At 50.4% G+C, this 71,356-nt stretch overlaps 1 protein-coding gene across 1 annotated transcript; it reads left to right on the forward strand.

Moving 5' to 3' along the window:
- Positions 1-20,808: 20,808 nt before the first annotated feature.
- LOC311166014 (serine/threonine-protein kinase pim-1-like) lies at positions 20,809-41,757 on the forward strand (the record flags this gene model as incomplete). Its single annotated transcript, XM_084227506.1, has 9 exons — positions 20,809-20,826; positions 20,898-20,999; positions 21,113-21,163; positions 21,367-21,588; positions 21,670-21,733; positions 21,913-21,981; positions 22,791-22,873; positions 24,449-24,562; positions 41,740-41,757. The coding sequence occupies 9 exons, from the start codon at positions 20,809-20,811 to the stop codon at positions 41,755-41,757; spliced, it is 741 nt and encodes a 246-aa protein (XP_084083632.1).
- Between the last annotated feature and the right edge of the window lie 29,599 nt (positions 41,758-71,356).

Here is a 71,356-nt window from a genome sequence, read left to right on the forward strand (position 1 = left end):
GAGGTTCCCGGTTGAGGCGCGGCTGGGAACGGGTTCATTGTTGGATGGAGCGGCCGCTGGCGACTCTGGGGTGAGCCGAGTGAACCCCAACTTTGTGTGCTTGTGGTGTGCGGACATTGTATGGTTAATGCACGGTGTGATTGATGTTAGTGTGTTTGTAATTGTGTGAGTGTGTGGTGTGTGAGAGAGAGCGAGTGAGTGAGTGCACCCACAGCGTGCGGGGGGAGTTCTACCCGTGTCTGAAGCAGCCAGGTGAGGCCCGGAGCACCGGCTGGGACAGGCTGTGGGGACAGGGAACACCCGCAGAGTGGTGGAACAAGTGGAGAAATGTGGGTGAGGACATTTATTCATTATTGTGTTTAAAGGTGGTGATGTGTGATTTGTGTAGATTGTGCACATTTTAACCGTGTCCAGACAAGCTCGGGGGATTCCTCTGCCTCAATAGCTTGGATTGATCCCTGGAATTTTACTGTGTGCTGTTATTTTGATTGTGTCCAGAGTGTGTGAGGACCAGAAGAAGCTGATAAGCTGATGTGGGTAGATGCTGAAGTGTTGTATGTTGGGTTGTGTTGAGAAAAGTGGGCACTTGAAGAGATACCCCTTTCCCAGTGAGTTTGTGTGGTTCTTCCCCTGCATTGTGGTCATTTGATTCTCAGTATTGTAGGCTTGTATTTGTGGAGATTCTAGGATTTTGTTTGCGACAAGTGGAGCATTTTACACAGAAAAACTGCAGTAGGGTGATTTATGTTAAACTGTGGTAAAACAAATTAAAGGATTTTTGGGAATTCCTCTCCCACAGCAACTTAAGCCCTGACTCATGAATTTGAGATGGGGTGGGGGGGAGTCTGTGTTTGTGGGCATACCAGAGTTTTGCTGTAACAGGCACAGCCTTTTGCAAGGCAGCAAAGTGAGTGTCAGCAGAAACAATGCTTGAATTAGATTGTGCAGGAAGAGAACTGGAAAAAATGAGATTTTGTAAAGCAGAGTTTGGGTGCAGGAGACCAAGACAGGCACTCTATCATTTGTGCTACTCTAAGGAAATGAAGGGTCCTCAGAGAGTTCTAAGGAATTTAGTAGCAGCCAGTTGCAAGAAGCAAAGAAGTAACAGGGTGTTTGAATTATTAGAAAAGAGAGTTTCAAGTAATTTAAGAAACCCGGCAGAAATAATTAAAGCTGAGTGTGCTCAGCCTATTTTATACCCCAAGACCTTGAATTAGGGCAAAGAGTTGGGATGGGGTAGAAAAATGGGAGCTAAGAAAATGAAGTTTTTAGTAGACACAGGGGAAACATACTCAGTGTTAAATAAAGCCTCGATGCCTACAACAGATGATTATGTTATGGTAAGGGGGCAACTGGCCAATCTGAAAAGCATACTTTACAAACCATCAAAATAGTCATAGGTTTTTATATATGCCCAACTCTCCAAAGGCCCTGTTGGGTAGGGACTTGTTGGAGCATCTGGAAGCAAAGATCACATTTAGAGATGGGGAGATTATTTTGGAGGTAAGGATCAGCAATATGTAGACATACTAAGCTAATTTTAACAATTAGTGCAACTGAAATGGAAAATAAGGATGAAATTAACAAGAAAATAATGGATCCGGTGTTTCCTGGGGTATGTGCCTCTAACATACCAGGGAGGGCAGAGAATGGACCTTCTGTGCAAGTTAAGGACAACAGCCAGCTAGGGTCAGGCAGTACACCTTGTGGCAAACACATACACCCTACTAACATGATTGGCACCTGAGCTAACCTAGTTTACTGGTTTAGATCTGAAAGATGCTTTCTTTTGCCTCCCTATCCATGAAGCCAACCAGAAAATTTTTGCATTTAAATGAGAAAACCTTAAAAGCAGGCACAAAACCCAGCTCACGTAGATTGTGTTGCCTCAAGTCCTTCAAGGCTTCAAAATTCCCCTACTCTGTTTGGAGAACCACTTAGAAAAGATCTGGAGTCCTGGGAAGCTGCACCAGAAGGAGGAAGGCTATTGCAGAACGTGGATGATCTCCTGATAGACACTCAGAGGAGGGAAGCATGTGTGGCCTGGACAGTAAGCCTTTTGAAATTCCCAGGGCTCCAAGAATAAAGAGTATCAAAAAAAAACCAACCAAAAGGCAGAGGCAGTGAAACAGAAGGTAATCTACCTGGGGTGTGAGGTCAATGCTGGGCAAAGGACTCTGTAGTCACTAACCTTGTGAACCCAGCTGCTTTTCTCCGTGGGATCAAGGAAACAGTACACCAGGATTGTCTGGAGACCATTGAAGCTGCTTACTCCAGATGCCCAGACTTGGAGGACACTCCTTGGGATGGTGCAGAGACCAGTTGTGCATGCACATGGAACCATCTGGAGAGAGGGGACTGCTGGCCTCACAAGGTGAGAACATCAAACATGCACAAGAGATAATGTGGCTGCTGGAAGCAGTTCAGCTGCCTGAAAAGGTAGCAATTATGCATATTAAGGCACAGCAGAGAGTGAGCTCAGAATTGGAGGAAGGAAATGAGCTGGCAGATAGAGAGGCAAAGGAAGCAGTGAAAGGTGAGGTAACTATTGATGGAGCTCTAATTCCAGGTGGACAAATTTCCCTTGAAGGTAAGCCAGAGTACAATAAGAAAGATGGAAAACTAATCAAAGATCAAAAAGGGACATACAACCAAGAAGGGTGGGCTACCATTGGAGGGAAGCTGGTAATCCCTTCCCATTTGTTGTGGTCACTAGTAAGGGAGGAGCACCCGAAAGCACACTGGGGAGTAGAAGCCCTGAACACCTTCTTGATTGAGAGAATTGTTGCCAGGAATTTATATGCCACTATTGCTCAAGTGAGCTGACAGTGTGATCTTTGCCTCCAGACTAAGCCCAAAAATACCACCAGACCAAAACTTGGTCAGACTGGGAGGGGCCATGGGCCTGGACAGCAGTGGCAAATTGACTTTTCAGAACTCCCAAGGAAAGGGGGGTACTGGTATTTATTAGTATTGACAGATACGTTTTCAGGATGGCCAGAAGCGTTCCCCACCAGAACTGCCAAGGCTCAAGAGGTGACCGGGGTATTATTACAAGAAATAATACCACATTTCAGAATTCCAGCCACAGTATCCTCGGATAGAGGATCACATTTCATTTCCAGAATAGTGCAACAGATTAGGAGCCACCTGGGCATAGACTGGGAACTTCACACTCCATACCAACCCAACTGAGCGGCCAAGAGGCAAAATTGAATCATTTGATGAAGCAGCAGATTGTAAGACTGGGACAGGAAGTTAATCTGCCCTGGCCCCAAGCTCTTCCACTGGCACTGTTGTGAATTTGAACTAAACCTCGAGCTAAAGAAAGTCTAAATCCCTTGGAAATGCTTTATGGAACACAAAAGGAGATGCCCACCCGCGCTGGGGAGGTTACACTGGCCACCTCCATGGTGGCTTTAAGCAAACAGCTCAGAGAAATTGGGAAACAAGTGGCTGGAACTCAGAGCAGGGAGCTAGATGGACCAGTACATAACATGCAGCCTGGGGATTATGTGTGTGTGAAGTGTCTGACAGAAAAGAGTTTGGAACCACAGTGGGAGGGACCATTCCCGGTGCTTCTCACCACCTTCACCCCAATCAGGATTAAGAAGCAGAATGCCTGGATCCAGCACTAATGCCCCAGAGCTGGCTTCCTGCAGGGTTGGTGTGCCCCAGACAGGCAGGCGAGCTCTGGCCAGGCAGCTCAGTCCTTGAAGACTGAACTCTCCGAATGCCCCAGCCGCACTCAGCCGCAGGCAGCCCTTAGCAAGCTCCAGTGATATCAGCTCTTAAGTGATCTCAGCTCTTTTATGGTTTCAGCTCTTGGCTTGCTAAAGGTGCTTTGGCCGTCCATGGCTTCCCAGGCAAGCAGACACTGAGAGAGGAGAGGAAAAGTCCTGGTGTTCCACAGAGATGGCTTTATTGGGAATTCTGTGAAGGGTTCCAGCGACGGCTCTTCTGGCCAGAATGGGCTAAAGTAGCCTGTGGAGGAATGGTTACAGGGTAGAGGTCACATAGACATTGTCTTGTTAGCTGACCAAGGACTGGGAAAGTACCAAACCCAGCTAATCTGAGTTTCTGCACCTGCAACAACATTGTGTCCTTGAGTATAGCTGTGGTACGATAACAGTAATGAGAAAGAGACGTGAGAAACTGCAATGTAAGTTCTCAAGAATGAGGAAGAGCTGATATTGTAGCATAACCAATAGATTGCTTAGCTTACAGAATATGCATGAGCTTATTACTTGTTGTGTATAAAAGTCTGGTGCTTATCAATAAATTTGGAGCTTGCTGATTCTCACATTAAGAGTCCAAGACTTCCCTCACCGTGACAAATGGTGCCCTGCACAGGGACCTTACAGAAGGTGAAACTGCGAGCCGCGGTCCGGTGCAGTGTCCGTGTCGGTCCTGGAGCAGCGTGGGAGGCACAAAGAGCGGGAGCTCCGTGGCCCCGAGTGACCTCACAGGAGAGCTCGGCCACTGAAAGCCGCCGAAGTCTTGCAAAGGCTGCAACAGCGCTGATGATTAGATTAGAAGGGAATAGAGAGACAAGCGGCTTATAACCCTTTAAAATGCTTTTTATAAAAGCGGGGATTACAGGGTATAGACCTAGCAAAGAACTTCCGAGATTGCTTACATAGAGAGTTGCAAAAGGGTGTTTGATAGATCCTAACCAAGTCTTTGAAGAGTTAGAGTAGCGTAGATTTGGAGATAAATGATGGGAGGTGCTGTAGATGATTGTAAAACTGTAAAATAGTTGTCTAAAACATAGCAGATAGTTGCTAATGCGGTAAAACAACATCAGGCTGAGCAAAAGGTTGCTCAGGCAGTCTCTGCTGCTGCGGGGGATTTCTCTCCCCCTGCTCCCTCCACGCCACCGCTTGCAGCGGAGGTAGGTGTGATAGTCTGTCTGAAATTTCTCTCATTTGTCTCATGATTTTCGTCATGAAAAAGGACAGAAACTGAGACCACCGAAAGATCCTGTTTGATATCCGGGTTTGATGAAAGTCTGCCAAGCTTACAAGGCCGAGATGTAACTCCCAGCCTGCCAAGTGATTGTGCAAAGGAGCACCTTGACCCATTTTGCAACAACAAGCCTTGGAATTTCCCTTCCTCTCGGCTTGGATGGACTCTTTTCTGGAATAACCTTTAGGTGGTCCCCACAGAAGACCCTTCATCTGTTCTGCAACCACTGTGACTGACTGACTGAGATGGGAGAAGCCTCTTCTCCAAAGATGAGACATGAAACCCTCACATAAAGAAAACTCCTTTTCTCCCCAAGGACTGAGACTGAAACCTGGGAGGAACTGGCAGGGGGAACAGAACAGACCGTGATGTTTGCTTGCGGGCAGTGATTATTGGGACTATTGGACCAAGAAGGAAACTATTGCATTATTTCCCCCCCTCTTTCACAATCCTCCATAGGATAAAAACCCCCAGGTTAGCCAGTCCAATTCGAAGATCTTCCCCGCGCTTGGAACGACTCCTCGACTGACGGAACCTCGGCTGGACCCCGAAGGACCCCGTCACTCCCACGGGCGGTAGCTAGAGCCTCCTCTTTGCTCTTTACCCCCCTACTTTTCCATATGCTTTCCCTGCTTTCCCTCTTTTCCCTCACACGCATTTTGCTGTAATCATTCAATAAAATACACTGTTTTGATTGTCACTGCAAACCCCCTTTGCCGTGTTGGTATTTTGTGCTGAGAAATCCTTTGGAAATGAATCATCACGAAATCCGTCAATAAGGACGGTTCGTGACATTAAATTGGCGTCACGGACAGGATCCTGGTTGGCAGACTCCACCTGGGACTCTGCCTCTGGGATTTCACAAAAGATCTCTCGGTGCAAAAGGGGGAAACTGTTTTTGTTGTATTTGTATGTATTTGGGACTGTCTGGGAGAGAAGGGGCTCCTGAAGAAACTAAGCAGTGCCTCCCAAACAGATCAGCTCCTTCGGCTACCCAGGGAAGTGAGGGAAGCACAGCAAGGGCTATGGGGCTGTTTCCCTGTCGTAGTTCTGGTTTCCCTCACAAAGAAATTGTTCTGTGTGTGTGTGTGTGAGTGTACACTGTCTAGGAAGGAAGAGACACTCCTGAAGTAACCAAATAGGGCCTCCTAGACAGATTTTGTCTCTTCAACTACCCAGGGAAGTGAAGGGGAACACAGGAAAGGCTGTGTGATTGTATAACTTGACCTTGCAATTAATTCCCTGTTGTAGTCTTGGTCCCTTCACAAAATGACTGGAAATCTCAGTGCAAAAGGTAAAGCTGAATTTTATGCTCTGCTTGCTAAATACAATGCCACACCTTCTCCAGGAGGAGAAGAAGAATGGGCAAACTGCAATTGGTTTAATTTAGAAAATGTTATTGATAGAATATGTTCTCTGCAACATGAATCAAAACTCAAACTGGGCAAAAAGAAGACTATCCTCTGCTCAGTTTTGGGAGCTTGCCTCACAGCAGCCATAGAAACTCGCTTTAAGCGAACAAGTGAGGAAAAGGCTATCATAGACTCCCTCCAAAACCTAGTTGAAATCTTGCAAAAACAATTAGATGAAGAAAGAAATGAAAATAAGTTATTATGGGCTGCCTTGAGAGAGGAACATGTTAAAAAATCACATAATGCTGATTCCTCAAAAGAGGCAGAGGAGAAGGAAACTCCTTACATTAATCAAAATTGCCCTCAAACAGAATTAGCTCTGATGAAAAATTGTGGGAAACACTGTTGTTACAATAGCATAAAACCTGTAATTGAAACAGAATGCAACTATATCAATAATGAAGATCTTGACCCACACATAACCACTAAAGAAATCCCGTACACTGCTACTGAGTTAAAACTTGCAAAGCAGTACAGGCTTCTCCCCCACAAATCCGAAACAGAATACGTATGTCAAGTGTCTCTCACTGGGGGAGATCAGATTCTTTTGTCAGAACAGGAAGCCGGTGGGTGCTGGGGACATGGGGTGTTCTTAACAACAGGAGACAGACGTATCCCATGGTCCCTAACTCAGCACACAGCTTATTGGGCAGAGGGGCTGAACCCCTTGAAAAGGGGAGACCCTTTGGTTGGTACCCCCAACCAACTCTGGGAAAACATTCGCAAAGCCGGCTGTCTGCAAATGATCCATGAAAAGAAATTAATTCCTAGTTTTGAGTCACCAATGCAGTCACCTGTAAAGCCTGAAATTATGACCTCTTTAATTCAAGGGTTTCCAGGAACACTTAAACCTGCAGAAATTTTCCCTCAAAAGACCATAGTAGCTATGTCTCCTATAGAAAGACCAGATAAACTTCTTAGTAACCAGAATGACCCATTTGTTCCCCTTTATGACTTGCTGGGAAAAGAGATAAAATGGGATTGGACTCCTTCTCAGAAGGAAGTATTGCAATTGTTGATTTTTGAAGTAACAGCTCACCAAGCGCTGGACCCTATACATCCTACAGATCCCTTTCAGGTGGAGTGGAAGTTTGCCTCCTCACAGCTATCTGTTCATATATGGCAGCGGGGTCCTGAGGGTCTGACAAAGCCTGTTGGTTTTTATTCCCGTGGTTTAAAAGATACTGAGAAAAGGTACACTACCTGGGAAGGGGGGTTCTTTGTGGTTGGCTTGGTTCTCAGGGAGGTGGAGGAAAACCTGGTGATCCAAGAAACTGAGAGCTTGGGGAGCAGCCAAAATAAACTTGCGTCTGCGATTAAAGCAACCCCTCCTCTCTCCCCCACTTCTGCTAACAGAGAGGGAGAAGACAGTGCTCAGGTTGAGGAACTGTTAACTGTCTGGAGTATTTTCCAACATGAGGAACAGAATTATTTTCTTGTTTGCATTAACACTGAGTCCTATGCTATGTTTATATTTGAGTTGGTCCGGGCTGATGGATTTAAAAGAGCTACCAGAGATAATACTGTTAAAGCAATGCAGGGATGGTTTGAAATTTTCCTAAAACCACAGGAAATTCAATCTGATAATGTTTCTGAATTTACTGTCAAAGGTGTGCAAGATTGGGCAAAAAGTGAAAGGATTAAATGGACTTCTCACACCTCTTACTATAGATGGGAGGTAAATGGGTGTTCCAAAATCACTGCTCTTTGCCCAACAGCTCCAAGCACAACTCCTTCACTACAGGGACCAGATGATTTCAAGAACCCAGCACATTACCCTGGATAACCTGGTTTTGGTGGACTCCCCCCTGCTGTAGGGGAAGTACCACTGGTGTTCAAAACCTCTCTGACAATTCCATCATTCTAACATTTTCTGCCTCTTCATGGCAGAGTCTGTTGTGTTTACTTTTACAGAAGAACTCCGAGGGACATGAAGACCTGATAAACCATGATAACACCAGCTCTGGACAACAAAAATAATGTTTTCCCTTCCCTTTATGGTAACACCAGGTGATGATATTACACATAACATGTAAATTAATTGAACTTAAATAAATTTGCTGTCACAACTAGAGATTTGACCAAATTACAGCAACCACTGCAGTTGTTTTTATTGGCTTTAGGAATCAGTGGTTGTTATCAAACATTTTGCCAAATTAGGAGAAAGTAAAGGTAAATGATTACAAATTGGTAATTGATGCACTTGGTGCTACACAAAACAGCGTTTCATTGGCTCTCAGCTGCATCCAGGCACAATTGGGGATGCAGTCAGTTGTTGCCTCAATTATAAGAGAAGGTGAAGAAGGCACTTTTCCCACTGAAATTAAAAAAATAATCTGGGACAGTGCCACTGACTTTGAAAGAGAATTCCAATCCTGGTGGAACCTGGTGAATTTTTCCTATGACCCCATTTCAAACACAGCCACAGCTCTTGTGTTAACCATATGCAATGCCTCTGTACATTTGATTTTTCCTGTTATTGCATTAGGGCTGAATCACGATGGAGCTGTTCTCTGTCCCTCAGAACATGGAGAATGGGCCTGTCAGCTTAATGACAAATGGCAAACTGTCAATCTGGAATCTTGTATTGTCCGAGGACATTTGTTTAGACACAGAACAAAATATCTGTCACTTTGAAATTCATCCTAATGACGCTTCTGAAACAGTTCTGATATACATAGGCAATAGATGTGCATGCTTTAGAACTGCTTGTGATTTTGTATTTGTAGATGATGTTGTGGTAGACACTAAAAATCAAATTTTTGTGCTTGTAACTTTACTAAGATCATAGGATGTGATTTCTCTTATGAAGCTCCAGTTACCTCTCATTACCTATTGCAATCTAACTACACATTGATTCACAAGCTGATGCCTACTCCCATCAGGATGAACCTCACTTTAGTGAGACAACTGCTGCTCCATCAAGACCTGGTTGAGATCCCGGAGAAGATTAAGAGAAATGGACAGAAAACCCTGGTGACTGTTCATCACAACGTGACACAGATACACCGTGTCATGGAAAGAGTGAAGATAGATGCTGAGCACAGGTGGTGGGATACTCTTTTTGGGTGGTCTCCTACTGCCACAGGTGTCCTAAATAGTATGTGTCATCCCATTGTTGTCCTTTTGATTCTAATATTGCTTGGTTTTGTTTTACCAGCAGTTCTATTAGTCATGAATTGGAGAATGATGAAATGGCTAACTAGATTGACATCCATATTCAATGCACACAACTTGGCTGATATCCTCTACACTGGATACCCCCAAGGCATTTGACACAAAGCAATTATAAATTGAGTACATGTGTTTCAGAGTAACCCTTGATTTTAACTTATGATCTAGTATAAATCATTTATAATTTTTAGTAGATTGTTTCAAGAAATTATTTCAAATTAATATTTGTATTATGATTTGTTTATCGCTTTTGCTTTGATTATTCATGATTTGTATTAACCATTTGAAAATTGTTATAAAATTGATACTATTTTAATTAATCAACCATTTGAAAACTGCTACAAAATTGATGCTGTTGTGATCCATATTAATTATGTTTGTTGTCTCCCTTTTTCCCCTCTTTACCCTATCCTTTCTTTTCCTCCTTTCTCTCTCTCTCTCTCTCTTGCTGTCATCTCTATTTTTCCTGGGTTGTGCTACCAACATATGGCAAGTCCTGAAGACGATGCTCCAGATGAAGACCCCTTTAAGACAGTCATGAGTCACGGGGTCATGTGAGAGTCTGTCCGAAATATCCTTCAACTGCCTCACGACCGTCATTGAGAGACCACTGAAGATCCCCCTGTCCACAGGCCTCTGGCTTCGTAAGCCAGGAGGGCGTGATGACCTGAGAGCATTGCTAAGCTACTGTCGCCACAGGTGTGTGTATTTTGCTGCATGCTACACTGCGCTCCAGGAGAAGAACATTCTGACCTTTTTGCAATAGCAGCGCTGACATTTTTTCTCTCCTGATTCCTGGCCTGGTTGGACTTTTACTGTGGTCCCTCAAAGAAGACCCCTTCTGTTCGTTTGCACCCACCGGGACAGACAAACTGAGAAACCACCTCACCAAAGACCGAGAAATCCCCATGGGAAAAGGCCTCTCCCACACTCTCCAAGGGCTGGGACTGAAGCCCCCAGCCCGGGGGAGGTGCGTGGGGGGAGGCGAGCTGACCAAAGCGAGACGTTACAGGGGCAAGCAACCAACCACGAAAACAATGACTCTTGCCCACGGAGATATGGACTGTGCGTACCCTTCTTTCAAATACAATAGATTCAGTTTCAAAATCATTCCCTTCCCCCATCAAAAAAAGAGTATAATTGGAATCCTGATGAACTGCATCTTTGAGATCTCCCCTGACGGGAACTGGTGAACTCCATCAGCTGGACACCGAAGGACTGTTGCTGTTCCACATTTGGTAGATATATACCCTTTTCCTTTTCCTCCCTTTTTCCTTATCTTTCCCATTTTCCCCAATTCTTCCCCAACGCATTTTTGCTGTGGTTATTCAATAAAAGTGCATTTGTTTTGATTATTACTGCTAACCCCCCTTGTACCGTGTCGGTTCTTTTTGCACTCTGAGATCACGAACCATCACAAAACCTGTTCGCAAGGATGGATCGTGACGCATGGCAACGGCCACAGGGACCCGTTCCTTGGTTTGGTGCCATGGCAACCAATGCCCGGACCCGCTGTGGTGGTTGGTGGCCATGGAAACCTGCCCTGGGCCCCTTGCTCAGGGCTGGTGTCAGTGCCCAGAGCCAGAGGGGATCCCTTGCTGGGGGCTCGTGCCATGGCCACCTGCCCTGTGCCGCGCTGGCCGGGCAGGCACCAGGAACCAGCAGCCAACGCCACTGCCAGGGCCAAAGGCCAGGTCAGCCAGACAGAAAGGGGCAGTGCTGGGCACTGTTTCCATGGCAACCGGCACTGGGGGTGACACCTGGGTCACCTGTGCTGGCAGTGGCCATGGAAACCCCTGGCAGGCACTGAGGGCACAGACACTGGCACTGAGACACTGCTGGGCCGGTGCTGAGCACAGGGCTGAGCACGCAGAGATGGTTTTGTTCTTGCTGAGCTGCAGCAGAGCCAAGGCCTGTCCTGCCCCTCGTCCAGCCACACTGGGGAGGGGCTGGGGCTGCGGGGCAGCTTGGCAGGGGACACAGCCAGGACAGGTGACCCCAGCTGAGCCCGGGGATACCCCAGACCATAGGACATCATGCTCAGTGTATGAGGGGGGGAACAAGGGGGAAGGGGGGAATTTTGTAGGGAGGGGTTTTGCCTTGCCAGGTAACACTTAGGCAAGAGGGGGCCCTGTTTCACCAGTGAGCAGGGTCACTACCAAAGACACAGACACCAACTTCGGGAATTGTGTCATTTATATCATGCACAGCTGCGAAGAATTACAAGAGGATAAGCTCAGCAAAGCACATCATCCTTAGCAAAGAATTACAAAAGAAGCTCAGCAATCCATCCAGTCATTACTACCAAAGATTGCCTGCAGTGATTAAAGAAAGATCCCTCAGCAGTTCCCCTCAGACTTCACCATCACCCAGACCCACACATCAGCTGGGGAAGCCAAGGACTGCAGAGGCACTCCAGACACTGGGAATTCCTGCAGGTGCCTCCACCTTTGCAGCCAAGGAGGCTCCAAGCCCGCTGGGAGAGGACACAGCTTTTACACCGCTAAACAAACAAGCTGACATCACTGCTACTGTGGGAACATCTGGTTTCATTCTCCTCATTGCTTTCTCCCAAAGCCTGGCCAGGGCTCAAGGAGGAACCAATGGAGTTGACTTTGATCCTTCAGCCCCAAACAAAGCCAGATGGGGCCTGGTCTGGTTTCTAAATACAGAAAGATAAATCCATGTTTTCTCAGGGAACACATACACTGATCATATTGTTAATAATGCTTCCTTAAGGAGTGGATACAAATATAACATTTGGTTGGAAGGTTCATCCAGAGGTGAACTTTGCCTCAGGGCCTGTTCAGGTCTTGGGACTTTGATTGGTCCTCAGACCTACAGTGAACTACAACATTCATAACAATTCTTTTAATAACACAGTTTAGATTTACATTTTAGGCATAAAGGCATCTCCTCTCCTGCTTCAATTAAGTGCTGGTTAATTTCATTACTCTGAGCTATTCACCTTCCTTTTAAAACATGCCTAAATAGTTGCTGTTATTCTCTGCTATTTATCAAATGCCTCTCTTTTCTTGAGACTGTCTCTTTTCAGACAGGTCTCAATACTCCACTTCCCAGCACAAAGCGTCACAACAACTCTAACATGGAATGTCAGAGTGCACACCAAGTGCACACGCTGCAGTGATGACAGGCACTGCCACAAATGCATTTCACAGCAGCCTCCAGTTTGGCAGCCATGAAGCCAATCCCACCAAGAAGAATTTTCTTCTTTCTGCCACTCTTCTGCTGCTCTTTGTGTCAAGGTGATTCCTGACTGTTGGCCTTCAAACCCATCCCTGAGAGCAGTGCAACATTCCTGTCCCAGGACAGCCCAGGCTCCTCCTTGGCCAGCAAGCAGATAATCCAAGACCATGTGGTTCTGTGGAGTCCCCATTTGTGTTTGTTGGAGCTCACAGGATGTGCTATTGCACATTTTAACAGCATCATTAGCTGCTTCTGATAATAATCCATTCAGCTGATTCATGGAAACTCCACAGGACGGGGCAGCACACATGGGGCACAGCAGGAACCAGAATCTTTTGCTTTCTGAAAGCCAAGGCACTCCTTGGGGGGAAAATGTTCTCTGGGCCCCAACTCTTCCTTGTAGTTGTGGCTGAAGGAGCCGAAATGGTGGCCCTGCAGCCAAGAGTGGTGTGACACTGACACCGACCAGCTCCAGCACCCCAAGTTCTACTGACACTGGCAGCGATGGGAAAGCACAGAAATCCTCTCACACTGTGGCCTCTAGAACTAGAACAGGGTTTGGTTTCTCCTGAAGGGAAATCTTAGGCAATCCTGTCAAAGTGATCACTGTATTCCTGTGTTTTCTTCAACTGTCCCTTCACTGACAGTGACGAGTCAGAGCCCATGGACAGAGTTCTGGCCACCCCACAGGGTGGGCCCTCCAAGGGAACCCCATTCCTCCCAACTTTAGCTGAGAACACACCCAGCAATTGCTGACATGCAGTACTTTGGCTACCCTGAGCTTTACATTTTCATAACTAATCATTCCATTTTGATCACAAACCCCTTGGTGAAACACTAGAGGTGTTTGTGGCAGACAAAGATTCTGGCTGACCATCAAGGTACAACTTACAGACATCAGCAGTACTTTAGTGACACTGTTCCTCATTCTTTTTTCTCAATCTCATTTGAGTTAGGAACAATAATTCTGTTGTCCATGGAGCTGGTGCCTTTTTAATTCCAGAATAATGCCCCCAGGCCCTTTGCTGTTCAGCTTTACCATGGTGTCTGTGCCTAACAAGGCTTGGGGGGCCCTTTCCCCTCTGGCTGGAAGGGGGCTGGGTCCCAGTCCCTGAGGGGCACCCAGGCTCCTGGATGGAATTCCTGTGCAATTCCCTCAGGGTCACAGCAGCCTTCACATGGAGCCCTGTGGATCAGAGCATTTTCCAAAGGGGCCCTTGGGGCAAACAGGGAGATTTGGTCTGGCAGGATGTGTAAAACAATATCCTGTCAGAGCTACTTGTTCTCACACAGAACACTTGGCTGCAGGGACACATTCCCGTTGTTCCTGCCCAGGTTTCAGCACTCAGAGTTGTCTTTCCTAGGAGCTGTTCCTTCAGCTGCCTCGGGAGGGCCTTTTGGCCTCCGGATCCACACTTTGGCTCCATTATTAGGAATGCTGGATCCAAACGCTTTATCTCTACAAATGGTAGGGACTGGAGGGGAAGCTCCTCTTTTCACAGTCTTTCTTCAAATTGCAATATCAATAATTGTGCTGCCCTGTCATGTGGTTTAATAATCCAATCTTGTTCACTATTGTTTAACAGAATTACTGTAATTTCTCCTTGATATTCTGCATCAATTCCTCCTGCCATCACATGAACATTTTGCACGGCCAAGCTCCAGGTGAGCAGTGTCCAAAGCAAAGTGTCCTGGAGGAATCTGAATTCCTATTTCAGTATTGACAGCTCTCATTTGCTTTGAATTTATCCTAATCCATTCCAATGCATGAAGGCCCAGCCCTGCAGCCTCTGGGCTGACCCTGCCAGGGGCCATCACAGCCAGAACAATTTCCCAGGCAGTCCAAGTCTCACTGCCCATGGCTGCATTTGCAAATTGGGTGCAGCCGTGCACAGCCAGGGGGTTTCCATTTCCCCACTGGGCCATTGTTAAGGGCATGGAGCACATCTGGGAGATGGCTTCTCCATGGGCACAGGATCCCATCTCCTCATTCTTTCAACTGCTCTTTTAACAACCCCTTCACCCGTTCAACCAATCCTGCAGCTTGTGGATAGTCTGCTACATGAAAAACCCTGCAGGCTTAATCACTGTATTTTTCACAGGAACAGACAAAGCACTCTGCATCACAGTATCAGCAAACCCTGTAAAAAAAATCAATTTCATCCCTTCTTCCTTTTCTCATTGTAGACAATCTCACAAAGCTGGCCACTGACATTAGGGTCCTGGCCAATCCTGTTCTGTAGGGTATTTAGTGTTACATCCCTGAGCAGCCAAAGCTACCAAATTAGTAATGTCAGCACTATTTCACATTGTTATTAGTTTACATGTACATATTGTTTTAGAAATAAAGATATAGATAGATATAGACATATACATATATAAAATATATAAAAATATACAAATACATATAAAAATACATTTTAAGACCTTATTATACTATAAATACATATATAGTTATATATTATATTGCTATTTCACTTGCAAAATGCATCTGTGCTCAATATTAAAACCTTCTTATGTTTCTCCACGTGGGAGTATTCCAACAACAATTGTTCCTTCTGAAGGTGCTGTTTCTAATGTACTCTTAACAAATTCATCTTGGTTGGCCCAAACCCACAAGTTCTTTTCCTTTTCCATATGCAATTTTTGGATGCATTTGAACACATCCAGGGGTTCAGCCTCTTTTAACCAACTGCCCCACTGCTCCCATGGTGCTCCCACCTCAGCCCACTCCAGAGCCAGGGAACTCTAGGGAAGGGCTTCCCATATGGGAATTCCTGATGGGACTGATTCCTCACATTTACACTGAACAAGTGACATTTTGTTGTCATCTGGCCAGACTGTGCCAGTTTTGTTTTACCAGTGGGCAGGGTCAGCACCAAAGACACAGACTCCAACTGAAGGAATCAGTGTCATTTACTGCACCTCAAAGCAGCAAAGAATCACAAAAGGAGCAGCTCAGCAATGCACCCAATCATCCCCACCAAATATTGCCTGCAGTGATTAACACAGATCCAGCAGCATTTACCCTCAGCCTTTCCCATCCCCCAGATCCACCCAGCAGCTGGGGGAAGCTGTCACAGCCCAGGGCTGCAGAGCCACTCCTGGGCACTGGGAATTCCTGCAGCTGCCTCCAGCCACAGGTGAGGCTCCAACCCCGCTGGGAGAGGGCCCAGCTCTGACAGTGCTGAATGAACAAACTGACAGCACTTCCACTGCGGGAACATCTGGGTTCATCCTCCTCTTGGCTCCCTCCCAAAGCCTGGCCAGGGCTCCAGGAGGAACCAAGGCAGCTGACTTTGATCCTTCAGCCCCAAACAAGGCCAGATGTCAGATTTCATGGCCTTGTCTGCCTTCTAAACACAGAAAGGTCAATACATGTTTCACTAAGGAGTGCCTACATCTATTACAGTGCTAATGACCATGCACATTCCATTAGGGAGCAGATACAAAGATAACCTTTGGCTGGAAGGTTCATCCAGAGGCACCTTTGGCTCAGGGCTGCTGTCCAGGCCTCACTCAGGGCTCTTGTCCAGGCCTTGGCACTTCAGGGACGTGGTTTAGTGCTGGCCTTGGCACTGCTGGCTGACCGGCTGCACTGGGTGAGCTCAGAGGTCTTTTCCAACTGAAAGGATTCTGTGATTCCATGATTATATCCACTCCATTCAGCTGGGTCTGTTTTAGCAGCATGACTTTGCTCACAAAGTTCCCTCTTGCCCAGCTCCTGTGGCCTGAGGCTTCAGCTCCTTCAGCTCCTGGTGCTGAGCTGCCTGGGCACAGCAGCCTTTTCCATCTGGAAGCTCCACATGCACAGGGAGTCCCCAGCTCCGTTCCCTGCACATCCTCCAGGAGCCCAGGGCTGCCATCTCAAGTCCCTGCTGGCACTGGGGGCTCCCAGGTGCCTCAGGCTGCTGTGACACCGCTGCACACGGCAGGGAATAGGGGCAGGGGCTGTGCTCAAAGTCAGCTCCATCTGCTGCTGCTGCTGCTGCTGCTGTGGGGTCATTTGTGCAGCCCTGGCCCAGAGGCAGGGATCAGATCCAGGCCCTGCTGCTGCTCCCTCGGGATCAGCCCCACTTTGGGTGTTGCTGTCAGGGCCAGCAGAAGCCCTGGCTGGAGCAGCAGGTGCTGACAGTGCCCCAAACCCCGGGGCTGGAGGGGTCCCTGGGCTGGAGCTGGGAGGGAGCTGTGCATTGCACATCAGTTGGGTTATGGCGTGATGTCCCCGAATCTCCACACCCTGCACAGCCCCTCCATGTCCTTCTGAAATTTGGGGTCAGAACTGGACACAGCACTCGAGGTGCTGCCCAAGCAGTGCTGAGCACTGGGGAAGAATCACTGCCCTGCTCCTGCTGGCCACACCATTCCTGATCCAGGCCAGGAGCCATTGGCCTTCTTGGCCACCTGGGGACACTGCTGGCTGATGTCCAACCTGCTGTCCATCTATCCCTGAAGGTCCCTTTCTGCCTGGCTGCTGTCCAGCCACTCTGACACCTTGTGGAGGGAGGGAGGGGTCCAGATCCAGTCCTTCCTGAAATGTGTTTGCTGGCACTGCCAGTTCCCACATCTGGATATTTCCCTATTCTGGCACAGCCCAAGTGCAGCAATTTGCTGGCACAGGAATCTGAATTCCTGGTATGTGTCAGGGTCTCTAGCTTGTCAGAGTGACCCCGAGAAAAGTTGGAAAGTCTCTTTTCCCAGCCTGGTGTTTGAAGAAGGAGTCAGGGCTCTTCATTTCTTGGTCTCAAGGTTGTTTATTGTATCTTATCTATAAAATTCTTCCTCCTGTCCTGCCGAGGTCCGCTCAGCAGGACAGTTCCAGGCACTCTGCCTGCCCCCAGGGTGGTGTTATCTTTATATTCTAAAAACTATGTATAACATGTTTACAATTTTTTTTCCAATGCCTATCACCTATGTTAGACAGTGAGCTTCTACTCTAAACCAATCTAAAAGTGCCAACATCACCACAGAAGATGGAGCTAGAGAAGAAGAAGAAAAAAGGCTAGACATGCCCAAGTCCCTCCATCTTGTCCCCAAAATCCCCATACTAAAAATCCCAAAACCTACATATACACCTTGTGATAATTTTATTATTACACTACTTTAACTGCTGTGGCTTTTAGATCTTCATGTAAAGCTGGCAATTTGCTCCATGGTTCATAATTGAACCCACAGGTGTTCTGGGCTGTGTGCCAGGGTCTCTGAGTCCCCCGGCAGGGGTCCCAGCAACTCCGGACTCCCAAAGGGATGTCCTGAGTTCCGACATTGGTACTTGTAAGTTCTATATGAACCTTCTTGTAAATGTACTTGTATACATACTATATAAACCTTCTATCAAACCTTAAAAAGTCTCTACAAATTCATGCCCAGCATTACTGGGTCTGGCACCGCCCAGATCTGGTGTTTGCTGCCACCACCAGTGCCCACATCTGGCAATTTCCTGGTGCCAGCACAACCCAAATGCTGCAATTTTCTGGAAAAGAAAGCCAAAACTTGGCAGCTTCCCGGTGCTGCCACCAGCATCACTTGGATCCAGTGTTTGCTGCGCAAGTGCCCAGATCCAGAAATTTCCCTGTTCCGGCACCGCCCATGTCCAGCAATTTGCTGGCAAAGAAAGCTAAAACCTGGCAATTTTCCATTGACAGCATCGCTCAATCTGGTGTTTGCTGGCAGCAGGACCCCCAGAAGGAAGGAAGGAAAGAAGGAAGGAAAACAGGAAGGGGTGCAGATCCAATCCTTCCTGGAGCCTGAAGCCTGAATTGGGCTGTTTGCTGGCATTGCCAGTGCCCAGATCTGGAAACTTCTCTATTCTGGCACTGCCCATGTCGAGCAATTTGCTGGCACAGAAATCCAAAACCCGGTACTTCCTGCGACTGGGTGTGACACCACCCACATCTTCTGTTTGCTACACCAGTGGCCAGATTTGGAAAATTCCTGGTGCCATCAGAGCCCAAATCTGGCAGATTTCTGTCACTGGCAATGACACGACCCAGATCTGGTGTTTGCTGGCAGCGCCAGAGCCCAGATCTGAAGACTTCCTGGTACCAGCACAGCCCAAGTCCAGTGATTTGCTGGCACAGAAAGGCAAAATTTGGAAATTTCCAGGTTCTGGCTCCAGATCTGGTGTTTGCTGGGACTACCAGTGCCCAGATTTGGAAATTTCCCACTGCCTCCACAGCCCAGGTCTAGCAATTTGGTTTTTAGCTAGCTCATGGAGAGAAGTTCCTCGAACTGTGACTTTGCTTTTTCTTGGAACTCTTTAAACCTGCTCTGCACTGGAAACCCAGAAAAACACCAGCAGCTCACACCTGTGCCCCACCAAGGTCTTGGATGCTGCATTCCAGTGCCAGAGGGACTTAGAAGAGACCGAGTGAGCCAACTACAACCCACGAAAAGGACTTTCTGAATTTGCCATCTCTTCAGAGCTGTGAGAGTTTTTTTTAAATATTATTCATTTCTCATGCTTGTGAATACTTTACGTGTTAAAAAAACTGTTTTTTTCCTCTTTTCTCCAGGGAACTTTTTTCCTGAACTAGTAGGGGGAGGGGCTACTTGAACTTGCTTTCTGGACTGACCCCTTTTGGAGGTTTCCTCCCTAAATTTGCCCTAAAGCAGCACAAACAGTCACAATGAAAACTTCACCAGTGGCACAACTCCCCTGCCTACCAGGAAAAGAACGGACATGTAAAGTTCTCAAAACATTTGTCCTGCTTTGCTGCAAAAGTCCTGCTGCACACACAGTGCAGTGTGGAAAGCCAAAAGAAGCTGCAGCTGGTGGCAAATCTTGTGACAGAAGCTCGACCTTGTTCTCCACGAGAAGTTCTTGAGAAGAGCAGAGAGGAGAAAATTCCTGGAAAACGGAAACAACTTTCCAGAAGTGAAATGAAAATGAGACAATCCTAGATGTTTTCCTCTATTTATTTCTATGCTTCCCGTTTCTATATTGCACTACTTCTGCATCCCATTTATTCCAAATGCACCTCACCTCTAAGTCCGGTGACTTAGTGAGTTTTAGACACCCTAAAATACCTTCCCCTGTTTTTACTGGAAAGCAACACTGGAGATGTAAGTGCAGTGCTGGGGTCAGGTAGGAATCCTTACACCAAGGGAAGGTGCCCCGGCAGTGTTTGACCCTCAGCAAGGACAATGCACAGCAGCAAGCGAGGGGATTGCTCTGCCAGCGTGCAGGAGTCAGAGCTCTGCATCTGGGCTCAACGCTGCAAAGTTCCCGTGTTTGGACAGACTCAGGGGCTGTCCCCGGGGCGCGCGGGGCTCAGCCGTGGGGCTCGTGGGGCGAGCGGGGAACGGACACGGGGACGAACGGCCCCGGTGCTTCAGTTGCAGCGGCGGCAGCGGCGGCAGCAGCAGCAGCGGCAGCAGCAGCGGCAGCAGCAGCGGCAGCAGCAGCGGCAGCAGCAGCGGCAGCAGTGGCGGCAACAGCGGCTAGAGCGGCAGCAGGAAGCAGAGACTCCTAAATACTCTTTTTCTTTCCCTTTCTCTCTCTTTCCCTCTGTCGGGCACCCTTATCTCGGGGTCCGTTGCCCAACCTCCCTCTCCTCTCCCCGCCTCCCTCTCCCCGTGCTGGGCCGGACCATGCCCCCGGCCCGCCCCCGGCCCCAGGCGGGGCTGCCCCGTGCCCGGCCCCGGGGGTCCCGCCGCGGTCTCGCCTCCGCCCGGCTCTGGCCGTGCTGGCGGCGGCGCCGCTGGGCGGGCATCAGTGCCTGGGGCTGGGGCGGCATCGCCGCCCTTTACCTCCGCCTGGCCCGACCCCGGCCCCGGCCCCGACCCCGACACCGACCCCAACCCCGACCCCGGTCCCGACCCCGGTCCCGGTCCCGGTCCCGGTCCCGGTCCCGGTCCCGGTCCCGGTCCCGGTCCCGGTCCCGGTCCCGGTCCCGGCTCCTCCCGGGGCCCGCGGAGGACACACGCGGCGCGGCCGCTCCCGCCGCCTCCCCTGCGGCTTCCCCGGCCCGAGCTCCGCCGCTCGGCAGCGCGGCCGCCGGCCCCGAGCCTCCCGTGCCGCGTTCCACAGAGCGAACGCCTGGGCATGGCCGGCCCGGGGAGGGTGAGGGGCGCTCGGGGGCCGTTGCTGGCCCCGGGCCGAGCGCTGACAGCCGCGTCCCGCCCGCAGGGAAGGCGCAGGAGGCCCTGCAGGAGCGCTACCGGCTGGGTTCGCTGCTGGGGCGCGGCGGCTTCGGCAGCGTCTTCGCGGCCACGCGGCTCTCGGACGGCGCCAAGGTGAATGGTGGGGCCGGTGGCGGGCGGAGGAGGAGGAGGAGGAGGAGAAGGAGGAGGAGGAGGTGGTGGAGGGCTGATGGCGAGCTCATCCCGCTGCTCCCCTTGGCTTGCAGGTGGCCATCAAAAGGGTGCCACGAAACCGCGTCCGGCACTGGGGCGAGCTGGTGAGTGAGCGGGGCCAGCGGCAGAAGCCGGGGCTGCCGGGCGGGGATGAGCCGAGGCCATGCAGGGTGGAAGCTGGCAGGACGGCTGGAGGGGGAGCGGGCGTGGGGCCAGCGCAGGGCGCAGAGCATCCCGGGCTGGGTGAGGGCTTCCCCAGGCCTGGCATGGCATCGGCCCCCCCGACGGCATCTTGCTCCTCCCGCAGCCCGACGGCACCAGGGCACCGCTGGAGGTGGTGCTGCTGGACAAGGTGTCCACCGGCTTCCCTGGTGTGGTGCAGCTGCTGGAGTGGCTCGAGCTCCCCAACTACATCGTGATGGTGCTGGAGCGGCCAGAGCGGTGTCAGGACCTGTGGCATTTCATTCGGGCACGGGGGTTCCTGGCCGAGGAGAAGGCGCGGGAGCTGTTCCGCCAGGTGCTGGAGGCCGTGCGGCACTGCACCAGCTGCGGGGTCCTGCACCGAGACATCAAACCAGGGAACATCCTGGTTGACCTGGCCACCGGGCAGGCCAAATTGATCGATTTTGGCTGTGGCACCTACCTGCAAGACACAGTCTACACTCACTTTGCAGGTGAGCCTCCACAGGGGTGTGCTCCGGGTGCTGGCATCTCATGGCCCAACATCTCCCAGCCCATGCTCGTTGTGGCAGCAGGGATTCTCCTTTTTACTGCCAGTCAGGGGCCAGAGTCTTCAGCTGAGTTGCTTTAGAGAGGGGTTGAGTGGGGAGCCATCTTCCAGCCCTGCTGGCAGCCTTTGCCAGCCACTCTGACGAGGACTGGGGCTGGGCTGGGGCAGCCAGCCTGACAAAAACCCCTGTGGGTAGGGGTAGCAGAGAGGGGGGCTGGAACCTGTGCCCCAGCCAGTTTAGCGTGCAGGCAAGAGGAAGGGCTTGGACTGTTCCACTCACCCTGTTTGCCTTGGCTTCATAATATTTTTGGGGCAATGCAGGCAGGGAGGATAAGGGCATGTTTTTTCCCCAGCACAGAGTGGGTTTTTCCTTTGCATTTCATGGTCAGGCCTAGCCAGGGCTGCCCTCAGTGGCTTCTTTTCCAACCCCAAGTTTGTGCACAAGTCCCAGGTGCTGGTGAGAGGGCAGTGGTCACCCCGTGTGCCACTGAGGCAGCCCCCACACGCCCAGGGATGCTGGGGCCAGGCTGTGGGAGCAGCAGCATCCCCCTGCTGAACTCCATCTCTATTCCATAGGAACACCGTCATACAGCCCCCCAGAATGGAACAACTTTGGCTGGTACCACGGCGAGCCAGCAACAATCTGGTCCCTGGGCATCCTGCTGCACCAGATGGTCTGCGGGGAGCACCCTTTCAGGAGGGGCTGGAACATCTGCTGGGGCCAGCTCTCGCTGCCACAGAGGCTCTCTCAAGGTGGATCCTCTTCTCTGGGCATGGGGGGAATACCAGTGCTGGGAGCCAGCAGCGGGATTGTGAGCATCCCACTCTGGCAACTGCTGAGGAGGTGGCACATGTCCTGCTCTCCTCCAAACCAGGGAATTGATGGGAAAGTTCAGGCCCAGCTCTGAGTGCATCCAGACTGGCCTGGGCATGGGAATAGTGGGGCAAAGCACACAGGAGCCTTCTCTAGCTGACGGGCAGTTTCTGCTTTCTCTCCGCAGAGTGCAAAGACCTGATCAGGTGGTGTTTATCCGTGCACTTCTTGGACAGACCCACATTAGAAGACCTTTTCTGTGATCCTTGGGTGCAGGATATTCCTCTGCCATAGCAGAAGGGAGAGAGCCCCAGGCACACTTCGATCCAGGGCCCTGGTAAGTTCCAGCTCCACACATGCCTGGGCAATCAGAAGCAAAGGAACCCAGACCTTTTTGTCTTGCCTGTGTCACTGCCCTGGGCTCACAGGATGGGAACATGCAGCCCTTGTGCTGGAGCTGAGCTGCTCTGCCCAGCACTGGTGGCCGCCATCCAAGCTGGTTTTGCTTGTCCTGGTTCCCTGACAGCTGGGGCCCTGGGCAGAGCCCTGAGAGCCTGGTCTTACCAGGCTCTGGGGAGATTGACTGGCGTGGGTAGAAAATAGGAGTGGGCTCCTGGTTCCCTGACAGCTGGGGCCCTGGGCAGAGCCCTGAGAGCCTGGTCTTACCAGGCTCTGGGGAGATTGACTGGCGTGGGTAGAAAATAGGAGTGGGCTCCTGGCCCTGCCAACAGCCCCCAGCACCCACCGTGGCCTCGGCTGGGGCTGGGGCAGCCAGCCCGACACAAAGAAAGGCCCATGGTGAGAGCAGAGGTGGAACTCCAGAACCTGTGAACAGCTGCTTTGCTTTTCAGGAAAAGAAGGGCTTGGGCTGCTCTTGTTTACTTTGGGATCACTGTGATTTTGGGGGACAGTGCAGGGGGGAAGAGAGAAAGTGTGGGCTTCCCTCACCCATGGCTGGGTTTTTCTCTAGCGTGTCGGGGTTGGCTCTTCCTCAAGGCCCTGACAGAGAGAAGAGTTTTTACCTTGTTTCTTGTTTACCCTTTTTGTCTCTAATCTCTTTTCAATAATTTGTTGTTTGTTTTTCCAGAGGAAGCATTCTGGGTGGTCCAGTGTGGATGGGGAAGTGCTTCGGAGCAGCTGTGGCATGGATGGGCCGTGCCCTTGGAGAAGGCTGAGGCCATGGTTTGGGAGCAGCTTTTCTTCCAGCCGTGGATGGCGTGAGGTGGGTCCCTGTGTGCTTGGCAGGGTGGGATCAGAGCTTTTGGGAGATGGCAGCGAGCACAGGAGCATCCTGCTCTGGGCAGCTGCTGAGGGCTGGATGTGCCGTGGCTGGCTGCAGGCTGGGCACATGTCCTGCCCTCCTGCTCTGCTGCCAAAGGCAGCAGGGATGGGCAGCTCTGGGCAGAGCTCTGGGCACAGCCAGCACGGCCTGGGCACCGCAGGCCTTGGCACAAGGGGACAGGAGCCCTCAGCTGATGGGCAGTTTCTGCTTTCTCTCCTTGCAGCCGGGCTCTGCGGGTGCTGAGGCTGCTCTGGGCTCTACCAGGGCTCTGCTGGGCTCAGCCCTGGGCCCAGCTGGGCTGGCTCTGCCCTCACATTGCCATGACAACTTTGCATCACACGAGCCCCTTCCGAGCACAGCGCCTGAGCTTTCTGCTTTGGCAGGTGAGTGAGACTCTGCTGCAGGCCCAGAGATTGCAGCTGGGGACACACATCCAATTGGCAATGACCCAGACTCTGCACAGTCCCAGCTGAATGCCTGGATCTGCACAGGGTGTTTTGTCTGTCCCATTCTTCCTTCTTTATTGGCTGGAATTGTGCAGTTGCACTTTCTTCCTCCTCTAGAAGTGCCACAAGTGGGCCAAAGCTGGCGAGTGGGCCGTGTTCCTGAGGCAGTGCAGGCTGGAGCTGATGGATGGAGAATTGCCCTTCTGCACTTCCCAACCAGAGCAAAAAGCGGTAAGTGGGACTTGGTGTCTTTAGAAATCCCTGACACTTTGAAAGGGAATGTGCAGTTCATTACCAGGCTGAGAAGGAAGGGCATCTTCTAAAGGATTTGGGGTTTGACAGAGTTTCCATTCCCAGTCCTGCTTGGAGCTGGAAGGGCACAAAGCAATTTCCTTTTTGCTTTGACCACAATTTCAAATACCAATGTTGGAAACAAAGCCCAAATTTTTTTAAATGGCTGCTGAGGTCATTAAGATGGATCCATGCCATCTACACATTTACAATGTAAATAACTGAGTTCTCTTTTTAAAAACATCATTTATGTCTAAATGCAAAGTTTCAGAATGTAACTTTGTATTTATGTTTTGGTTTTTTCCCCAACCATTATGGTACGGTTTATTAATAACTCTTGGATTTTATTCTTATCTTTTACAATTTATAAGTTTGGTTTTTTTTTTTTTCCCCTTTTTTCCCCTTTAAATAGAAAACATGTCCTACAGAAGGAATGTCCTTTGCTCCTGGTTCCCATGTGGAGCAGCTCCCTTCCTGCTGGCTGAGCTGCTCAGGCAGAGCCCAGCAGCTCCTGGCCCTGCAGGGCTGAGGCTTTTCCCCGTTGCTGGGCACAGACTGATGGAGCAGCACTGCTGAACACGGGCACACCCAGAGGGACCAGCAGCAGCTGCCTTTGGCCACATGAGGTTCCAAGGCCCAAACTCTGAGCAGACAGGGCTGGAAGAGACTGGCAGGCTCCCTGTTGGCTGTGCTGCCCCACTTGTGCCCGGCCCAGCTTTGCTTGGGGCAGAGGGAGAACAAGGGGCAGCTCCCTGCCAGCCCCAGCCCAGGGACCCCTCCAGCCCTGGGGCTTGGGGCACTGTCAGCACCTGCTGCTCCAGCCAGGGCTTCTGCTGGCCCTGACAGCAACACCCAAATTGGGGCTGATCCCGAGGGAGCAGCAGCAGGGCCTGGATCTGATCCCTGCCTCTGAGCCAGGCCTGCACAAATGACCCCACAGCAGCAGCAGCAGCAGATGGAGCTGACTTTGAGAACAGCCCCTGCCCCTCTTCCCTGCCATGTGCAGCGGTGTCACAGCAGCCTGAGGCACCTGGGAGCCCTCAGTGCCAGCAGGGACTTGAGATGGCAGCCCTGGGCTCCTGGAGGATGTGCAGGGAACGGAGCTGGGGACTCCCTGTGCATGTGGAGCTTCCAGATGGAAAAGGCTGCTGTGCCCAGGCAGCTCCAAGGGCACAGAAAGGAGGATCTGGAGCACTGCATCTGTGCCAGCCCCACAGTCCTGGGCAGCAGGCAGCGAGCCCTGAGGGAACAGAGGGCACAGCAAGAGAGACAGAAGCAGGCAAGGTCAGAGACTGGAGAGAGCCAGGCCCGGGAGCAGGAACAGCTGCTCCATTGCACTCTTGGAAAAAGCTCTTGGCTGGTTCAAAGTGCTGAAAGGCGTGAGGGGCAGAGAGGAGGCCACAGCAAACAATGCTCCTGTTTGCACAGCGTCCCCTCTCCATGTCCCAGCAGGAATTGGATGGACTGTATTGGTCTCTGCGAGTCGTCTCGTTCAGCATGAGCAGCTCAGCACCAGGAGCTGAAGGAGCTGAAGCCTCAGGCCACAGGAGCTGGGCAAGAGGGAACTTTGTGAGCAAAGTCATGCTGCTAAAACAGACCCAGCTGAATGCAGTGGATATAATCATGGAATCACAGAATCCTTTCAGTTGGAAAAGACCTCTGAGCTCACCCAGTGCAGCCGGTCAGCCAGCAGTGCCAAGGCCAGCACTAAACCACGTCCCTGAAGTGCCAAGGCCTGGACAAGAGCCCTGAGTGAGGCCTGGACAGCAGCCCTGAGCCAAAGGTGCCTCTGGATGAACCTTCCAGCCAAAGGTTATCTTTGTATCTGCTCCCTAATGGAATGTGCATGGTCATTAGCACTGTGATAGATGTAGGCACTCCTTAGTGAAACATGTCTTGACCTTTCTGTGTTTAGAAGGCAGACAAGGCCATGAAATCTGACATCTGGCCTTGTTTGGGGCTGAAGGATCAAAAGTCAGCTGCCTTGGTTCCTCCTGGAGCCCTGGCCAGGCTTTGGGAGGGAGCCAAGAGGAGGATGAACCCAGATGTTCCCGCACTGGAAGTGCTGTCAGTTTGTTCATTCAGCACTGTCAGAGCTGGGCCCTCTCCCAGCGGGGTTGGAGCCTCACCTGTGGCTGGAGGCACCTGCAGGAATTCCCAGTGCCCCGGAGTGGCTCTGCAGCCCTGGGCTGTGACAGCTTCCCCCAGCTGCTGGGTGGATCTGGGGGATGGTAAAGGCTGAGGGTAAATGCTGCTGGATCTTTGTGAATCACTGCAGGCAATATTTGGTGGGGATGATTGGGTGCATTGCTGAGCTGCTCCTTTTGTGATTCTTTGCTGCTTTGAGCTGCAGTAAATGACACTGATTCCTTCAGTTGGAGTCTGTGTCTTTGGTGCTGACCCTGCCCACTGGTAAAACAAAACTGGCACAGTCTGGCCAGATGACAACAAAATGTCCCTTGTTCAGTGTAAATGTGAGGAATCAGTCCCATCAGGAATTCCCAGATGGGAAGCCCTTCCCTGGAGTTCCCTGGCTCTGGAGTGGGCTGAGGTGGGAGCACCATGGGAGCAGTGGGGCAGTTGGTTAAAAGAGGCTGAACCCCTGGATGTCTTCAAATGCATCCAAAAATTGCATGTGGGAAAGGAAAAGAACTTGTGGGTTTGGGCAGACAAAGATGAATTTGTTAAGAGTACATTGGAAACAGCACCTTCAGAAGGAACAATTATTGTTGGAATGCTCCCACATGGAGCAACAAAAGAAGGTCTTAATCTTGAGCACAGATGCATTTGTTCAAGTGAAATATCAATATAATATATAACTATATATGTATTTATAGTATAATAAGGCCTTAAAAACGTATTTTATATGTATTTGTACATTTATATATATGTTTTATAAATGTATATGTCTATATCTATCTATATCTTTATTTCTAAAACAATATGTACATGTAAACTAATAACAATGGGAAATAGTGTTGACCATACTAATTTGGTAGCTTTGGCTGCTCAGGGATGTAACACTAAATACCCTACAGAACAGGATTGGCCAGGACCCTAATGTCAGTGGACAACTCTGTGAGATTGTATACAATGAGAAAAGGAAGAAGGGATGAAATTGGCTATTCTTACAGGGTTTGCTGGTACTGTGATGCAGAGTGCTTTGTCTGTTCCTGTGAAAAATACAGTGATGAAGCCTGTAGGGTTTTTCATGTCGCAGACTATCCACAAGCTGCAGGATTGGTTGAAGGGGTGAAGGGGTTGTTAAAGAGCAGTTGAAAGAATGAGGAGATGGGAACCTGTGCCCATGGAGAACCCATCTCCCAGATGTGCTCCATGCCCTTAACAATGGCCCACTGGGGAAATGGAAACCCCCTGGCTGTGCATGGCTGCACCCAATTTGCAAATCCAGCCATGGGCAGTGAGACTTGGACTGCCTGGGAAATTGTTCTGGCTGTGATGGCCCCTGGCAGGGCCAGCCCAGAGGCTGCAGGGCTGGGCCTTCATCCACTGGAATGAATTAGGATAAATTGAAAGCAAATGAGAGCTGTCAATACTGAGACAGGAATTCAGATTCCTCCAGGACACTTTGCTTTGGACACTGCTGGCTTGGAGCTTGGCCTTGCAAAGTGTTCATGTCATGGCAGGAGAAAATGATGCAGAATATCAAGGAGAAATGACAGTAATTCTGTTAAACAATAGTGAACAAGATTGGATTACTCAACCCCGTGACAGGGTAGCACAATTATTAATACTGCAATTTTTAGATCGATTGTGAAATAAGGAGCTCCACCTCCAATCCCCACTGTTTGTGGAGATAAAGGGTTTGGATCCAGCATTCCTAATAATGGAGCCAGAGTGTGGGTCAGTACGCCAAAAGGCCCTCCCGAGGCAGCTGAAGGAGCAGCTCCTAGGAAAGACAACTCTGAGTCCTGAAACCTGGGCAGGAACAATGGGAATGTGTCCCTGCAGCCAAGTGTTCTGTGTGAGAACAAGCAGATCTGACAGGATATTGTTTTACACATCCTGCCAGACCAAATCTCCCTGTTTGCCCCAAGGGCCCCTTTGGAAAATGCTCTGATCCACAGGGCTCCATGTGAAGGCTGCTGTGACCCTGAGGGACTTGCACAGGAATTCCATCCAGGAGCCTGGGTGCCCCTCAGGGACTGGGACCCGGCCCCCTTCCAGCCAGAGGGGAAAGGGCCCCCCAGGCCTTGTTAGGCACAGACAACATGGTAAAGCTGAACAGCAAAGGGCCTGGGGGCATTATTCTGGAATTAAAAAGGCACCAGCTCCATGGACCACAGAATTATTGTTCCTAACTCCAATGAGATTGAGAAAAAAGGGTGAAGAACAGTGTCACTAAAGTGCTGCTGATGTCTGTAAGTTGTACCTTGATGGTCAGCCAGAATCTTTGTCTGACACAAACACCTCTAGTGTTTCACCAAGGGGTTAGTGATTGAAATGGAATGATTAGTTATGAAAATGTGAAGATCAGGGTAGCCAAAGTGCTGCATGTCAGCAATTGCTGGGTGTGTTCTCAGCTGAAGTTGGGAGGAATGGGGTTCCCTTGGAGGGCCCACCCTGTGGGGTGGCCAGAACTCTGTCCATGGGCTCTGACTCGTCACTGTCAGTGAAGGGACAGTTAAGGAAAACACAGGAATACAGTGATCACTTTGACAGGATTCCCTAAGATTTCCCTTCAGGAGAAACCAAACCCTGTTCTAGTTCTAGAGGCCACAGTGTGAGAGGATTTCTGTGCTTTCCCATCCCTGCCAGTGTCAGTAGAACTTGGGGTGCTGGAGCTGGTGGGTGTCAGTGTCACACCACTCTTGGCTGCAGGGCCACCATTTCGGCTCCTTCAGCCACAACCACAAGGAAGAGTTAGGGCCCAGAGAACATTTTCCCCCCAAGGAGATCCTTGGCTTTCAGAAAGCAAAAGATTCTGGTTCCTGCTGTGCCCCATGTGTGCTGCCCCGTCCTGTGGAGTTTCCATGAATCAGCTGAATGGATTATTATCAGAAGCAGCAAATGATGCTGTTAAAATGTGCAATAGCACATCCTGTGAGCTCCAACAAACACAAATGGGGACTCCACAGAACCGCATGGCCTTGGATTATCTGCTTGCTGGCCAAGGAGGAGCCTGGACTGCCATGGGACAGGAATGTTGCACTGCTCTCAGGGATGGGTTTGAAGGCCAAAAGTCAGGAATCACCTTGACACAAAGAGCAGCAGAAGAGTGGCAGAAAGAAGAAAATTCTTCTTGGTGGGATTGGCTTCATGGCTGCCAAACTGGAGGCTGCTGTAAAATGTATTTGTGGCAGTGCCTGTCATCACTGCAGTGTGTGCACTTGGTGTGCACTCTGACATTCCATGTTAGAGCTGTTGTGACGCCTTGTGCTGGGAAGTGGAGTATTGAGACTTGTCTGAAAAGAGACAGTCTCAAGAAAAGAGAGGCATTTGATAAATAGCAGAGAATAACAGCAACTATTTAGGCATGTTTTAAAAGGAAGGTGAATAGCTCAGAGTAATGAAATTAAACAGCACTTAATTGAAGCACAAGAGGAGATGCCTTTATGCCTAAAATATAAATCTAAACTGTGTTTTTGAAAGACTTGTTTTGAAGGTTGTAGTTCATTGTGGGTCTGAGGACTGAGGCTTGAACAGGCCCTGAGGCAAAGTTCACCTCTAGATGAACCTTCCAACCAAATGTTATATTTGTATCCACTCCTTAAGGAAGCATTATTAAAAACATGATCAGTGTACGTGTTCCTTGATAAAACATGGATTTATCTTTCTGTATTTAGAAACCAGACCAGGCCCCATCTGGCCTTGTTTGGGGCTGAAGGATCAAAGTCAACTCCCTTGGTTCCTCCTTGAGCCCTGGCCAGGCTTTGGGAGAAAGCAATGAGGAGAATGAAACCAGATGTTCCCACACTGGCAGTGATGTAAGCTTGTTTGTTTAGCAGTGTAAAAGCTGTGTCCTCTCCCAGCGGGCTTGGAGTCTCCTTGGCTGCAAAAGTAGAGGCACCTGCAGGAATTCCAGTGTCTGGGAGTGGCTCTGCAGTCCTTGGCTCCCCCAGCTGATGTGTGGATCTGGGTGATGGTAAAGTCTGAAGGGAACTGCTGATGGATCTTTCTTTAATCCCTGCAGGCAATCTTTGGTAGTAATGACTGGATGGATTACTGAGCTTCTTTTGTAATTCTTTGCTAATGATGATGTGCTTTGCTGAGCTTATCCTCTTGTAATTCTTTGCATCTGTGCAATGATATAAATGTCACAATTCCTGAAGTTGGTGTCTGTGTCTTTGGTAGTGACCCTGCCCACTGGTGAAACAGGGCCCCCTCTTGCCTAAGTGTTACCTGGGAAGGCAAAACCCTTCCCCCCAAAATTCCCCCCTTCCTCCTTGTTCCCCCCCTTCATACACTGAGCATGATGTCCTATGGTCTGGGGTATCCCTGGGGTCCCTTGGGGTCACCTGTCCTGGCTGTGTCCCCTGCCAAGCTGCCCCGCAGCCCCAGCCCCTCCCCAGCATGGCTGGACGAGGGGCAGGACAGGCCTTGGCTCTGCTGCAGCTCAGCAAGAACAAAACCATCTCTGCGTGCTCAGCCCTGTGCTCAGCACCGGCCCAGCAGTGTCTCAGTGCCAGTGTCTGTGCCCTCAGTGCCTGCCAGGGGTTTCCATGGCAACTGCCAGCACAGGTGACCCAGGTGTCACCCCCAGTGCCGGTTGCCATGGAAACAGTGCCCAGCACTGCCCCTTTCTGTCTGGCTGACCTGGCCTTTGGCCCTGGCAGTGGCGTTGGCTGCTGGTTCCTGGTGCCTGCCCGGCCAGCGCGGCACAGGGCAGGTGGCCATGGCACGAGCCCCCAGCAAGGGATCCCCTCTGGCTCTGGGCACTGACACCAGCCCTGAGCAAGGGGCCAGGGCAGGTTTCCATGGCCACCAACCACCACAGCGGGTCCAGGCATTGGTTGCCATGGCACCAAACCAAGGAACAGGTCCCCGTGGCCGTTGCCATGGCACCTGGTGGCACCAAGGAGCGTCACTGCAATTGTACCTGGAACAGCCCTGGCACCGCTTTGTCCTGAGGGCTGCCATGGCAGCCCAGGGCAGCAACAGCTCTGCAGGCAAGTGGCCATGGAACGTGGCTGCAGAAATGGCTCCTTGGGCTGGTTTCCAAGGAAACCTGAACTGATGGGGGTTGCCATGGCACCCAAACCCAGCAGTGGGGTCACTGCCGTGTCCATGGCAACAGTCCCTTGCAATGGCCCACTGCAGGTTGGGATGATGATCCACCCTCAGAGCTGGCCCAGGGCAGGTCTGGAGTGCTCTTGGTGGCACCTTGGGCTTGGCACACACTTGAGGAGGATGTCTGTTTGCCATGGGGAAACTCAGGAGTTTTAGATTGCTTCAAAAATCAAAGAAGGAAAATTCCTCTTTGGCTGTGTGCAGCCAGTTCTCCAAGCAAAGCAGGTCCCAGGTGAGTGAGGAGAGACACGATGGGCTTGGGGAATGTGGAGCAAGGTTTTCCACACTAGGTAAGAGTTTAAGGCACAGCTTCTCTGAGCAGGCCAGACCTCCTTAGGAGAATCCCTGCATCAATATCAGTCACTGAATGCTGCAATCACCTCTTGTGTAATAAGAGCAGCAATTAAAGATGCCCATAAAATAGGAATCCATATTTCCTAGAAGCTCTTAGAAGTTTTTCTCCTAAACTGTCAAAGGAAACCCTCCTAATGAACTGCACTAGAGCAGAGGGAAATCAAGGCAGAGCCGTGGTTTGTCAGGACTTGCTTGATCCTAATGAGCCTCACTGGGCATTTGGAGCTGAGCCCTTGAACCTCAGGGCCTGGGAGGAGATTGCACAAACCTTTCCAGGAGTCAGAGTCAGAGGAAACACCCAAAGTGTCTCGAGGCATTCATGGGTCCCACTGAGGTCCCTCTCCAACACAGGCTCCTCATGGACTCCTTGGAGGAGAGAATTGGTGGCCAGGGTGGCACAAAAACCTCTCAGACACTCAGTGTGGAAAGGAAAATCCTTGAAGTATCCCAAACACCTTGAGTGTCTCAAAGCATTAATGAGCTTCAGGTGGGACTTGGGGTCATTTGGTCCCTCAGGAGCTGGGCTGGGGGCTCCAGAGGTGGCTGTGGAGCATTGCCTGTGCTGTGCCAGGGACTGGCAGGCACTGCTGGGCTGGGATAGAGGCTCTGGGGGGATTGGGGTTCCAGGGCAGGGCAGGGCTGGACCTGCTCCTTCCTCTCCCCCACACACAAAATGTTTCTAGCTAAGTCTCCTCCAGTCTCTCACAGTAAGGGGGTGTTGGAGGTGAAATCCCAGTTCTGGCCATGGGCATCTGGAGGAGAAGGACAGTTCTTTTCCATAGGAAGGAAAGCACAGACCCCAGTGTTTGGAAGGCAGGTGAGTGTCTCACTAGTCCAAATGCCAGCCAGACTTGTCAGCAAAGGAAGATTGTGTTTGGGAGCAGCCTTTGGATTTAGGAATTTCGGAGTTGAACCCAGTTTTGGCCATGGGCACCTGGAGAAGCAAGACAGTTCTTTCCCATAGGAAGGAGAGCATGGAGCTTTCCCTACTGTTTTGGGGACAGATGAGAGGTGACCCACTGGAAACCATTGCAAGCCAGACTTGTCCTGGCAATATTCCTATGGGAACGATCCCTGGATATAAGGAAATTTGGAGGTGAAATCCCAATCCTGACCATGGGTGCCTGGAGGAGAAGGACAGTTCTTTTCCTTTGGGAATGAAAGCACAGAGTCCCAGTGTTCCAGCAGCAGATGAGAAGTGACCCTCAACATGCCAGGGTCAGCTGGACCAGTCATGCAGTCCATGGGACCCAAACCAGCCAGACCTGTTCTGTGTTCCCTTGGTTTTCTGCGGCTCCATAGTGTCACAATGGTGCCTTGGATCCATGGGGCCCCGCAGTGTCATAATGCTGACTTGATTCCATGGGTTCCAGCAATGTCACAATGGCCCCTTGATTACAAGAAGACCTGCAGTGTCACACTGACCCCTAGGTTTGATGGGGTCCCACAGTGTCACAGTGGCCCCCAGGTGTCATAAGGCCCCTCAGTGTCACAATGGTCCTAAGGATTCCATGAGGCCTTGCAGTGTCACAATGGTCTCCATGGTTCCCCAGGCCCCACAATGTCAGGTGACTCCTCTGTTCCATGAGCCCTGCAATGTCACAATGGAGCTTTGGACCCTGGGGGTTTGCTGTGTCATAGTGGTCTCATTTGGCTCCACAGTGTCACAATGGACCTTTGGTTCCATGCAGCCCTGCAGTGTCACAAAGGCCTCTTGGTTTCACCAGGCCCCACAATATCACAATGGTCCTCTTGGTTCTGTGGGCACCCCCAGGGTCACAATGGTCTCACTGGTTCCATGAGGCCTCACAGTGTCACAATGCTTTGCTTATTCCATGGGGCCTCATAGTGTCACAATGGTCTCCATGATCCCATGAGTCCCCTGAGTGTCACAATGGTCTCCTTGGCTCCAATGGTGCCCCAAAGTGTCACAATGGCCCCTTGGTTCCATGAGGCTGTGAAGTGTCCTAATGGTCTCTCCATCGTTCCATGAGGCTTTGCAATGTCACAATGGACCTTTGGCTCCATGGAGTCTTACAGTGTCACAATGGCCCCTTGGTTCCATGACACCCCAAAGTGTCACAATGGTCTCCATGGTTCCAGGAGGCCCCGCGGGGTGACAATGGACCCTTGGTTTGATGGGGCCTCTCAGTGCCACAATGATCCCTACATTCCATGGAGCCACACAGCATCAGTACAGTCCCCTTGGTTCCATGAGGCCCAGCAATGTCACAGTGCTCTCCATGATACCATGAGACCCCACAGTGTCACAAGGCTCCCTTGGTGTCACAGGGCCCCACAGTGTCACAAGGCTCCCTTGGTTCCATGGCCCTGTGCTGCTGCATTCCCCCCTCCCCTTCTCAGGCCGCCCTGCCAGCTGAGAAATGCTCCTTGGGCCTCAGCCTTGGCCAACAGCCCCTGGGCTCAGCTCCTCTGCACCTCATCACAAACACTGTCTGCCCCAGGCACTGCTGCTGCCCAAACAGCTCCTGGCTCCTTTAGGAGCAGCCCTGGGAACTGGTTTTGTTCCCTCAGTGGCACAACATCCCTGTTCTCACACTGCCAAAGAAAGCTGCTGATGCCAAGTGTGGCCAGGATGAACCATTGCTGGGACTGAAGCCCCTCTCGTGGGGCCCTGCAAACAGCGCTCCAAAAGGAGCCCTTGGAGCTCTCCTGGGCCAGCGACTCCCTCTGAGTGGGGCCTCTCCCAGCCGGGAACTCTCCCGTTTGCTGCACTCGGGGATCCCAAACAACGACAGAGCCTGGGCCGATCCCCCCACTCCTCCAGGCTCAACCTTTCACCTGCTGGGGAGATGCCAAAGCATCCTCAGGGAGCATTCCCTGCCCTCAGGGGAATTCCTCACAGGTGCCTTGCTCTGACTCTTTGTGTCTGTGTGGACACAGGAGTGCCTGTGCTGGGGAAATGTGGCAGAAATGCTGCTCTCTGAGGGGTTTGAGTGCCTTGGATAGCTGAGTCAGTCAGGCCTCTAGGTGAGGTTAAATCACAAGGTCTAAGTGAAGTTAAAGGCTTCTAAGAGTTGTTCCTTTGCGAAGATCTTATGTTTAATATACGTTATGAGTGAAGCAAAATATTGCAAAGTGTTATTCCTCTGTAAAAATTGCGAAGTCATAGGTTATAAGTTAGGTTAAGTGCTGTTCTTTTGCTAAATTGTGAAGTTGAAGGTATCAGTTAACGTTAAGGTAAAAATTAAGTCCTCTTATCTTTGAGCTCTTTTAAGCTTTTGGACTGTATTCCTTTTATGCTTGTCCTCACTGCCCTTGTGTCACACACACACACAGGGAAGTTCTCAGTTCATTTCTGGTTTGATTGCCTGGATTTTGTTTGGTTTTGTTGGTGCTTTGTTTCCCTGGTATCCAGTGCCTGAAGTATCCAGTGTGCCTGAAGTGTCCAGTCAGGAGCAGAGTGACTCTTGCCAAGGAACTTTGTGCTGCTGTCCCTTAATATTAAATCTGGTTTTTGCTGATCCCTTGCCAGGGATTTTTTCAGTGCTCTAAAGGCGTTGTTCGTAACAGGGTGAAGGAGCCCTGGCCCAGGCTCTGGCCCTGCGGGCCGCTGCTGGTGGGTCCCTGTCCCCCTGTCCCACCCCCATTTCTGCGGCCCCCCGTCCCCCTTTCAGGCTCTGGGGTCGATCTCGTGGAACATCCTCTGGGGGAGGCTGTGGCGCCGGGGCCGGGGGGACCCGGGGGGACAGGGGACCCTGCTGTGCACGAGCAGGGTTGGACTGCTCTGGGGGGAACTGTGAGGGGGGACAGGGCAGAGTGACCTCCCCAGTGATATCACACAGCCCCTGTGATTTCACACAACCATCTCTGTGAACTCACACAGCCCTCCTGTAATCTCACAGCCCACTCTGGGACATCACACACCACCATTGTGATGTCACAGAGCCAACTCTGGGATGTCACCCTGGAATGTCATACAGCTGCTCTGTGATGTCACAGAAGACTCTGATGTCACAAAGTCACCCTGTGATGTCACTGTCTGTTCCATGATGTGACAGCCCGCTCTATGATGTTACACAGCCACCCAGTGATGTCACAACCCACTCTCTGATGTCACACAGCCACCCTCTATGATGGTTCTATGGCCTCAGACCCTACTCTATCATGTCACAGACAGCTTTGTGATGTCACAACCCCTTCAGTGATGTCAGAAAACCCTCTCTGTGATGTCATACTGCCACTCTGTTATGTCACAGCACACACTTTGACCTCACAGCCTGCTCTATGATGCCACACAGCCATGCCATGATGTCACAGCGTGCTCTGTGATGTCACAGAATCCACTCTATGATGCTGTAGCTGCTCAGTGACATCTCACAACAAAGTCCGTGATGTCATAGACCAACCTGTGACCTCACACAACCCACTCTGTGCTGTCACACAGTCCCTTGCTGACATCACAGCTGCTCTGTGCCTCTCTGACACAGCCACAGAGGTGCTGCTGTGACACAGCCACCTCTGGGACATCCCACAGCCTCTGCCAGTGCTGAGCCCCTGTGAGCTAAGGTTCAATTCCAATCTTTTATACATAAACCTTTGATAAATTCTGGGGCTGGGATTGAAACCAGCCACTCCCAGTCTCCTCTCTTAGAAGGAATTTTAGAAGTCTAGGGGCCCTGCAGGGGTTTGAGGATCCATGGTGGCTGTTGGCTGCCATTTCTCCACCTAAATTCTCAGTAGGAGTTTCTCCATAAAGAAATAAAGCTTTTGCCTGAATCTCCCACTTTGCCCATGACAGGAACCCCTGTGAGTGTCTGGGACATCCTGGCTCTTGGGCAACCTGGGGACTCCTGGGATGTCACCATGGAGCCCCCATGAGTGCCTGTGACAGATCGGTGCCTTTGCAGCCCAAGGTCCCCTGGGATGTCACCATGGAATGACTGTGACTGCCTCTGACCACACAGCTCTTTACCACCACCAGAAAGCCCTGGCAGGTCTCCATGGAGCCCCTGACTCTGCCTGTGACATTCCAGCTCTTGAACAACCTGGAGACTCTTGGAAAGTTCCCATGGAACCCCTCTGAGGGCCTGTGAGAAATCTGAGCCTTAGCAGGAAACTATCACCAGCCCCTGGTTGCTATGGTCAGTTTCTATGGCAACCATCACAGCCCCTTGTTGCTGTGGTCAGTTTCCATGGCAACCATCACCAGGTTGCTATGGTTTTTTAGGCTGACGTTTGGATGCTTGTATCCCCATTTGTGTGTGCTGTTTATGCTGGATATTATGTTCTGTGCCTTCAAGACTGGCTCTGAAGAGGGAATGTTTTGTTTTGGCTCCTTATCAGTCGCCCCCCATGGCCAGCAGGACATACAGATGGGACAGTACATAGTGCTGTTTCTGCTTTTCGCTTTGGCTTCTGCTTGCTCTTGCCTCTGCTTGCTTCTTGCTTCTTGCTTCTTCTCATTAGTTAGATTAGCTTAACAGTACAAAGATCATTGCAGTGAGCTGGGCCTTGGCATATGCTTATCACACCTTGCTAGATACTGTCGGGCAGCAGACAGAGGGGGCAGGGAGATAAATCAGCAGCTATCCCAGTTGTGGGAATCCATAAAATAAGAGAGTTTTAGGAAGGTGGTAAAAAGACAGGCCTCAGATACAGCAGAATTGTGAAGTGCTAAAACAGCAGAAAAAATATCTAAGCAGTAGCCAAGACATGGGAGATCGAACAATAGAGCTGTGTCATTTGGCTTTTTAAGTTGCAAAAAGTTTATTTTAAGTAAATATTTAGAAGGTTAAGTATGAATAGTGCTCTGTGCTTTGTCTCTTATAAGTGAGCCATTGTCTTCAAGAATAAGCCACAATTGTTTTAACCAAAGCTACAGGTGCTTAAGGTGATTAGATAGAATACTGTCAGTCTGCTTTTGCTCTATGTAATTGGCTAAGATGACTTTATGATATGTTGTAACATTAAGTTTCTTTGGCCTGCTGCCTGAACAGCGGGCTGTTAGCATCTCTCCATTGTCATAATCATGTAATGAGAATGATGCTGAAAAATAAATAGCTCAAGACGCTTGTCACAGTAGCCCCGTCCCGTTTGTGTCTGTATATAAACTGCCGGCTATAGAAGTAGCCAGGGGACACTGTTTCAGCCGCAGTGACACTAAAACTCTAAACTGTGCAGAGCGTTGTAAGACTCCCTTCCTTGCCATGCTGTAGCAGAGTGGCCAGCCCCTTTGAGAAGCCCAAAGAACACACTGAGCCAAGCAGCTTTGCTTGCCTTACCTGGGCAAAGCAAGTGCAGGAAGAGCGGAGAGGAGATGCCTGCGGCGGAGGAGGCCCTTGTGCCCCGCCAGCTGAGAGCAGGCGTAGCCATGATCTTTTCTGAAACATCCCTTTGCCAGGATTTTTCTCCTGAGAGGCTGAGAGGCCTCAGGAACACAATGGAAACAAGAATTTGCTGCTGTAAACAAGAATATCTGCTGCTGTGGAATGCAACAGGTGCATCTTTGATTGGTCTCATGTGCTTGTTTCTAATGAATGGCCAATCCCAGCCCAGCTGTCTGGGACTGTCTGGTCAGTCACAAGATTTTAGTATCATCCCATTCTTTCCCTTTCCTTGCAAGCCTTCTGATGAAATCCTTCCTTCTATTCTTTTAGTATACTTCGAATCTATCATTTTATTAGAATATATATCATCAAAGAATAAATCAGCCTTCTGAAACTTGGAGTCAAGATTCTCTTTCTTCCCTCATCCTGGGACCCCTGTGAACACCAGCACAAGGAGGGAAAAAGGGGATGGATCATCCTGAGGTAGAGCTTCCGCCATCCGCTCAGTTTGAAGAGGAGCTGTGCCATAGCTGGGACATGGAATGTTTGGAGGTTTTCTTGGCAAGGCTTTTTTAGTTAGCACTACAGAGCATAGAAAGCTCCTGTCATGATGCATTGCTTAGATAAGAGAAGAGTATGGTTGATGTGGGGAAGCTGAGAATTCTCCTTGAAGGAGAAATGAATGGGTGGTCATAAGAAGAATGAAGCCAGCACAGAAGAAGCTGGCATTCAGCAGATGTGCTGCGAGCTGTCAGCCTGACATGGGCCACCTGGAGGACAGAATGATGAAGATGGTGAAGATGGTGAAGTAAGCAGAAGATTCTCTGTTCCAGCCCTTGGTTTCAGCAGGACTGGCAATACAGACTCCAAAGCCTGCAGAGGCCTGGAATGTTCCCTGCCGTGTCCCGCCGTGCCTCAGCCGCCCGGTGCCTTGGGAGCCGTGCGCTGCGGCCGGGCCGTCCTGTTGATGGCTTTGCGCTGCCTGCCAGCGGCCCAAGGCTCTCCCCCTTGTCAGAGGGGCCCTGCCCCTGGCCCAGGCACCCCCTGGCAGCTGCCCCGCAGCACCCCAGCTGCCTGGCAGAGATGGTATTCCCGTGTGCCCTGGTGTCCCTCAGTGCCAGCTGCAGCTCCCAGCGGGGCAGCAGGAGGGACCAGGCCCTGCTTGTCTCCCCTTGCTGCCAATCCCTTGGTATTGAAAAGCAAAGGAGGGCTCAAATGGCATATCTTCCTCACAGTGCTCTCTCTTCAACCTTTGGGGCACCAAAGGGCTCTGCTCAAGGGGCTCTGAGAGCCAACGCCTGGCTTTCCAAGCTGAGGCGTCATGCTTCCTTCTCTAAGCCCTCCACTTGGCTGGGTAATGGCAGCTGATTTGGAAATGGGGAAAATGAGATGCTTTCAAATGGAGGGAAACCTTCTGGGTAACAATGCAGTGTTTCAGCAAGAGAATTTCAAAGTAGTTCAGGGCCGTTCAGCAATTGCCTTGATTTTCAAATGCCACCCTCAGCATGCCAATTGTGGAGAGCCCAGGCAAAAGCTCCTGTCAAGGCACTGTGCTGTTTGTTATCAGAGGACATGTCTGTGCTGAGTCACAAGCAAGGAAAGCCCAAGGAAAGCAAGCTAAGCCATGCATTATGATTCCACAGGTGAACAGAGTTGATTTGCAGAGGAGCTGTGTGCACTTTTTGCCCCCTCCCAGCCAGTATTTTGTTCCACTTTCAAGATGCCTCCTGGGTCTGCCTTAGGATTTTGACAGAGAAGGGAATGACTGCATCTCATTTGTACTGGGATGTGTCTGCCCAAATCTCTGCATGGAATCTTACAGGGAGCATGGAGCTCGGGCAAACATGCGTCCCACTGCAGCTTTGGGCTGTTCCAAAGGGGCCTCCTTTAGGAGCCTCCTTTAAATTTCTTTTTAGGTGAACCTTAAGAGGGAATTGTGGGATTTCACAAAATCGGTGGGTTTTGGGAAAGCTGCAAAAGGCAGGCCTCAGAGACAACAGAACTGTGATTACAGCTAAGTAGTAGCCATGAATTAGGTCAGCAGAAAAATTATTTAAAGGTAGAAAAGCAAGGACAAATAGAACAATGGCCTGTGTATTAACACTTGTCCATAATAACTCCCTAAGCTACAGAAAAGTTTATCTAACAAGATATTAGGAAGTTTGAAGCTTAATAATGGAGCTCTGTGCATTGTGTTTTAAGGCTCACGAGCAGGTATTGTATTGGAAATAAGCAGGCATTGTTTTAACCAAAGGTACGTGTGCTTATAGAGGTTAGATGGAACAAACACTGTCAATATGCTTCTGCTTTGTGTGATTGGTCAAAAAACTTAAAGAGAAAGTTGTAACATTAAGTTCTTTGTCTGCTGCCTGGGATGTGAGCTGCTGGCATCTTGCCATTGTCATACCCATGTAATGAGACTGATGCTGAAAAATAAAACAGCTCAGGGCACGTCCACAGCAGTCCCGTCCCGTTTGTGATTTGTACACAGCCCCCCGGCCAGTGATAAATGGCGCTCCTCTGTGAGGAGCTTGGTTAGACTAGAGGACTAAAAACGAAGATCGAGGACAACTCGGTCGCTGGAGGCCCAGGCTGTTAACAGGAGGAATAGATCATCCCCTTCACCATTTTTTTTGTCTGCATCTGATGTCCTTGTAAGTAATAAGCAGCTATTTTCGGGGCTCCTGGGCAATGAGATGGGAAATCATTTATCTAAAACAGAATGGGACGTTTTTTACCAGCTTGAGAAAATATTACAGGATAAAGGATGTTCAGACATCTCAAAACATGAACTGAAAGACTTATTAATCTGGGTGAAAGTGAATACTCAAAATATAGAATTGCAGTCTGCTTTTACCTTTGATTTTTGGGACCAGATAAACTGGAAAATTTTTAATACTACAACAATCTAGTCACTCTTAAAAAGAAAGAGACTGCAGCCAAACTAATGCCTGTCTCTAGAGCTTTAATGGAGAGTTTCAAACAGAATGACCGTAATAGAGACTTTCTTGAATGCCAAAACAGAACACCTGGTTTTGACACTTTAATTCTGAGTGGTGCTGGGCCGTCGTCCTCTTCTGGGGGGATCTCGGGTTTTCTTCGGGGTTCTTTCCCTTCTGGCACATCCGGGGTTTCTCCAGGCAGTGTGGACAGCACCCTGATCCCCGGGAAAGGGGAATCGGATCAGCTTCCATTTTCGGTTGTGTCCTCTGTTTCTTCCAGGATTCCCTGCGTCACTGATGCTGTGACAGGTCGTCCTCCCATTCCTCCACAGAATCCTCCATCCCCAGAGTTCCTGGGAAAGCGTTCAGGATTTTCGTTGTGTTCCAAGACTGTGGGGCGTCAGGGGTCATGTTCTGGGGAGGATGAGAGTCGCGTGGGTCCGGGAAATGAGAGTTTGGGGAGGCTTTGCAAATCAGGGGCTGCTGTTTCTGTGCACTGTCCCTCTCCCAAACAAATTGCGGCTGGATCTTATGCTGAGGCTGTGCAGGCGGGGTCTGCCCAGGCGGGCTCTGGATCAGCTCTGCCTGGCCGAGGGGCGGTGGGGGTCACTCCTCCCACTGCTTCCCCTTCCCGGGAAGACACCCCCTCAGATTGGGCTCAGGCGGGCAGATTGCTTTGCAGATCTGAGAATTCTTTCCCTATAAATTCCTCCCCCAAGCCTCTCCCAGGGTTTTCGCTAGTTTTAGTTCCCCAGCCTCCAGATACAGGCGGTGGGGAGACTTTGGATTTGGCTCTGCCTGCAGAGGAGCGGGCAGGGGGAGGACAGAGGCAGTGGGCGGCAGCTAGGGGCCGAGCAGGGCCAGGATGGCTCTGCCCAGAGAGATGCATGGAGTGGAGGCAGGAGAGCTCAGAAAATTTTCTGTGGAAGCACAGACAGATCGCTCAGAGTCCTTGAAGCCTGTCTCATTCGCTGCTGGAGGGAAAACAGCTGTCGGGATCACAGCTTGGAGCTGAGAATTTCCCAGCTGTATCCCCGCAGGTGGGGATACAGTGCGGGACCTGTAACAGTTCATTGGAAAGGGTCATGTTCTATATTAGAGTTAATTCATGCTGTATATATGTGTGTATAGAAAATATTGTAAAATCCAACTCATGTCTTTGACCAGCCTGGCTGGGAGCAGAGTCTTATTTCTATTCAATTAGTTCCCGAACACGTTAAGATAATATCAAGTTTGTTAACTTAAGAATGAAGCCTTCCCGGGCCATGAGTGTCTATTTCCCAGGAATGTTTGAGCCCTTCACAGGAACCTGCACCTGGAGGAGATTGCATCTACCATCTCGAGTACCGGCACCACTCTGTTACATGCGAAAGAAGACTACCCAGAAGAAGCTCAGTCAGCCATTCGGACACCTGGACTGGCTTTTGTATCCGTATGGTCCCATGTGAAGGGACACAAAAGGACCTTCTGTCATTTCTGCCTCAGGGAGAATAAATGGGATATAAGCTGGATGCATGAAAGAGTCGGGGTGAATCTCCAATACCCGTGCACTCTGTCAGTCAGATCCAGGTTCACCCAGCGCCAAATTCCAAAACTGACACTGCCTTGGCTGTGGTGGGTTTTTCAAAATTATATTTTGGTATTGATCTAATAAATCATTGTTAAATTTTTTTAATGCTTTGGCTGCCAATTTGATCATTTATAACAATTTGTTGGCCAACAAGACATTGCCAACAAGGATGTTTATGTTTTGGACCCAATCCTTCAAGATTTCGTCTTATTAGACTCATGCTACAGTGTAAGCTTCCTTAGCCAATTGTGTTGTGACACACAAACCTACAGCACTGCATTCTAAGCTTCTTGTTTACCATTGTTAACTACTTTCATTTTTTCCAGATCTTGAAAACCCTGAAACTCTTTCCTCCACTTCAACTTTCCTCCACGTGACTCTGCTATCAACTAAAAATCCACATTCTCGCTTCTAGCACCTAAGTTTGGAAGCCCTTTCCAAGGTCTCTGATCAAATCCTGTCTTTAATTCTAAGCTTTCCTGGCAAGAACAAAGGTCTGAGAATTGCCTGCCTTTCGGTTTCCAACAACACAGATGCTGTTAGTTCCAGGGTGTCCAGGATCCACCTTGCAAGTCAGCTCTGGCAGGAACAAGGCAGCTGCCAGGGGGCTCCTTATGGCCTCTGACACCCAATTTCTCAGGGCTTCCCATTGCCCCAGCCCCTCAGGGTCTCCCCCAGCCTGGTCAAGCTGCCCGGCAGCAGCGCCACAGCCCCATAGCAGCTCCGGAGGAGCCCCAGCCAGAGGCACCTCGGGGCCCTCAGCAAGGCAGCCAGCAGCACACAGGCAGGAGGACACGGGTGGCGCTTCCTGCCTGGCACGGGGTTTGTGGCCATCTCCAGGCACCGCTCTGGCAGGGATCCCTGCAGCTCCGGCCCCTGCCCAGCCGCTCTGTGGGCAGCACAAAGGCTTCAGCAGAACCACCAAAGGCCAAGGGGCTTCTGGCCCTTTTCCCTGCGGCACTGCACGCCTGGGCAGCTGGCTGAGCAGAAGCAGCCTTTTCCCCCTCCTCCCCTATGCCCTGCGGACCCTGGGCAGCAAAAGAAAGATACTGGGATCTTGTGTAGTATACCACAGTCTATATTTACATTGCAAAGGAAAACAAACAAAAAAAGAAAATAAAAGAACATTCTTGAAGGGAAAGAAAATGCCTCCTGACTCAGGTGGCCTAAGCAAAAAGAGCCTCTCTTATCAGCTCTCCACAGAGCTCTGGCAGAACAGGCAGCCGAGCTGTGACAGCCGAGGCCGTGTCTTCCATGTCCTGCGCAGGTGATTTCGGAGCCGCTGGAACATGGAATCGGAGCCAGGTCAAGGGATTTGAGGATGCAGAGTGTTTGAATTGCCAGGCTCCCTGTGGTGAGGCTGACATCATTTGTTTTGTCTTGAAGGGCTGCAAGGGACAGCCACGGTCAGATCCCAGATCTTCGGAGATGCCAGGAGAGCCCCTGGCCAAGGTCATCCCAGCTGGCTCTTGCCATGGCCAGGAGGGAGCAGGGACCCAGGGGATCAGCCTGAAGCTGCTGGCCACGAATGGCACACGTGGATCTGATATCTCAGTGTGCTCTGCTCACGGGAGCAGAGGCCTCTGCAGCCGGGGCAGGGCTCGCAGCTTTCCCCCACCAGCCCCCGCGCTCAGCCCGCTGCCCTCACTCATCGCTGCAGATCATCAGGAGCTCTTGCTGCTGCCCCCTCAGGTGCCGCCCGGCCATCCCTGTGAACACAGAGCCTGTCACGGCCCCAGCGGCACAGCTCCCTGCCAGCGGCGCTGCCGGCGCTGTGGCCACACGGCGCTGCTGGCCCGGCAGGGCTCAGCCCGGCCCTTGCCGCACGCTGCCGCCCCAGGCCACGGCTGCCAGACGGCGGCAGCAGCACTGAGGCCGGGCGGGGCTCCACGGCGCCGGGTCCGGCCCGGGTGGCGCTGCCGGGGCAGCAGGCGGGGCTGGGGCCGAGCTGTGGCGGTCCGGGGAGGGACTGCGCACTCATGGCTCACCCATGAACCGGATGGCCGCCTCTCGCAGGGGCTCCTGTGGGCTCTGCAGGTAGCGCAGGGCCCGGCGCAGGTGCTCGGCCGCTCTGCTCCTGTCCTCTGCCAGCTGGAGAGAGCGGCGGGAGGGAAAGAAGGGTCGGCGCGGGCTCAGCCCTCTCGGCCGGGCGGGGGTCAGCACAGAGCAGCGTGTCCCAGCAACGCTTGCGTTCCATGGACACCACCACATCCTTGTGCTGCTTTCGGCAGCAGAGCAGGGACTTCAGGGTCTGCACTGCAAACCTGTGTGCAGAGAAAAGCCCAGGTCACGCTGGCAGCGCTGGCTGCTTCGCAGGCCACGTGGCAGGGACAGGAGGACTGGGATGGAGCACCTGTTGGGGCTGGTGGCAAGGCCATGCTCTTCCTGGCATTCTTTCCAGAAGGTATCAACCTCCTCTGGCATATCCAGAGTGCTGAAGAACACTTGGAAGAGCAAATGAACAAATAGGCGGGGGAAATATGCCTTCACCGCACGTGGGACGCGGGGCTTCTGGAGGATCTTCCACATCACCACGGATGCCTGCAAAGGACAAAGCCCCCCCGAGACAGCGCTCAGTGCTGAGGTGTCCGTGTGGCAGGGCCCGAGTGTGGCAGGGAGAGGCCCAGAGAGACCGTGCAGGGGGAGCACGGAGCCTGGCGGGCCTGAAGCTGCCCCTTGGCCAGGTTTCTGTCCAGCGCCTGAGGAAGGGAGTTGCAGTGGGGGAAGGAGGATGGAGAGCTGCTGGAGAGGCGGCCTTGGGGCCAGCAAATGCCAGTTGCAGAAACTCACAGCCAGGATAAAGACAGGCGTTTTGTCCCCAGCAGAGGTGCACATGCTGCGCTGTGGCCAGCTCCCCAGCACATCCAGGAGGATCAGCAGCACTGGCTCCGCAGTCCTGGGCGAGCACATGATGGTCTTCCACATGGCCGTGGCAGCTCTGTGGGGTTAGAGCTCTGTCTCAGGGCAGGTCTCAGCACCATGGCCTGGGCATCCACAGGGGCCCGGGCTGACCGCTGGCTCTGCCTCTGCCCACTGGCCCTCGCCGGCGGCACCCAGGCAGCCCAGCCCTGTGGGGACAGAGCCCTGAGGGGCGGCAAGGGAGCATGGCAGCAGGCTCGGGGGCTGACATGACAGGGCTGGGAAAGGCAGCAGCCAGAGGGCCCTGGAACTCTCTGTTGGTCAGACACCTGGCACTGGCTGTACAGGGTGACAGGCTGGGGAGCCCTGAGCCCTCTGGGCAGGTGGGCCCCATACCTGCCACAGGACAGGGCCTCACGCAGGAGCTTCACGACCGCGTCATCCGGGTGTTCTCTGGTGACGTTCAGCAGGGTCTTGTCCAGCCTGTGCTCGGCAGAACCATTGGCCGTGAGCCATTGGTGAATGTAGCTCACCACGGCGGGCCCCTGGAGAAGGCACGGGGAGACTCAGAAAGCTGCCAGAGGGAGCCATGTCCCCAGCGTCTGCAGAGAAGTGCTTCCCTTCCCAGTGCACTGCCATGGCCTCAAAGGCTCCCAGGGACCAGCAGGCGTGGCTTGAGAAGCCACATGACTCACGGGGGAATTGAAGCCAGGAGCAAATCCAGCAGGGTGGCACTGGTCTCATGTCCGAGGAGCTCAGAGTGAGCTCTGAGCCCAGTGCCTGTGGTGCTGGTCTTTCCCTGCCGGATGCGCGGGATGAAGCTGATAAGAAACTGTAGGAGAAGGGCAAGAAGACGGGGATGTTGCATGGACTGCTCCACACACGGTGCTCGGCTGAGCAAGGACAGCAGGCCCAGCCCAGCTGGGGGTGGCTGCAGGTACCTGCGCTGTTCTGCGGAAGCAGCCATGGCTGGACTCCTGCTCTGGCGTGCGCTCCACGGCTGCATCTGGCAAAGAGAGAGCGCAGCCAGAGCTGAGGGGCTGCAGGAGAGGCTGGAGAACACAGCCCAGCCCTGCGCTCCCCAGGCAGGGAGAGCCCCAGGATGCCCCAGGGGGATGGAGCACAGCCACTGCAGGGTGTCTGCCCGTCCCCTTTTCCGTCCTGTCCGTGGGCATGTCCCCAGGGGATGGCATGGCATGGCATGGGGCCAAATTGGCTGCAGGCCCCAACCCTGCAGCCCAGCTCTGCCACTCACCCTCCTGTGGTGGATGGAATGGCACCACCTCTTCAGTCTCCTGTGCTGGGGCAGCACCAAGGCCTTCTTCCTCCTCCTCCTCCACCCAGGCCAGCTTGGGCACTCTCGGGGGTCTTCGCTCCATGTCCATGACTGGAGTTACTTGCAGGAGAGATGCCTTGGAAAAGCTCCAAGGCACCAAGTCCCACGCTCTGCTGGTGAGGGCAGCTGCAGAATAGAAGCCTCAGAAGGCCACGGGTCAGCAATTCCTGTGCTCTGGACTCAAGCTCAGCCGCAGGAACAATGCCGCGGAAAAGCTCCGGCTCAGACGGGAACGAGTGCGCTGTGCGGGGGCTCCTCACGGCACCACTCTGTCCTGTTCTGCGCTGTTGCCTGTTCTGTGCACCCGGGCAAGCTTCTATTCCCCACATGTCACAAAGGGCCCTTGGACACCGGCTTCCGTTGCATGCCATGGTGACCATGCCACCCAGAGCCCTTGCACATGCTGCCTTCTGTCCTGGGGCCGCCCTCAGCCCACCCAAAGTAGCCCAGCTTGGAAGGAATCCCTGGCCTCGGGGGTGTAAGACAGCCCGACAGGCTCTTTAGGAAGGGCTCAGACCATCAGCAAACGCTGCCCTCCTTTGCGGGCTCAGTCCTATTCCCATATGTTTCCCTGAGAGCATTTCAATGTCTAAATTATAATCATTTGAAGGGAGGGGATTTACATTTTCCATTTCATAGAAGGCTTCTGCTTTCCTAAGCAGACACCCAGCTTTTCAAAGCAAGACAATTGTTTCTCGTCTTGCAGATGCGCAGCTGCTGGTGAGCCTGTTTTTACACCAGGGACCTGGAGAACCATCCTCAGCAACTGGGAAAATCCTAGGTGCTCCATCAACCCATTGATGAGGTCTCCAAATTTGCCCCGAAAGTGGGTCCAGCTTTTTTAGTCCAAAAAGAGCAAGTCCAATTGACTCAATGGTATTTTTAGCCCAGAAACCTCTGCAGCTGGTGGCATATTTCACAATCAGCAGAGACACAGCTAGGCCAAAACCCAGACCTCTGCTGGGAGGCTTTTTCTTCAAATACCCTTCAAACAAACCTCCATTCAAGTCAGTTGGGAAAGTTGCTTAAAATGATACATTTCTGGCCCATAACTACAGAGGTTTACATGAAAGATTCTAAAGCAGCTGCTTTGGAGTCAAAGAGCCAGCATTACGAGTCCTTGTTATCTGTTTGTAGCTAAATCACGCTTCGGGGGATTTGAAGGAGATTGGAACGAGCTAGAGAGCGGACCACTGAGTTTTTTAGATGAGGCCGTTTCCTCATCTTCTACATAGACAGGAAGGGTGAGTTTGGCTCCCATCTCCACTGCATGGCTCACAAGGCTGCCAAGATTTCTAGTTACAAGAGCTTTTAAGGATTTGTTGGCCAATAAGACACTGCCAACTAGGATATCTATGTTTTCAACCCAATCCTTCAAGATTTTGTCTTATTGGACTCATGCTACAGTGTAAGCTTCCTTAGCCAACCGTGTTATGATACACAAACCACAGTGCTGCATCCTCAGCTTCTTCCCAGGGGGCTGCTTATGGCCTCTGACACCCAATTGCTCAGGGCTTCCCAGTGCCCCAGCCCATCGAGGTCTCCCCCAGCCCGGCCAAGCTGCCCGGCAGCAGCGCCACAGCCCCACAGCAGCTCCGGAGCAGCCCCAGCCAGAGGCACCTCGGGGCCCTCAGCAATGCAGCCAGCAGCACAGGGGCAGGAGGACACGGATGGCGCTTCCTGCCTGGCACGGGGCTTGTGGCCATCTCCAGGCACCGCTCTGGCAGGGATCCCTGCAGCTCCGGCCCCTGCCCAGCCGCTCTGTGGGCAGCACAAAGGCTTCAGCGGAACCACCAAAGGCCAAGGGGCTTCTGGCCCTTTTCCCTGCGGCACTGCACGCCTGGGCAGCCGGCTGAGCACAAGCACCCTTTTCCCCCTTCAGGGCCTCAGGACCCCTCAGCCTACTGTGCTGCTGAGCACAAGCACCCTTTTCACCCTTTCTTGCCTCTTGCCCTGCAGACTCTGGGCAGAAAAGAAAAGGTCCTGGCAGTCTGTGTATCATAATACATTCTAGAATTCATTTATTTACAATAATCTAGAATCTATAGTAATATATATAATAATAGATACTCTAATATTTCATTATTTACAAGATAGAAGAAAAGGGAAAAGAAGAAAAGAAAAATCTTAAAGGCAAGGAAAATTGCCCCTGGCTCAGGTTGCCCCAGCAAAGAGAGCCTCCCCAGATCAGCTCTCCCCAGAGCTCCTGCAGTGCAGCCAGCCGAGCCCCAAGAGACGAGGCCAGGACCTCCGTGCCCTGCGCAGCTGAGCTTGCAGCATCCGAAGATGGAACGAGGGCCAGGCTCTATTGCCCGGAGGACACGCAGTGTTTCCAGTGCCAGCTCGGAGACGGCACTGCTCGTGTCCTCCGTCAGTCCTTTTCAGGGCTGCAAGAGAGAGGAACAGAGGCACGGTCAGAAGCTGCATCTGCGGGGAGCCGAGGAGAGCCCCTTGCAAGGGCCAGCCCAGCCGGCTCTTGCTGTGGCCAGGAGGGAGTAGGAACCCAGGGAACCAGCCCTGTGAAAAATGCGTATTTTATGATTGGCTTTTTGCAAATATTAAAATGAATATTGTATGTGTTGTGCTAGAAAGTAATGCTGTCTTAATTCTCTTAAGCAGTGTGTTCAACATAGTTTTAGGTTATAAATAAATGTTAAGATAGAAACTATGCTATGCAGGATACTTTTTTTAATGAAAGGACTTGCAGCGAGCTAGCAGCTACAGGACACGTTAATCTTTCAGAAGAAAAGAATTTATTGCCCTCTTATCAGGAGAAAGGAACTTCTTCCAACCTTGAAGGTGCTGTTAGGATTAGGAGGAAGAAGATGAGGATAACCAGACTGAATCCTTTATTTGAATGGAATTTATGTATCATGTATGAAGTGTATGAATATGCAACAGGCTGTTGTTTTTAAGGATGAATCCTTTGTTAATGGGTGTCCTTTTTCGGGCTGGTGTTGCCCAGAGAAAGGTACCCGGACATCCATAACTCTTTGTTTCTATTGTCTCATACTGTCTTAATTCAAATTGTCTAAATTATTATTACTCTAGTTGTATTACTATTTTTATAACTATCTTGTTACTATTAAATGTTTAAAATTTTAAAAAAACCAAGTGATTGGCGTTTTTCACAATTGGTAGCAGAGGATGGTTAAAACACCTCGCTGATGGTGCTTTAGGAGAGTCAGAGTGGGGAGGCGCACCCTGCCTGATTTGGCAGCCTCGCTCTGTTTCCCCTGGGGTGATCAACAGACGCAGGTTACGATCGTGGACAAAAGGAGGCAATAAAACAAAGAGAAGGGAAAAAGGCTCCCTACAACCGCGGTAATTGGCCCCCTAAGACTAGTGGTGCACACGAAGAACCTGGGAAGGAAAAGGGACTGGTAAGCATTTCTCAGGGGGCCGTGGGGGAGATGAATGTGTGTGAATGAGAGGCGGGCTGGTTGTCCCAGACCTGCCCAGTGAGTGCTGGAGTCTCCCATGCTGTGGTTCTGACTTTTCGTGAGAAAAGCGGCCAGTAAAGAGACGAGTGAGTGATAAAAGGAGTGAAAGAATCCCCCGGGGTAACTGGGACTGGGTCTCAGGAAGGGGTTGGACCTCTCGGAGGTAGGGAGCAATGTTTCCTAGCCCAATCCACTAGGAAATGGGACAGGAGGGGTCCCTAAAAACCTGCTGGGTTGAGGGATTTACATTCCAATAGCAACCAAGAGCAGGGTTGAGCAGAATTCTCCTGGAGTGAGGATATACCAAAGAGCACCAGGGTTGGACCACACAGCTAGATTGAGGAATGAAAATTTTGCCTAACAGCATCCGGGGCAGGAGGAAATTAAAATTTGGATGGCAGATATTTTTGCCTTCTAATGGGAGGATCCAAAAACTGGGAGAAAGCAGCAATTAAGATGGACAAACTTACCACAGGGGTTTATGAAATCCCTAAACTTATTTGGGCAAGCTTTAGAAACAATACCACAAGATTTCCCCATTCCTCCTGGAATACAAATGATCCAATATGTGGATGATTTTTTGCTATCTGAGGAAGCTGAAGTGAGACAGGCTACTGTGCAACTTTTATATTTTCTCAGGGAAAAGAGGACTAAGGGTATCAAAAGGGAAACTGTCATTTGTAGAACCGGAGGTAAAATATCTTAGCCACTTAATAAATAAAGCTAGCTGAAAACCTAACCATGAGAGAATATCAGGAATTTTATCCCTTCTCCCTCCCTCTTCAAAGAGGGAGATCAGAAAATTACTTAGATTGTTGAAATAATATAGATTATGGATTGAGGAGTACACACAGGCAGTAAAATTTGTGTATGAAAAACTGACAGAGAGAGATGATACAACGGACCAAGGAGGATATTGTTAAATTAAGAGTAAAATTAAAACAAGCCTAAGTACCAGGTTTAAGCTTACCCTTGTTAGAAAAATCCTTTATCATATATACATAAATACAGAAAATAGATTAGCTCATAAAATTTTAATTCAAGAGTGAAGAAGAGTAAAAAATCTAGTAGCTTATATATCAAAGATGTTAGATCCAGTAAGTCACAGCTAGCCATTATCTATTTAAGTTATAACAGCTACTGAAATCCTAGTAAAAGGAAGTTTTAAGCTTACTTTTAGAAGTAAATTAGTTGGGTACATCTCAAACCGTCTAAGGTGAATTGAAGCAAGAAAAAAAAAAGTAAGAAGAGAAGAAAGAGAGAAGTTGAAATAGAGGGGTGGTTAGCAAACTCAGATGTTGGAATGTGGAGTGATGACATCTTGGTGTTGGAAGAGAGCAGAAGTGTGAATGCGGCTTTTTTGCATCCAAGGCAGAGAAGTGTCTGAACACATGGTTGTTAGGAGGTTATTCAGTGCTGAACTGGGGTCTGGAAAGGGTTGAGCAGAATGGGCCCTCCTTGAAGGGAAAAGAGGATAAGTTGACTATAGAAAGAAAAAGAATGTCAGGAGCACCTGATGACGCCAAGTTTGGGCTTGTCAAGGCTGGGAGGTGTCTGAGCGCTCCCTACGAGCGGCGGGGTCTCGGGGGCTGCGGCAGGGACCGATCCATGGAGGGGACCCGGCGGCGGTGCCGGAGCAATGACACGGGTTTGCTGGCCAGGAGCGGGGCTGGCTCAGTGCCGGAGCTGCCGGGGAGGCTCCCAGACTGCCGGGGCCCGAGCCCAGGATGGCAGCGCCGGCCCCGGTGAGTGGGCCGAGAGAGAGAGAGAGAAGGAAAGAGAAAGAGAGAGGAGAGAGGGGGGGCAAAAGAGCCCAAGGCATGGCCCCAGTGATAGTGGAGCCCTGGAAAATGTTAAAGATAGAATCTAAAAATGTTGGTCTTTTTGTTTTCCTAGATCAACTGCACCTGCAGCAGCAGTATGATAAATGATATAATTGTTAGATGTGATGATTGTTTAGTAATTAAATATAATTATTATATAACCATAAGAAGAATCATAAGAAACTATGTTGGAATATTAAGGGGGGCTTTGCTTAGCTGAAATCCATGTATACAGAAGAACAATATAAGTTTTAATAATTGACATGAAAGTTATATAATGATAGAATATAAAAAAATGTCCATCTCAACTGTATGGTCAAAGTCAGATTTGGGTTTGTACCCCTGACACCCAGAGCTCTTCAATAAAAGTACCTGCATATAATCATTCCTGTGATTATGTGTTCCTGAACGCTAACATCTGGACTGGCTTTTGTATATTTCTGCATCTGTATGGTCCCAGTTCTACATGTGAAGGGACACAAAAGAACCTTCTGTCATTTCTGCCTCAGGCAGAATAAACAGGATATAAGCTGGCAGCATGAAGCAGTCAGGGTGAAGCACTGAGGATACCCTGGCATTCTGTCAGTCAGATCCAGGTTCACCCAGCACCAAGTTCTGGGGTTGACGCTGCCTTGGCTGTGGTGGTTTTTTGAAATTCTATTTTTGTTTTGATCTAAAAAATCTTTGTTAATTTTTTTATAAATTTGGCTGCCAATTTGATCATTTATAACACAGGAGAACATGATTTTCCATGGTGCTGTTTGGTCTGGCAGGTGGTGGGGTCAAGAGCTGCTTTCCTCAGGAACTGGTGGATAATCCCTCTGTAAGCCTCAAGAGCTGCAAAATGAGTAAAGCCTGAATGGACCAACTTGCATTTCACATGTTAGATGGAAATCCTTACATACTCTGAGCAGTGTTTAATAAAGCATTAAGGGATACTGGAAAAACATCCTCTCCTGACTTGATCTGGGATTTGCAGGTAAGAAAAAATGTTTGTTTTCCGAAGAGAAAAAGAGTGTTTACATTGAGGAATTCCCTAGACCTGCCTGAGAAGGTTGCACTTCAGGGAAGGTGATGAAGCTATATAGGGATCAACAAAAAACATAGCTTAGAGTTGAGAATAAAAACACAGAAACACTTATTACAAATATTAACCCATATGATGCACTGAATGGCTATGACTCTGTGACTTTTATTTCAAGTTGTACAAGTTTTCATGTCTTTTTTTCTCACTTTTTTTTTAAGTAAGACTGTACAAATAAAGTAAGGAAAAGCACGAAGTACAGTTAATACTGTCCAAAGGGTGATGTTAAATACAGACAGAATCAAATAGTGTGAAACCGTGTCAAGCAATTGCTGAAGGCATCTGAAGGCTGCTGGTCTGAAGTCGCTGACTGAAAGGAATGATAGAAAAACCAGAATAAACGTAAAAAGACAAGACTGGCTATCACATCTTTAATAAATATCCATGCATAAGTGCCTTCTATTATGATAAAAAAGTTCCTTCAGTTCAGGTCAGTGAAGGGATTCTTGCTGACTTCAGTGGGTTGGGAAGTGCAAGCTTTGTGAAAAGATGACAGAGAAAACATTAAACTGGTCAGCATAGCCTTTGTAATCAGTCTGTTTTCTCCAATAAAAATGAGATACATGCTTAAAAATCACAATCATTCCTCTGCTCTCTGTAAGTCTTCTTTTGTATTTCACACCAGTGTTAAAATTGAATTTGCAGTTCTCCTTTCTATTCTTCTAGCAGCCACATGAGTAGGGACAAAAAGTGCTGACAGCTCACAGTGAAGAGTCAGAAAGTGCATCCCACCTGTGAGGTTTTTTGGTTTTTATTGCAACGTCACATACATGTGTGACCCTCTCCTTCAGTGAGTTTCACTGTAAGCATTCATAGCTGCCAAATATCACAGCGATTCAGCAAAGGGATTAATTTGTTTCAAAAGTCAGACTCCTGAAGTCAGTGCCCTTCATGAAGCTGTGTTCCCACCAATGGAGACCTACTTAACAATGCCTCCTGGGTTTATCCTGGGAGTTATGAGCAGAAGTGCCAGCTGAGCACGTCTGCAGCTGCCAACATCTCCTGCAGCCCCTCATGCCGCCGAGCTGAGCTAGATTTTTATATGTAGATATAGATAGAGATACAGATATAGATATAGATCTAAAGAAAATGAGTGGACCTTCTACCTCAGCAGCTCATCCCCTGTACTCAAGGCCCTGCATCCCATGTGTGTATGGGAGACCCTTTTACTTCTGGAGCAGCAAATGAGGCACAACAGGTCCCACGGCTCGATGAAATTGATCAAGGTGCCCTCTTGAAGGCACCTGAACTGAGGATGAGATCTCCACCAGCTCTACAGACAGTTTGGACACCCAGCTCCCACCCAGGCACAGCTACATGGGAAACTAAAATACAGCCTGAAATTATTAAGTATCAGCTGTTACACAACTCATTTTTACTAGGGGAAATAAGGACTGCAAAGAACATGCAGTCCTACTACAGAAAATTTATGTAGCTGCCTAAGAGTGTTTGAGAGCATTTTAAGGGGCGATGCCATTTTTTATTTGCCTGTCCAAAAGGACACGTGCCTTCTGCAGGTCTTGGGTGGTATCTGTAGGCTCTTCATGGACATTTTGCACTTAAAACACTATTAGATGGCTGTGCTGAGACCACAGAACTAAATTCTAGATACCTGGTTATCACACATTTGACAAGCCTTCCTATAAAATCTTGGAGCAGCCAAGAAGAGCTGCTCCAAGACAAAAATCGGAGTAAAATTCTTGCTTTAGATGGCTTAAAATAATAAAATGTGAAGAATATTAAAGCTTTTCTAGTATTACTTTTCCTAGATGGAAACCATGAAGTCTGTGATCCAAACTGTCTCTTACAATCCATGGCTGCACAACCCTATTACCAAGAGCACAAATATTAGCTGAAAGAATAAATCGTGCTGCACATGGACATTCAAGAGATTTTATAACGTGGTCTGAACTGTAACAAATCTTGGATATTGAACTGCATTGCTGCTGCCTCAGCAACCCCCAGACGAATGAGTACAACAATCAACTTTGGACTGTACTGACTTTTTCTGCCTTTCTAAACAGGATATGAGGATACTGGCTACTTGTGTTTACAATTCTGCATCACTTCTGCTTAACTGTAACTTAAATTTTTATGATTTCTTACAGAATCTGTTAATCAGTTTCTTTCTACTGGCACATTTTCTGCTTTATAGCCATGGCAATTTTAGAGATTTGTTTTGCTCTCAGCAAATTTGCTGACAGACTGCAAATCAGACCTGTGTTTATTTGCAATATTGAACAGCTCCTGGGAATGCCTCACGATGGCAGTCGATGTCATTTTCAACACTTTCTGATACTCCAGTGGCAAATCAAGTGATACTGGTTCCATACTGCAAGCTGTAGCAATGGATTTGTCTTTTAAATCTGTGGGCTGAGACTAAAATAATCAGCATTAATTATTCAGCAACATACAAGAAGTGATGAGTTTTCAATCAGTATAAATCTAATTGATATAAAATACATTTTAAGTGTAACTAAGATGAGCAAGATAAACTCTTTTTACTGTTATCAAATGATTCTTTGAATCCTCAAGGGTCACTGTCTCTTATCCCCATCATTGATGAGATCTTCATATTCACTGCTAGACAGCATCCTACAGGTAGTTTGGTCAACCCTACTGGTAACAATGTCTGCTGTTTACCACAGATGAGGTGTCAATTTTGTTTTTCTTTGGTGACAATTAAAATTATTGTTTGTACTCTCCTAAATCAAACTTCAGGGTTGTCAATATTTCAATGGATTAATTACTCAAAGAACAGCCGTGTCTCTCTTCCTGATTTTACTGAGAAAGAACAGAACATGGAGCTAGCAAAAAAGTGTAGGTGAGAACTTGTTTATGTACAGGATTTATTCAGCAGATACTGCGTACCAAGTACATATATACATGATTTTAGGTAATGGTGTGTTTAACTGAGTGATTACAAAGTGATGTAAGATAACTCTCAGGTCATTGTTTTAAAAGATTTGCTCTCTTTCCTTCCTTTAACCTTTCTGTTCCTGAGAGCCATGGGTAGTTGCAAATGATAAAGAAGTTCCAAGGTATCAACTAGTCAAGTGGATTACTGCCTTTAAAATAAAAATCAAAATTATACAAATGTCTTGTTTCCTAGAAAAAGAATATGAGAAGAAAAGAAAAATCTTGTTTTTTATTCTTGGATATTAATCAGATTTAATGGAAATACTGCACACAATGAAATAGAATTTGGATTAGATTTTAAACCAGCCCTGCAATTCTAATCCCTAATAGTTTTAGCAAAGTGTCTATTTACTATAGGAACCTCAGAAAAGAATTTGAAATCAATTTCTATGGAACCGTGCTGTTGTAAAACAAGTACACTTTCTTAAGGTTACCCTTTCTTCAGATAGGTGACTGTTACAAACATATAAAATTACAAACATACATATATATATATACATATGGGCCAACAAGTTCTGATGTCTCATAATTTCTCTAGTTGATGGGTCAGGTTGGCTCCTGCAGCGGTTGGAGCTCAAGGAGCCAGAGAGAGCCTGCAGGACAGGTGACTGCGCGGTGGCTGCAGCATCAGGAGGGGTCACCTTGGCGGCTCAGGAGCGGCTCCGCTGTCCATCCGCGCTGTGCCCACTGCTCCTGCGTCCTGCCAGTCCTGCCCTCGCGAGGACAGCAGGAGCTGCTCCCTGCCGCCGGCCAGCTCCTCTGCCTGGAGTCCCTGCCCGTGCTGGCAGGACAAACTCCCGCTTGCCTGGGGCCAAATGCGTGCCCGAGCCTTGGGCTGCCTTTGCCCGGTCTCTTTTTCCAAGCGTTTGACTCCCAGGCTTCTGCCCCAGCCCAGGGACGTTTGTCATTTCCATCCCCAGGTCGTTTTACACGGTGAACCACTGTGGCTTTACCTAAGAGGTGAATCATTCAGATTGTGGTGCTTTCCTGTACACAATGTCCTGTTAAGACCAAGAAGAAGCTGCTCCTGCAGCTTGGTTTGTGCCTGTTCCCACACCATTTATCCCACACTGCATGACTACAGAAGGTCTATCCTTTTCTTTACTAAGTTCAGGCTACAGCTGAGTGCAAATATGTGTTAAAAGAGAATAAATGCCAGAATCCCCTTCCATTTCTCCCCTCCTCTCCCCAGCCATGGTGCTGCCTGAGGAGGTTCTAGAGATGGACCACAGCTCTCAGACAATTAACCTCAGATGGATGTTTCACAGACAAGATGGGTCTATTACCCACAGCTGGACAGACCCATGAGGAATTGGGTGCCACGGCCTGTCATACACTCGTCAGAGCTTCAGGATCAGTGAAGAAATAGGGACAAACATTGACGTGGCGTCCTAGGGTGATGTTACAATGCTTGTATCCCCATCTGTGTGTTCTGTTTATGCTGGATATTCTGTTCTGTGCCTTCAAGATTGGCTCTGAAGAGTGAATGTTTTGTTTTGGTTTTGCTATCAGCTGCTCCCCCACGGCTGGCGGGACACACAGACAGGGCTGTACATGGTGTGGTGTTTGCTTTTTGCTTGGCTTTTCACTTTGCTCTTGCTTCTGCTTGCTCTTGGTTTTTGCTTCTGCTCATTAGTTAGTTTAGCTAAGGAGTCCAAATTCCTTCCTGGACTGTTTCTCCTTTCCCTTTTCTGGACCTACTCGAACCTGCTCCAGATTGGGACCTGGGAAACACCGAGAGTTTGCACCCTGTGGCTGCAGCAGCTGCCCCAGCACCGGAGGGACTGATAACAGAGGAACCACCCCAAAGAGAGACTTTCTGAATTTGTCATCTTTCTCAGAGCGGTCAAAGAGTGCTGTCATCCGGTATTGTTCTTTTTGTGTGCTGGGGTGTGCTTGGCCTGTTAATTAAACAGGTTCTTTCCACTTCTCTCCCAGGAATTCTTCCCGAACCACTTGGGGGGAGGGCCCGTGTGGGTTTGCTTTCTGGAGGGGCCCCCTTTTGGAGGTTTTCTCCCAAACTTGCCCTGAACCAGGACACCTGGTCACTCATCATGGAAATGAGATGTGCCCCAAAGCCAATGTCAGTTTAAAAGGGAAATTCATTACAGATTGCTACAACTGCACTGCTTAGACACAGTGACCACTGCCTGTGACAAGATGGCCACAGAATGGCACCACTCTGCTGACCCTCCATACAGAGAAATGTGCATTTCTGCTGCCACAATCGAGTACGTTACAGGTTTCTAAGTGCTGCCTACATATCTCTGTGTGTGTCTGTATGTAAAGAACCAAACATGGACTGAATTATCTGCATATGCACAGAGCAGGAGTTGAGCGCTCAGTGGAGTCCCGGGGTTTTCTCAGCAGCCTCTGCAGCAAGTTCTGAGCCAAGGTGTGGCTCTGCTGCGGGCCCAAATCTGCGCTTCTCTTGCCCAGCCTGAGTGCAGGTGGGGCATGTGCTGGGCATGGCGGGAGATTTCCATGGCCAAAATCCTCCAGCATTTCCATCTGCTCATGGCTTTGGGTAGCACAAATCACAGAACACCCATCGCAGCTGACAAATGGCATTTCTGGCAGATTGCCACAGCCGCACTGCTGATCCACAAATACACAAGAATCAATTTCAGCTGAAAAATGTCATTTATTACAAATTGCTACACCCACGCTGACAATACAGAACTATACAGATCTCAATTTAGATAAAAACAGGAATTTATTCAATTATTACAACATGTCTACATAAAAATATACAAATACCAAGTTCATTTAACAAAACTTGGTTTATTGCCAACCTCTACTATACACAACTCACTATAAGCAACAATCAATTAGGAATTTAACAACTTAATTTATTACATATCACTAGAAACTTATAGCCCATATAGAAATACAGAAATAAGCATTCCCTCTCTAAATAGCCCTACACTAAGAATTCAATATGAAAGTATACCCTCCATACATATTTAAATAGAATTAAATACATACATATATGCACATATAAAAATACAATCACAAGTATAACAATCTACAGATGTAAATACAGATTAAACACAACATACTACATACAATATATATGTAAATATATATACATGTGGAAATATATATATGTATATATATATATCAGGAGATGTATAAACCAAACCTATCTATAACTATACAAACATCACCTGCGCCAAGCTGAATATCCACCCTACTGCATCAATATAAACATAGAGCTATACATCTGGACACACATTAAACATCAATAAATACACAGAAATAGAACAAAACACATATAAAAATACACCTATCTCCCAATACAAATTCCAATCTACCTATTTAAAAACTATATACCTACACCTGCATCAATATAAATACAAATGTACACAACTGCAAACAGAGGATATAAACCTAAAAACAGATATACCAACATCTATGTATACTTATATATACATAGATGTGATTACAAACATATATGTATATCTATGCATACCTATACAACAGCATACATCCAATAGTACTATACAAATGGCAAGCTACATATAAAAACACCCATGTAATAATCCCTGTCTAGGTGCATGTCCATGGATATTTAGACAGCAGGTGAAGCAGAGGGATCCCAGCTGCCCCATGTTCAAAGTCTCTCCTTCGGTCTCCTCCTCTTGTGCAGAGCAGCCCTCCTGGACAGGGACAGCAGATGGGACATCTGGCAAGCAAAGGGAACACTGAGTGAGTATGGGGACGCTTCCCTTGGCAGCAGCTGCACTTCCATCAGGGAAGAGGAAATCTCAGAGCCTCCCCAGGAGGGTTGGAAAGAAAAAGCAGCCAAGCGGGCCAGGCTGTGGTGAGCGCAGCCGCGGCGGGACCATCCCGCAGCCCCGGCAGCCCGGCACAGCTCCCGGCCCTGCCGGCACGGCTGCCTTGCCCAAGGACAGCCCCTGTGCCGGCCGGGGCAGCTGCGCTGAGCAGCCCCAGCACGGGCAGGGCCCGCTCCTGCCCCGCCGGGCAGTGCCCACGGCCACAGCCCACGCCGCCCTCAGCCCCACCCTGCCTGCCCGGGCCTGGGGCCTCACCCGGGCTCTCTCCAGGCTGGCAGCAGCAGGTCCCCGCTCACTGCTCTTGCTGCGGGCCTTCAGCTTCTCCCTGCTGCCTCCCGTCAGTCTCCGGCTGTCCTCAAGGTCTTCCTCGCAGCTGTGGCAAAAGTGGAGGCTCTGGAATTGGTTCCAAGGCCTGGCAGAGCTGCAGTCCCAGAGCCCTCTGTGCTCCCTGCTGCCCCTCTCCATCCCCTCAGCCCTGCCATGCTCTTGCTGAACCCCCAGCCCCCTTCAGTTTCTTCAGCCCCTCGCAGTCCTCTCATGCCCTCAGTCCCTTCTGAGCCATCCTGTCCCCTGAGACCCGCCAGCTCCTCAGCCTGTGCCACTTCCCTGTCACCTCCAATGCCACCATCGGCCTCGGCTGCCCCACAGCCCTCAGCCCCAGCAGCAGCTCAGGGTGCCCGTCCCTTCAGCGCCACCGCCCCCTCAGCCCCCTCACAGCCCCCTCTGTCTCACCGTCCTCCAGCAGCTCCTCAGGGCACAGTGCCTGGGGCCAGCGGCAGCTCCCAGCGCTCCAGGGACAGCCGGGGCTGCAAGTGCTGCTCCACCCGGCCCGGCCGCCAGCTCGGAGCCAGCACAGGGAGAGGGGACACAGGGGGCACAGGGGGAAAAGAGAGAGGTGAGAAAGGCAGCCAAGGGGGAAAGAGGTAACAGTGCAGCCTAGGCCTATGCAAACAGCAATCTATCCATCCATCTATCTGTCTAGACACTCATATTCCTCTTAATATATAACTATACACATTTATAAATGTAACTTAATAAATATTACTTTTTTTTTACTCTACAGAAATAAAAATTTAACTGAAATTCTATGCAGATCAATAAATATACACTCTTATAAACAGAACACTCTAATCTATAAATGCAACTATAACTATTGATAAATAGAACTATAGAAATCTAAAAACATATTTACAAACAGAGGAGTTCTACCTGCCCGATGGTCACGGGCTCTCCCCTGTCTCTCCCTGCCACGCAGGGCAGCCCTCCTGGAGATGTTGCTCAGATGGCGTCTGGGAAGCAAAGGGAACGCTCAGTCAATATTGGCCCTTGTGCACCTTTCCCTTGGGCAGCAATTGTCCTTCTACCAGGGACTGTCAAAGACGGCCTGAAAGGCAGACTCTTACTTGGCCATTTGAAGCCTGCCCTTGAAAGAACAGGGATCATTCCAAGTGTTCAAAAGTGTGTTTCAAAACACTGAAGTATCTCCATCAAGTCTGAGCACTCACAGTGCAAAGGGCACCCAGGAGAGCTTGAAACACGCTCAGCCCCAGGTACAACAAAGAAGCCCAGCCTTGTTCTTTCTCTGTGCTGACACAGAGACCTCAGTCCTCACTCAAATGGCAGAAGCTGAGGGGTGCTGGGAGCTGAGTCAGGAACCAGCTCCATCACCTGGCATCTACCAACTGCCCTCTGCAGTGAGCAGCAGCTGCTCCAACTCCACCATCAGCTCTGGCAGGAAGGGCCGGGAGGGACAGAGCTCCCTACGAGGCCTGCAGGCTGCACCAGCTTGGCTAAGGAATGGATCCAAAGTGCTCCCTCTCTCCTCTTAGCTCTCCCTAAGCAGGGCTCATTCAAGCTTTCCCTTCTGATACTGGACTCACTGTCATTTTTCAATTGGTTGGCCTCTGATGTTCTGCTCCTGGTTTTTCTTGTGGGTCAGCACCAATACCAGCTGACTGCTACTACATCGAGTCAGTGATTTGGACTTCTACCCTGACTTTTTGCTCTGTTTTTCCGCCTGTTCCTTCAAGATTTGCTCAGCATGGCCTCCCCTGTCAGCCTGCAGCAAATTTATCCACCGACTTCAGCACAAAACTGGGACACCAGAGTTGCTGACACAACTCCCCCAAGGTCAGCTTTATTCCCTGCTCTCTTGCTACAGCTGAGGACTCAGTGTCAGAGCCTCTGGAGAAGTGTGGAGGGCAGGGCTCAGGCAGGTTGTGCCAGCGCAGGATTTGAACTAAAGGCACCAAGAAGCACCAAGCCTGCTCAGAGCAGCCAGCTCACACCTCTCTAAACCAGTGTGGGCTCTGTCCTTACCAGGCTCCTCGGGCTCCTGGGAACTGTTCCTGCAGCTCTCGGTGCCACAGGAAGCTTCCTCTGCTGCAGGTCTGTTCTCAGGCTTCCCTCCTGAGGAATCGGGGCCAACACTGGCATTGTCCTGAGCAGAAAAACAGCAAGAAAGGAACACAAAGATCACTCACTATTTGGCTGGAAACACATCAGGGATACAAGAACTCTCCTTCTCCACTCCCAAAGGACACGGAGCACGGAGGAGGAGGGAACACTGCCCACACAGTTCACATAACAAGCCTTTTAAACTCAGCATTCAGGTGGCCAAGGTGAAACTGAAGCTCTTACAAAATCACCTTTGAGACAAAACATGAGCACAGCAAACCAGAAGACACCAAGTTAGGGGATGTGCCCTCACGCTCTGACCCTGGCTTATCCCAGAGCTGGCAGAAATAAGCCAGCACAAAGCCAGGGGCTCTCCCTGCTGCCAGCACGGCTGCCAGCAAGGGCAGAGCTCGCTCCCAGCCCTGCCCAGGGCTGTGTGCTGCAAACCCCCACACAAAGCACACATTTCTGCCTGGCAGTCTCACCACCCCCAGCCCAGCGCTCACACAACCCAGCACAGGGTGGTGCTTTTCAGAGCCCTCTGCCGCTGCCCCGTGTGTACGATCCAGGCAAACATTTATGCACCCAGGGTATTCCCAGGATCACATTTGGGATCAGTGGCAAAAATCTGTACTTCGGGAGAGTAGGAAAAAAAACAACCCATAAGACAGGAAAAGCCAGACAACCCAGCAGTGTTTCTATTCCACTGAGGAAGTAAATGTCCACAATGAAGCACGTGCAAATTACCTCTGGACACACAGATATTCTCACTATGACCAGTTCCAGAATATTCATCTCTCAGCCATTAGAACCCTAAAGATGCTAAAGATGGTTCTGAGCCTGCAACGTTTTCTTTTCTTATGGAAAAAAATGCTTCTGAAAACTGCTCTGGGTGACTTTACAGTAGACAAAAGTCATGCCACTTGAGAATAAGGGATTGGTAAATCCAAAAAAATGCCTCTCCCCACCTTGAGGCTGCCCTGCCTCATAAGCATAAACATTCTGTGGGCACTGGGTCAGCACATGAATAGAAAGAGAGACATTCATTGGCAACACGTATAATCATCTGCAAAAGGACAGAGCTGCAGCTTCAGCCCAGCCCCAGCCCCGGCTCTGGCAGCGCCTACACGCACAGCACGGCTCACACAGCAGCAGCAGCAGCTGCAGCCCAGCCCTTGCTTTGCCTTGGCCTTCCCACCCTAAAGAGGCACAGCCCACAGCTGCTGCTGCAACAGAGGCACCTCTGGCGTGCCCCTCCCTGCACGGCACACTTGGCCTTCAGTGGCAATTCTCCAAACACCCTTCTCCTCTTTCCCAGCAAGAAAACCCTCTTCTTTATTTCCTCTTTTACAAATCTTTCTTTACCAAGAATAACTAAATCACTAAATAATGATGAAATAAGTTCAATTAAAGAAGCCTTTGCTTCTCAGCCACGTAACAACATTCCAAACCTCTCAGTCCAGCCCCTTTTATCCCCATCCAATGCAATTACCTGAGCAGAGGGTGATCTTTGAGACAGGGAGTTCCTGATCTCCCGAATCATCTTCTCTACAGCCAGGCCAAGATCTTCTGGTGGCCATTCCTCCTGCCCAGCTGCGTCCTGTGCTGAGCTGGAGGCCGTCAGGGCTGCAGGAACTGCAGGGCCAGCTGGAGCTGAAGTGCCCGGGGTGGCTGCAAGAATCCAAACACATTGGTCAGGCTCCACAGTGTGGCTGCGGAACACAGAGCTCGAGTGCTGCCTTGCATCAAACATCATGGGAAGCAGCCAGGAAAAGCAGGCAGAGAATCTTTTGGCCTCCGAGGTGCCCCTTCCTGGCAGGCTCGAACACTTTTGGCCGAGAATGACAGAGCCTTGTGCAGAACTACTTTGAACAGTCACTTTCCATAACCTTTTGCAAAAGCAAGAGCAGAAGTCTTTTCCTACCTCGTGGGTCGCAGGCTGAGAGCTGCTGCTCGCCGTGGAGCCCGAGGACATGGCAGGGCGGGATGCCGAGCACCTCCCGCTCGGCGGGCGGCGGCCGCTCCCCGTAGAGCTCCTGGAAGCAGCTCGGCCCCTCCCGCCGCGCCGGCCCCCGCCGCTCCCTGTGCAGCAGGTGGAAGCTGCAGGGCGGGCGCCGGGCGAGCAGCGGCCGCTCCGCGGGCGGCTGCTGGAGGCGGCCGGGCCGGGGGCTGCGCAGCTCCCGCCCGTCCGGCAGCGCCCGCTCCCTGTGCAGCAGCAGGAAGCCGCTCGGCGGGCGCCCGGCCGGCAGCGGCGGCCGCTCCCTGGGCAGCGGCTGGAAGCGACTGCGCCCGTGCCGCCCGGCCGGCAGCGGCCGCGCCCCGGGCAGCTGCTGCGAGCCGCAGGGCGGGCGCCGGCGGCCCTCCCGCCCCGCCGCCGGCCGCCGCCTGTTGGCCGCGCTCCGGCGCTTGATGCGCAGCAGGAGCTCGGGCCGGTCGCGGCGAAAGCAGGGGCTGCTGTAGTGCAGCCAGGCGCCGGCGTCGCCCGGCGCAGCCGAGCCGAGCCAGCCCGGCACCTTGCGGAAGCCGTAGCGGTACAGCTGCCGCACGAAGCTGCGGAACTGCGTGGCCCGGAACGTGAGCGGCACCGGGGCCCGCCCATGGCCACCGCCCCTCTGGGCGTCGCCCGAGCTGAGCAGCTCTCGCTCGAAGAGGGCGCGGTCGATGAGCAGCCCCTGGCCCCGGCTGTCCCAGCGCACGGAGCGGACGCGGGGACTGTTGGCCAGGCGCCACAGCTTGGCGGGGAAGGTGCTGGCGCGGAGCCCGGCGGGCAGCGGCAGCTCCGCCATGGCGTCGATCGCCGACTGTCGCCGCAACGCCCGCAGCGCAACGGCCGCGGCTGCGCCGGCGGCGCGCGGCCTGAGGGGGGCGCTGCGCTCGGGCCCGCGCGCGCCCAGCGCGGCCCCGGCGCGGGCCGGACTCGGCGGGGACGCGCGCGGCAGAGCCGGGGCTGCGGGCACAGCGCGGGCGGGGCGGCTCCGGGGCCGGCCGGGCTCGGCTCCGCACGGCCCGCTGCAAACCCTCTCTTTCTCCGCCTGCAGCCATCCTGCTGCCTTCGCTCTGTGGCACAACCCCAAAGCACCAGGAGAAGGAAAATAAAAAAGCCGCTTCCCATCCCCTCTTGATACCCACTGTTATTCCTGCCCAGGTCCAAGACTTCTCATGTCCCTTCCTTGAACTCCATCAGATTCCCCTCAGGCCAATTCTTTAGCCAGCTGAGCTCCCTCTGAATGGCACAAGCATTTGGGCTATCAGCTGCTCCTGCCAGTTTTGTGCTGTCTGCAGACTTGCTGAGGCTAAACTGCTCCTCCAGGCCGGCCAGGAATGAAGACATTAAAGAGTATCTGCCCCAGCGTCAGCCCCTGGGGCTCAGAGCACCGGGACTTGCCTCCAGCTCTACTTTGTGCCACTGATGACAGCCCTCATCCATGTTTCAGCCTTCCTGGCCAGGCATATTGGCAGTTGGTGTTTAAGGCTGCTGTAGGAGACTCTCCAAGGCTTGGGTAAAGCTGGGGCAGACGTCATCCATTGCTCCACCCGTATCCATCAGTTTGGCAGTCCTATCACGGGCATCAGGAAGGTAAACCATGACTCCCAATCAACTTCTCCATTGCTTTGGAATGGTTTTCAGGGTTAGTTCCTCCATCCCCTGTCAGGGGATAGAGGCAAGGCTGACTGACCTGTATTTTCCTGTCCTTCTTACTCTCTTGGAAGAAATCCCTCTATTAGAGCAATTCTGGCTCTTTCTAGCTAGGCAATTCCAGTAAAAGTAAGAAAAATCGAGCTCTGAATAGAGTCTATTAAATTCTTCTTTCTGCTACCTTTCTAGACCACAAGAAAGATCTTGTTTTCTTTCCAGTATTGGGTAGCTGAAATATCAAATACCCAAGACAATAGTCTCCTGAATAGAATATAATTATACCTATTTTTGCAAAGACACATAACTTAGATTTTCTTTCAGGATTAGACTGAGATGAAAGGACTTGAGAGCTTCCAGAATTTTTATATATTTCTTGTCTCCATCTGTTTGGAAAACTGTTTGAATATGGTGAAGATGTAGTGCTTTTGGAAATGCAATTTTGAAGGTTTGTATGCTTGTAATACATATTAAAGTTCCTACAAGAATTTTAGGAAACTTGTAGCACAGATTCCTTACTTTCAAAATGAGGAAATGCCAGAGTTTTTTTGATCTTTGGTTTTTTATCTTGTATTTCTGATTCCCATATTTTTATTTGCATATGTACCTTTTTTTAGTGTCATGATCACATAGTCCATTTTTCTTCAGATCCCAAAATCATCAGTGCTCAGAATAGCTGATGAACAACTAATCTATTCTCTTTTTCACCTCTTTTGTTTCATAATAGACTCAGACACCATTGATATTTTGGGAATCCAGGACAATCCAGGGATGATTCAGCTCTCAGGCCCTGTGAATTCTCTCTTCTCTCCTTTTCCATTCCTTTTTCTTTCATCTCTCTCCTGCCTTCAGGGCCCTTTCCCCTCCTGTCAGGCCCTCTGTTTGCTGCACTCCAGTGAAGCTCTCAGCTGTTATCGCTGGCCGGGGCTCTATGTACAAATCACAAACAGGACGGGACTGCTGTGGACGTGCCCTGAGCTGTTTTATTTTTCAGCATTAGTCTCATTACATGGGTATGACAAGGGGAAGATGCCAGCAGCTCACATCCCAGGCAGCTGACCAAGAACTTAATGTTACAACTTACTTTATAAGTTTTTTCACCAATGACACGAAGCAGAAGCACATTGACAGTAATTCTGTCCAACCCCTATAAGCACACGTACCTTTGGATAAAACAATGCTTGCTTATTTCCAATACAATACCTGCTTGTAAGCCTGAAAACACAATGCACTGAGCTCCATTATTAACCTTCAAACTTCCTAATATCTTGCCAGATAAACTTTTCTATAACTTAGGGAGTTATCCTAGACAAGCGTTAATACACAGGCCATTGTTCTATTTCTCTTTGCTTTTCTACTTTTTAAATAATTTTTCTGCTGACCTATCTCATGGCTACTGCTCAGCTCTAATCGCAGTTCTGCTGTCTCAAAGGCCTGCCTTTTGCAGCTTTCCCAAAACCCACAGATTTTGTGGATTCCCACAATTCCTGCTCTTGATTCATCTAAAAAGAAACCTTCATAACCGTTTCATTTGTTGCTACCTTGTGTTCCATAGCCTTGCTATAATATTTCTGCTTTTTACCTACTTAAAGCACCTTTTTGCTTGCCGTAAGCATTGCTATATTACAACACAGCAGTTTAATGCTGTGAAAGTCCAGTCAGTTCAAAGGGCATAAATCATGTCTGGCAATAATTACGAGTCATTGTTCGAAAAAGTCTTGTTGGTTCCAAAGTCTTTATTCAAAATCTTCCTCCATGTCTATACCTTCATCCACCATCTCTGTGAGATTTCGAGAACTCTCTGTGAATCCATTTCCTGCCTCTCTCTCTTGTGTAATAAAAACGTCTTTGATAGTTTTGTCCATCATCTGTCACACACACCGAAGTATGCAAGGTATTACTACTAGTATCACTACCAGAACACCCAATCCATAGAGACCTATCTTACAAAGTTCCCTTAGCCAAGGTGCAAAGCTCCATTCTTGGAACAAATCATCTAACCAGGACCCACCATCTTCTTTAATTTGAGCTGTCAAATCTTTCAGCTTTTGTATGCTTTTGTGGATGGATTCAGAATGATCAGACAGCTTCATGGAACACAATCCTTCAAATTCCTCACAACCATGTCCATGTGCCAGTAAAAGAAAATCAGTTGCTGCTCTATTTGGAAGGGTAGCATGCCCAACACTGTTAACATCTGTCAGCATATCACTGATTGCAGTACATGTGGCATTGGTTCATTTACTCAGCCAACATCCAACCTGATCTAATTGTTTCAGTGCCATTGCTGAAGCCAGCTGGGGTAAAAACAAACCTGCTGAAACCCTTATGGCAGCTTTCCAAGGCATGAAATCACTCCTACGGTTTTCATCATAATGATAAGCAGATCTTGTTCCCCTATGTTTCTTCTTAATGAAGAACTTTAGCAGTGGGTGCTTGAGCAGTAGGTGCTACCACAGTGAGCATTCCAATGTGACCTGGGCCACCTTCAAGGTATTGTGGAATGCCCTGCCAAGCCCAATCTCCACAAATGAGCCAAAATCCTTTTGGTAATTGTCATGGATATTGGTCAGCCTCGGAAATCACATCTCAACTGTTTGAATAATTACATCAAAACCTTACATTTCTGTATGCAAAATAATGGGGAGTAACATTGTACTTTGGAGGATCACCTTCCTTCCAATCATTAGCTGTAAATGTAAGGCAAAAACCCATTTTTAAAGAACCAAGGATTTCTAATCCTTGCTGTTCAGATACTGCTTTGGGAAGTTCTTTGGCCCAGATGTTCCAATTTAATATAGGATTACTCCCATTGTCAATTTCACCAGGCTCACCATTAAACTGCTTTTTGATCAAAGGCAAATCCTTTAGTGGCACACCGACTAGACAGGTTGAGAAAGGTTTTTCTGGTTCCGAATTAGACATACATATGGTATCCGAGCCTGCTGCCTTGGCTAAGGTCACCCAAACATTGGTTTTTGGTTGTTCCACAGGCAAATCCGCACTACAAGAAGCAATTAAAACCCACCAACACCAGCATATGATTTGATTTCGCTCCATCCTTTTCATGAGCTAATTTTTGGCAAAAATTGTCCCACAGATTATGAATTAAAGAACTTTGCTTTTTGACCTAAAAACAAGATTTTATCTTTGAAAGTCTCATAGAGGGGATCTATAACATAACAAAACGAAGACCGTGCCTTTGCCAAAAATCAGCTCTACAAAACCCACAATTGACACATTTATAAATAGCATAAAATCAGAGTTTGCAGGTTCCACAGATGCACAAGGTACGTCAGGCGCGACCCGGGATCCCTCTGCTTGGCTCACGTCTGCGTACTTGCTTCGTCAGTCTTGGACTCGTCAACACGCTCTGGGGTGAGATATGGTTTGACATTTTTGGCTGGGACCCACATAATTCCTGCACCTGTAGAGACAGAAGCATACCCTCTGCCCCAAGGGATTAATCGAAAGGACCTTCAATTAGTTCTGTTTCAGGGTTTCTAATAAAAATGAGGATTTTCTTTCATCTTCGCTTGTGTGTTATATAAAAAATGCCTAAAAATTGGAGGATCAGGTTCTGCAACCGAGCTTTTTTGTATGTTTAAAAAACATACAAAGCTTTGTTCAACCTCATCTGTGGTGTGACCTCTACTCCCCTTCTCAGTTGATCTAGAATGCGTTATAAGGTCTGATGTGTCCTCTCAATAATTGCGTGACTTGTGGGAGAGTGAGGAATACCAAAGATGTGCCAAAACCCCCATTCTGTTAAAAATGTGGCCAGGGGCTGATGCTGGGGCAGATACTCTTTAATGTCTTCATTCCTGGCCGGCCTGGAGGAGCAGTTTAGCCTCAGCAAGTCTGCAGACAGCACAAAACTGGCAGGAGCAGCTGATAGCCCAAATGCTTGTGCCATTCAGAGGGAGCTCAGCTGGCTAAAGAATTGGTCTGAGGGGAATCTGATGGAGTTCAAGGAAGGGACATGAGAAGTCTTGGACCTGGGCAGGAATAACAGTGGGTATCAAGAGGGGATGGGAAGCGGCTTTTTTATTTTCCTTCTCCTGGTGCTTTGGGGTTGTGCCACAGAGCGAAGGCAGCAGGATGGCTGCGGGCAGAGAACGAGAGGGTTTGCAGCGGGCCGTGCGGAGCCGAGCCCGGCCGGCCCCGGAGCCGCCCCGCCCGCGCTGTGCCCGCAGCCCCGGCTCTGCCGCGCGCGTCCCCGCCGAGTCCGGCCCGCGCCGGGGCCGCGCTGGGCGCGCGCGGGCCCGAGCGCAGCGCCCCCCTCAGGCCGCGCGCCGCCGGCGCAGCCGCGGCCGTTGCGCTGCGGGCGTTGCGGCCACAGTCGGCGATCGACGCCATGGCGGAGCTGCCGCTGCCCGCCGGGCTCCGCGCCAGCACCTTCCCCGCCAAGCTGTGGCGCCTGGTGAACAGTCCCCGCGTCCGCTCCGTGCGCTGGGACAGCCGGGCCCAGGGGCTGCTCATCGAGCGCTCCCTCTTCGAGCGAGAGCTGCTCAGCTCGGGCGACGCCCAGAGGGGCGGTGGCCATGGGCGGGCCCCGGTGCCGCTCACGTTCCGGGCCACGCAGTTCCGCAGCTTCGTGCGGCAGCTGTACCGCTACGGCTTCCGCAAGGTGCCGGGCTGGCTCGGCTCGGCTGCGCCGGGCGACGCCGGCGCCTGGCTGCACTACAGCAGCCCCTGCTTTCGCCGCGACCGGCCCGAGCTCCTGCTCCGCATCAAGCGCCGGAGCGCGGCCAACAGGCAGCGGCCGGCGGCGGGGCGGGAGGGCCGCCGGCGCCCGCCCTGCGGCTCGCAGCAGCTGCCCGGGGCGCGGCCGCTGCCGGCCGGGCGGCACGGGCGCGGTCGCTTCCAGCCGCTGCCCAGGGAGCGGCCGCCGCTGCCGGCCGGGCGGCCGCCCAGCGGCTTCGTGCTGCTGCAAAGGGAGCGGGCGCTGCCGGACGGGCGGGAGCTGCGCAGCCCCCGGCCCGGCCGCCTCCAGCAGCCGCCCGCGGAGCGGCCGCTGCTCGCCCGGCGC

Source organism: Fringilla coelebs, assembly GCF_963513975.1.
Source record: "Fringilla coelebs genome assembly, contig: SCAFFOLD_32, whole genome shotgun sequence".
NCBI lineage: Eukaryota > Metazoa > Chordata > Aves > Passeriformes > Fringillidae > Fringilla > Fringilla coelebs.